The sequence below is a fragment of the Perca flavescens genome, chromosome 11 (assembly GCF_004354835.1).
Source record: "Perca flavescens isolate YP-PL-M2 chromosome 11, PFLA_1.0, whole genome shotgun sequence".
NCBI lineage: Eukaryota > Metazoa > Chordata > Actinopteri > Perciformes > Percidae > Perca > Perca flavescens.
Window position 1 is genome coordinate 10122126 of NC_041341.1, and position 66994 is coordinate 10189119.

The 66994-nt window shown below is 39.8% G+C and overlaps 1 protein-coding gene across 1 annotated transcript; it reads right to left on the reverse strand.

The window, feature by feature from the left end:
• Positions 1-8495: 8495 nt before the first annotated feature.
• On the reverse strand, positions 8496-58737 carry LOC114563863 (aryl hydrocarbon receptor). Its single transcript, XM_028590796.1, has 11 exons — positions 58507-58737; positions 52687-52874; positions 27560-27660; positions 22144-22233; positions 19819-19951; positions 17773-17906; positions 16520-16722; positions 15671-15780; positions 13922-14063; positions 11964-13557; positions 8496-8960 (listed from the first exon to the last, which is right to left on the reverse strand). Exons 1-11 carry the CDS (start codon positions 58545-58547, stop codon positions 8811-8813), a joined length of 2886 nt encoding a protein of 961 aa, XP_028446597.1. The 5' UTR covers positions 58548-58737; the 3' UTR covers positions 8496-8810.
• Positions 58738-66994: the final 8257 nt, after the last annotated feature.

Below are 66994 nucleotides of genomic sequence, written 5' to 3' on the forward strand. Positions count from 1 at the left end.
GAAAAGAGTGATATGGGGCAGAATTTCCGCGGCAACGGATCCCGAAGTGGAACATCGTGGATATAGACTAGTTACCTCTGGCTCCAAAATTAGATGGCAGCACCCGTATTCCGGGATATTTTGGTGGAGGACAGTGGGAGGAAGTGGAGCTGCGTCGTCCATCTTTATATACAGTCTACGGTTTAAAAATCTCAACTGGTAAGTTCTGTGTTTTAGATACGAGGATGGAAAACGCTCCTGTGGGCCGTTTTACAGGGAAGGGATAAACAACCTGTATTGCCGTATGGTTTGGAGGACTTGTTGTGTATTTGTCAAAGCTCCTTTGCCTTTATATACACATCTTTTTTTTCTCTTCACATTGTTAATAAGTCACACCAATCATATTAAATATAGCAAACATTTCCGCTGCAATAAAACGAAAGGGAAAGAAACGAGTCAATTCGAATGACATGTAACCACGTGTGTATCACATTTCAACATAAAACATAGAACAATAATATTAATACCAATAGTAATGACATTGTTTGAACAATTAAATGGAAATCTCTTTTCAGCATCTCTTCGCGATGAAATAATTGTACACAGACGCCAATTATAGATCTTTTATTATATACGTGTCGGTCAGTTTGTCTGCTTGACGATCACATTTTGCAGCAACAAAAGTGAAGTGAGAATGTATCATTTTAGATAAAAGAGATGTTGACAAAGTTTCCTTTTGGGGACATCATTTGAAATTGGGAAAAATTGGAAGTTGGAGAAAAGGTAATAAATTGCAATAAATTGCAGAATATTGCAATATGTTTAAAATTGCAATTATATCGTACTGTGACATAAGTTTCATGACGACATTGTATCGTGAGGCCTCTGGTGATTCCCACCCCTAGTATGCACCATAAAAATATTCTATATATTATATCTAATGGCCCTCGGCAGCCCTGCACGTTATTGTAGGCTCAGTTTAATACGCAGCTCTATTGTATACATTATATATAGTAAGGGGTCCCTGCTCCGTCTTTCTTTCAGCTGAGGGGTCCTTGGCCTAAAAATGACCCCTGGTAAACCCCTGGTTTAAACTGTACGTAAAAAGGTATTGTTTTAAGGTTTACGGATGAGGACTGCATGGCTAAGTTTCTGTAGGAGTGTTAGAGGGATGTTAGTGAGATTTTCCCTCTTCCAACAGTAATTTGTAATTATGATTCGACCCAATGGATCCCATGTTGCTCAGCTTTTAGCTGCACCACTAACGATATGAAGAACAGTGTCTGTGTGTGTGACAAAGTGGGTTACTGAACTGTAAGAAGCCTGCATCGGTGCGAAGACCTTATTGTGACGGTGTGTCCCTTCAACGCCTGATAACACTGCCACTGCTCCCCTCTGGCTGCCTGCTGATCACAAAGCATCACAGTGAAGTCTGTAGGCAGCGGCTGCAACGTCGGGCCCACTCCATCAACAACATCATCGCTACCAGAATGCACGAGTCTCTGTTTGCTTGAAAGGAAAGTAAAAGGCTCTTCGAGGTGAAGGATGAAACTAAACTGACACAACAGAAGACTTGTATTTAAGAAGACAACTCCACTGAACACTGAACCTCAAGTGATCCCTGGACTGACTTGTGAGCTGTAAACATTGTTCTGGAGTGGAGAAATATGTTCTGTTCCTTAAGTAAAAACTACTCGTAATACCCCACTGTGAAAATACTCCTTTACAAGTAAATTGAATTGCAATGAAAACCTTACTTAAAGGTGCAGTAGGTTAGACTTATAAAACTAACTTTCTGTCATATTTGCTGAAACTGACCCTATGTTCCAGTAGAACTACATGAAGCAGGTAATTTAAAAAAAAAAAAAAAAAAATCCAGCTCCTCTGGCACCACCTACAGCTTGTAGTGCAATTTGCAAAAATCCACCACTCCTTGTTCAGATGCACCAATCAGGGCCAGGTGGGGGTGTCTAACTGCGTGTCAATCACAGCTCAGGCACACACATTCATTCTCCCTTGTGGGGGGAGGGGCTTAGGAGACCATTTTGGGCTTTAGCAGAAAGGGGGGGAGGGACTGAGAAGTTTTCGATGTTCAAATTGTTTGGCTAAGTCCTGGATCTTCACAGTCCTACCTACAGCACCTTTAAGTAAAAGTATGTGAGTATAATCAGGAAAATTTATGTGTATACCTTAGAAGGCCTTATTATTAAACTATTTAGCTTAATGTGTTAACATTACATTAAACTGTCATGGTTGGTCAGTGGTTGGAACCATTTGGACTTTTCATTAAGATATTATAAGGCCATTTTATTTTCTGTTAACTGATACACAGAGGTGTAAAGTAACAAATTACAATTACTAGTGTTGCTGTAATTAAGTCGTTTTTTGTGTACTTTTACTTTTTAGTAGTGTTGTACTTTGCTACATTTTAAACCAAATCTGATTTACTGAGTAAAAAAAAGAAATAAAAAAAGGAAAATATCTGTCAACGAACTCAAATCAAAATGGTTTTAGTCACTTTCTTTTGTATACTTTTTTGGCTCTGGACCCTTAAATAATCGCCACAGACTGTGATTTCATTAAATAAGTATGAATGAGATATTAAATAAGTATAAATATAAAGATTTATATCTCCCCTCTGCTGTTAAAAAGTACTCAATAAATTAAATTTGTAAATTGTAATGTTAACTACTTTTTACTTCAGTAGATTTTTATACGGGTAATTTTACTTATATAATAGTACGTTTGCTTAAGTAGAATATGTTTCTAATCTTTCCACCCTGCCAATAAATTGACTAATCAACAACTACTTTGTATATATTTGTCTCTGTTTTGACTTTTGTTTATTCTTATTATTGTTTCATATGTTTATTTGTATGTATGGACCCAATCATCAAGGCAAATCCACGCCGTTCCTGTGGACTGTGGCAATAAACTGCTTTCTGATTCTGAATTATTTCAGCAGCACTTTATGTTTTGTGTGCAAAAATGTTTTTAAGCAAAGCAACTAAAGCTGTCAGATAAATGTAGTGGAGTAGAAGTGTAAAACACTTTAGTAAAGTACCTGAAATGTGTACTGAAGTACAGTACTAGAAGACACTTTCTGTGACCCTCTGATGAAGAATTAGCATCTTTGTGGAATGATCGGTAGCAGTGGTGGAATGTAACTAAGTACATTTACTCACATTCTGTACTTAAGTACAAATTTGAGGTACTTACTTGAGTCTTTTCTTTTCATGCCACTTTCTACTTCTACTCCGCTACATCTCAGAGACAAATATTGTACTTTTTACTCCACTACATTCATCTGAAAGCTTTAGTTACTAGTTACTTCACAAATTAAGATTTTTGCAAACAAAACACATGTAGTTTATAAAGTACAATGTTTTATTATAAATTAAACTACCCATTAATATAATGGCCTACAAGTTCAGCTGAAATGAGCTGAGTAAACACAGCACTGTTTGGATCGTTTCCAGTTTCTAAAATAAAGTAATAATAATGATAATATACTTCATTAATCCCACAAGGGGAAATTACAATGTTGTTATTACACACATTACACACAGGCCTGAATTACACACACATGCTCAGTATCTATACACACTAATGAAGAGATGTCAGAGTGAGGGAGCTGCCCATGGAAAGACGCCCCGAGCAGTTGGGGGGTTCGGTGGCTTGCTCAAGAGCACCTTGGCAGTGCCCAGGAACCGGCACTTCTCCAGCTACCAGTCCACCATCATACTTTACTACAGTAATCACACAGACTTCTCAGCGTTAATGTGGTAACGATTTATTGATGTTAAAATGCCACACATAGCACCTTTACACGTCAGGGGTCCAGAGTAAGGAGTCCGGTTGGAAACCCCTGCTGTTTACTGTCCGAGTGAGTAGAAAACTGGAGGGCTCAGAGAGGCAGACGCTTCAGTTATATGCTTGCAAGATGTTTGTGTTTTTCACTTTTGTGAAATCCTTTATTTCAAAGAAAAGAAAAAAAAGAAATACATTTCAAAATAGCGGTCAAAGGACACGGGTCAAATCTGCAACACATACACCTTGTCCTGTCAGCATGTTCAAGTTACCGTGGCTAAATAAAAGACAAAATTAAAACTCTCCAACAATATAGCCTATTTAACAAGTCTCAGTAGTATGGCACCATTTTCAGGCTGTCATAAGAGTCCAGTGTAATGAGAGTACTATTCACAATTTAAAAGAAAAGAGCTAATAATCAAAAAAAAAGTTTGATAAGCATGTGTTTTAAAAAAAATAGTGCTCGAAACGAGTGACTTGACATAAAACTATGTATATCCCTGTATTTGAAGACATGTCCTCCCCTGAAAAACGCCACATATGTCGTTTGTTAAAGCAGCAGTTACGACTCATATTTCCGTTCATAGTGGCAGCGCCCTCTAGCGGCCGTAATAATTATGATTGGAGCAAAGCAGGAAGTAATGTGACGAACAATAACAAACGCAGGACATTTACCCAGAAGAACAGGGTTTGAGTCCTTTTTTTTCTTTTTTCTTTTTACATTATGGAAAAAATGGAACTATATGTTCACGTTCTTCGGCACGTGTGTAAGCTCGATGGTGTTTTTCGCCCCCAACTTATCCTTCCAGACAGCGCTGTGACCGCTGCCTTCAAGGCACCTAACCCTAACCCTAACCCTAACCCCTAACCCTAACCCTAACCCTAAACAGTGCCTCCCAACGGCGCCTTCCAGGCAGCGCTGTCTGGAAGGCGGCGTTGGGGGCAAAAAACACTGAGAAAATGTGTGTAACCAGCAGAGGTGGAAAGAGTACAAAAATATTCTACTTTAGTATAAGTACTATTACTTTGATGAACTTTTACAAATACAAGTAATATTACCAGTATGAAAATCTACTCAAGTAAAAGTAAAAAAAGTACTCAGTAAAAGTTACTTAGTTACTTTTTAACAGTGGGGAGAGATTTCTTTTGGATCTTCTTTCATTTTATGGTCGTCCTATTTATACTTATTTTACTTTTGTTATTTAATGAGGGCACAACGCCGCTTTCCATTTTAGTTTGCTGACGATACAAAACGTTAGAGACCATTATATTTACTTTAGTAAAAGGTACACATTTTAAAAATTCTACTTTGAAAAGTTACTATCAATTACAGTAACGTGAGTAATTGTAATTCGTAACTTTCCACCTCTGGTAACCGGAAGTAAAGAAATGTGAGAAATGAGAAATGACCATTATTTCAACCTAAACCACAATCCTTTTTTAAACTTAACTAAATAGTTTTGGTGCCTAAACGTAACCGACCTGCGACTGTTTCACATCGTTAGCGATGCGTTTAAAACGAGCTGATGCATGGACTGTATAAGTGAAGCCAAAACATCTGGATCGCCCCATGGTGGCTGCCTGCACTATAGGTCATAATGTTAGCAGGTGGGAGATGGGCCTAACTAAAAAAAAGAAATCAAAGTACATGTCAAAAGTTGGTCTCTGTCATTTTAAGGTAGTTCTGATCACACTGATGTTTGTTCAAGTGTTAAATTTTTCTGATCAGTTTGGTTTGAATTAGTTATTTGATGCTATGAAAATTGCATAATTGACAGACTGACTGGGCGGGACTTCATTACCGGGGCTCCACTGCCCCGATCATTACTGGGCTAGTCTCGAGACCTCCACAGCGCTGCGGAGGAGGGTCTGGCTAGTCCACACAGCATCCCGGGATGGGAGAGAAACCCGTGCTCTGGTTTATTGGTATTTCTTTAAACCAATCACAATTATCTTGGGCAGTGCTAAGCGCCGGATGAAGCCACGGTGCCTCTGCAAAATAGACTCGGGAAAGAACTTGTTTTGGTGGAACATGTGTACGTTCAAAAGTTGTTTCAGTCGTGCAACAGAAAACTCAGATTGGACAGATAGTCTAGCTAGCTGTCTGGATTTCCCCTGCAGAGATCTGAGGAGCAGTTAACCATAGTCCTCAGAAATCCACCAGAGTTTAAAATTCCAACACAAAGGAAGAGAAAGGTAATGGACATCTGGCAGAAAAGAGTGATATGGGGCGGAATTTCCGGCGGCAACGGAGCAATCCCGGAAGTGGAACATCGTGGATATAGACTAGTTACTGCGCAGACTCTGGCTCCAAAATTACAAGATGGCAGCACCCGTATTCCGGGATATTTTTGCTTCACTTTTGTACAGTACAGTGGGAGGAAGTGGAGCTGCGTCGTCCATCTTTATATACAGTCTACGGTTTAAAAATCTCAACTGGTAAGTTCTGTGTTTTAGATACGAGGATGGAAAACGCTCCTGTGGGCCGTTTTACAGGGAAGGGATAAACAACCTGTATTGCCGTATGGTTTGGAGGACTTGTTGTGTATTTGTCAAAGCTCCTTTGCCTTTATATACACATCTTTTTTTTCTCTTCACATTGTTAATAAGTCACACCAATCATATTAAATATAGCAAACATTTCCGCTGCAATAAAACGAAAGGGAAAGAAACAAGTCAATTCGAATGACATGTAACCACGTGTGTATCACATTTCAACATAAAACATAGAACAATAATATTAATACCAATAGTAATGACATTGTTTGAACAATTAAATGGAAATCTCTTTTCAGCATCTCTTCGCGATGAAATAATTGTACTCTGCATCATTTCCCAGTCATTTTTTTGTGCTATGTACAAGAAACATTCAGATCTGTATCCTTCTCTTTTTAATACTCACATTTGGTTTTTCAGTGTTTGCCATTCTGGAAACTGCTCTGAGATGCTGCGCACACCTGAAATTTATGGACCTGATATATATCGCCAAGCTTTCTACCATTTAAAAAGGAAAAGTCGGACATTTTGTCAGGTTAAAAGATGGATTTCAGTTCTTCTCTGTGTGTGTTTGTATCCGTCTTCGCTTTCTCCAACTCTACACGAGACAGCACAAGCACACCAGAGGATTTCACAAAGATGTCGGACTTTTCCTTTAAAAACCTCAAACTGTAATGTGATGGAGTTGTGTCTGGATTCACTGATTCCCTCTGGAGAGCCGGTGCAACCACTGCTTACATGTAGCTAAGAGGATGACAAAGCATTACATTTTCTTTTTCTTTTTTTGTACAAGAGCATGTCTTACACATTGACTTCAAAACAATCAAGAATGTGTACTTGCTGCATATAAATACAGATAATTAAATTTAAATTAAAAAAGTGGACTTCTTCTACTTAAGTCACTTCAACTTTTAACCAAAATAAGGAAAGAAAACTCATCCAGATGTCCAATCAACATCATCAACGACAAAAATAATTCAAGTGGAGAAAGATCAAAAAACGATGACATGAAAAGTTGTAGGGAAGTGTTTGTGCCTGTGAGGACATTAACCCATCACCTGAAATGTGCCTCAAAATAAAAAATAAAAAATGCAAACTGGTCCATGTTGCATCAGTAGCTTCAAAGATAAACAGGTTGTCTTTCATAACCCCGGTATCCCCGACTACACGTTTGCATTAAGTGGGTGCTTGAAATAAAGTGCAGGATATTTCTAGCCATAATTTTCCATATTCTATACTTTTGCTCCAACGTACATGGATTAATCTCGTTGTTGACGAGTTCAACAAAGAAATCACCGAACGCTGAGAGATTACATTCTTGTAGCATGACGGAAAAAACTATGAGCGATGCTGTCGCCTGCCAGTAACAAAAACCTGTAATCACGTTGGAGTTGCACTGGCGGGGATAAGAGTGCGTTTGGGTGTGTGTTTTATGGTGCGTTCAGATACAAAGCGAATCAAGTGATTCTAAAAACAAAAGTATGAAAATCTGAAAATATCTGAGAAAAAGAACTGCATTTGATACTTGGTCAGATACTAATACTCCTATGTACATTCATGAAGTGGAAACCTACAACAACCTCTGTTCGCCTCAGTTTCTTTGTTTCTGTTCGATTGCTTTCGCATCTCACAATTTAGGGCCGCAAATGAACGATCACTCCCGTTATCGCTCAGTCTGCTGCAGTTGTTGTCTTGATTAATGGTTTCGTCTAGAAAAAGTCAAACAATTCCCAGAGTTGTACGTCACGTCTCTTTCCCCCACCGACCGACAGTCCAACACTTAAAGATTCAACTGACTTCCATATAAGACGGAAAAAAAGCAGCAAATTCTGATATTTGAGAAGCTGGAACCAACAAATGTTTGGTATATTTGCTTGAAAAATGACTAAAATTATCAATTAATTTTGTGATGATCAACCAATCCCTTAATCTACAAATAAAGTGATATTTAATGTGTATATTCAGCTTCCACTGGTAAACCAGTAACACCAAACACCCACTATTAACCCAGTATATCTATATTTTATAGGACATCGCTTCCTTTTATCTTGCTCTTACACTGTGTACAAAATATATCAAAATCCTACATGAAATGACAGATGTGTGTGTGTGTTTTTTAGATTTAAATATTAAATAATAGAACTATTCATATATTTTTTTTAATTTGCTTTAAACTCTTATTTCTGCTTTGTGTTGTATCTGAACGCAGATTTGTGAAACTCAACTTTAAAAACTCATATTTACCTCACTGTAGTACTTCAAATAAACTCAACTGAGCACTCTTGACTGCATTATTGTAAACAAAGGACTCGTATGATAATATGACTTGAAATACAACATACGCACACAAAAATAAAATACAAATTGGAAACAAAAGAAAGAAAGAAAAAAAAAAAAACTTATAGGCCTACGTTTATTCAGCATTGTTTGTTGTGGTATCTAGATGTATAAGGCTGGTCCTGTGGTCATTGTGTCTTTCTGGCCATTAACAGAGTCCTGCTGCATGACTGTTGCAGGGCAGCTGGTCAGAGGTAGAACCCGCTGGCTGGTGGGTCGGGGAGGCTGGACAAAGTCTCAGGGCCGGGCATCTGGACAGTAGGGGGCGCCGCTCCGTTTCTATTAGGCAGAGCACAGCCTCCTGGGTAAGTACTGTTCAGGATGCAGCCATTCTCCATCTGCACAGGGCAAAAAAAGGACATTATAGCCAGTGTTGTGTTGTATTTAAGTAGAATTTGTATCTGTACTTAAGATAATTTGTTTTGGCATTTTAGCCTTTAATAGACAGGACAGCTGTAGACAGGAAAGGGGGGGGAGAGAGAGAGAGAGAGAGAGAGAGAGAGAGAGAGAGAGAAAGAGAGAGGGGGAAAACATGCAGCAAATGGCAGCAGGTCCGACTCGAACCCTGAGCCGCTGCATCGAGGACTGGGCCTCTGCATATGGGCGCCTGCTCTACCAGGTGAGCTACCCAGGCGCCCCGTTATCTATATTTCTGGAAACTTTTACTCCACTACATTTCCTAAATAAAATGTATACTTTTACTCCACTGCATATCCTAAATAAAATGTATACTTTTACTCCACTGCATATCCTAAATAAAATGTATACTATTACTCCAATTAATTTCCCCTCAGCGTCTTCGTTACTCGTAAGAAATGTTTATGTTCTTTGGAAATGAAAGATTCTTTCTCACAAAAATAAAATTATGTTTCTGTTTTTCTCTTTGTTGATGTCAGACTTGATGTTTAAGAAGGTATGGAAACCCTGAATATTATGCTTTAATGTAAGGAAGCCACAATAAAGTTCATAATCAAAGTTTCTTTTATTTTTTTTACTTTTACTTTGAATATTTAAGTGCATTTAATATCATAAAATGACTTTTGATAATTAAGTACAGTAAATATCAGATACTTTAAGACTTTTACTGAAGTAATGTTCTGAAAGGTAACTTTATCTTCTACCAAAGTCATTGTCTGGTAACATACTTGTACTTTTACTCAAGTATTGCTTTCAAGTACTTCATACAAGACTGATTATAGCTATAGAGTTTCAAATACTAAGTATTACAAAGTAATACAAAGTGCGTACTGTTGCATGCAGTAAGCATAGAATTGAGACATACTTTACATTACATTGCACCTTGAACTTTGACCCTCATGCTTATACATGCTGTATGCTACATGATGACCCAGGATTGTATGTCAGATTAGTCAGAAAAGAATGCTGGCTGGCATACTGCAAAATGTAACCGGATGCAACAGAACATCCTTTTATTTTTATTTTTAGCATCCTGCATTTGACATACTATGTATTGGGTGGGTAGTTTTGATACATGTTGATTATCTATCTATCTATCTATCTATCTATCTATCTATCTATCTATCTATCTATCTATCTATCTATCTATCTATCTCCATCCATCCATCCATTACAGAAACAATTCATTATCAGAACTGTCATTGTTTTCCGTCCATTGACAAATCCATTAAACCACTTAGTGTTTCAGCACTAAGTGGTTTTTTTATTTTTTTATTTTGCATAGAATCATATAGAAATACTACATATCCAGCTGCCTGTTTAATAAACAGCTGTTTACTGAATACATTTTTAACAGTCTTGGAAATCTCGTGCCACATTGTTTGTGTATGACGTTGAAGAACTCAGCACTACATCTCTTCTCATCCGGTCTGCAAACACTTTCTGTCTCTGCAGCGAATAAAAACAACAGCGCAGTGCTTCCATGCTTTTTAAGGTCACCGCACACTGTGCTTTTTTTTCAATCTCTGCATATTGAGTTATGACCCTGAAGGACCAAAACAAACAAGACACAGATGTACTTCTTAGGTCTCTGCCTCTGACTGGCAACTATGTTCCTCTTCTGGCATGTTCGGCCTGCCACTAATGATTCATCGGATTCGATCCAATTAGCAAACATTTATTGGATTAGTATACCCTACTGTACAACGCAACATTTGAAATATATTACACATATTTTACGAGATACAAAGATATTCGGTAAATTTGTGTGCACAAGCTAGAGTAAGTCACCATATGATTCTATACTTTGCCCGTGATGACTCTGAATAAAGATGATTCTTTAATACCCCATATATTGCGAGACAAAGGTAGCATACATCACCACATCTGTGTAACTACATTTAAAAATGTCAGGAATTTGTCAAATACACATATTTGTATACTATTCAATAAAAGTACTTCAGTCTTACAAAGCTCTGAAATGATTAATGTATAGCACTTGTATTGCCTTGTTGCTTAAATGTGCTATATAAATAAAGCTTGTCTTGTCCATATCGCGATTTGGATAAAATTCCAATTAATTGTTCAGCCCTAGCAGTAGACAAAAGTGTACTAGTGTACTAGTGTGGTTAAATGTAAAGAATACTTAAGACATGATAATAATAATAATACATGATCATTTGAAAGCTTTTAAGAACCATCTCCCCAACAGTATGGGTCATTTTGCAGCAGTGTTTTATGAGACTAGATATAGATTTTGGATATCGTAATATCATAATATGGCATAAGTGTTGCCTTTTCCTGGTTTTAAAGGCTGAATTACAGTAAAGTGATGTCATTTTCTGAATTTACCAGACTATTTTTAACTGTTCTGTTATTTGCCTTTACCCACTTAGTCATTATATCCACATTACTGATGATTATTTATCAAAAATATCATTGCACCAATAGTCAACACTACAATATCGTTGCGGTATCGATATCAAGGTATTTGGTCAAAAATATCATGATATTGATTTTCTCCATATTATTATTTATTACATTTATATAGCGCTTTATCATAGACACTCAAAGCGCATTTGGGGGGGGGGGTGGGGACTGCTCTCTAACACCACTAATGTGCAGCACCCACCTGGGTGATGCACGGCAGCCATACAACGCCTTGCGACGCCAGAACGCTCACCACACATCAGCTAGTTAGGGAGGGGGAGGGGAACATATTTTTAGTGGTGGGGGAAACCGGAGAACCTGGAGAAAACCCACACAGACACGGGGAGAACATGCAAACTCCACACAGAAAGGCCTGGATTTGAAGCCAGAACCTTCTTGCTGTGAGGCCACAGCACTAACCACTGGGCCACCGTGCTGCCCAGCCCTAGCGCGTGCTCTACCAACCGAGCTGACCCGGCCACAAGCACCCTCACCTTATTGGGACTGGGGTCATGAGGGATCTCAGAGGTCACCACGCCATACGGGTCCAACTGCCGGCAGGGCTTGCCTACCCCCAGGATCTGCTCCAGGGAGGCGTTGGGGGGCGGGCACTGCGACAGGCTGGAGATGACTTGAGCCAAAGGAACTGGGATCTGCTCCTGCTGCTGTTTATGGTTCATCCCCTGGAAGGAGGACACTGTGGAGTCGGCCCCGTGCTGCGGTCCACTCCTCCCAAACAAACCGCTTCCACTAACAGTGTAATCCCCATTGTCAACATCGGGCATGCTATAATCCATGCAAGAATCTAGTGAGGTGTTTGTCAGAGGTTTTTGGCCGTTATCGATGCAGGAGCTGTTGCCCAGACTCTCGCTGAATCCGTAGTCCTGCCACAGGGATTTCCCCACCGAATGCTCAGTGCTGGAGACGCCACACAGTCCGTTGAGGTTGGCTGCCTTCCGTTTGGCTTGGCACTGCTGCGAGAGATGGTTCTGCATCCTGGGCTGCTGCTGCAGGTAACGTTGATGCATTTGCTGCTGATGAAGCTCTCCGTCCAGCTCTGAGGCCTTGCCGTTGAAAATATTCGGTTGTGTTTTAAAGTGTTCCAGTTGTATCCCTGCAGTGACTAGAATGTTTTGGGCTGTCCATTGTCCATTGGTGAACGATTGCAGCTCTCCGTTAACTACCGTGCTCGCCAAATGGTCACTCTGCTGGCCCCAGTCACGCGCACCTTTACCTGTTTGCATGCTGAGGTGCTGTTGCATCTGCTGGGACAGCTGGACGATGGGAGCCTGCCCCACCGGGGGAGGCTTATGGTGAGGAAACTGCATTTGCACATTAGTGTCCGAAGTGGCATTACTTTCAGGTAGCGACACGGTTGTGGCTGTCACCGAGGCAGTACTGGGAGGCACCGGTCCTCCGTGCTCGGTGGAATCAACCCTGCCCTCTATGGAGTCGTAGATGTACGAGAGGATCTCATCGTTTGTCAGCAGGTCGTCCAAGCTGGGCACACGTTCGGGGTCCATCTCAATTCTGATCATCCGCTCGTCCAGCAGCAGCAGCTCCAGGTCCTCGGCACTCAGCCCCAGCCCTTCCAGAGCTCCAAACAGCTCGCCGTTTGAACAACCCCCCTCGTCCGAATCCGCAAGGCCGTGGCCCTCCAGGGAGAGGGAGTCCAGAGTAGCCAGCAGCGGGTCAAAGCTGGCAACTGGCTCTGGGACGCCTGGACCCAGTTCGCCATTGCTTGGCTCGTCCCAGCTCCTGTGCAAGCTGGATGGTTCAGAGTCAGAGAAGCCCATTTGGTCACCAAAGAAGCTATGGAATGACATTTTGGGCTCTAGGGCAGGCTGACAAACATACACCGACTCATCCTGACTCATGAGTGCTCCCAGAAGAGAGCCAGGGTCCACACCCTCCCTCTCCAGCCTTTCAGCCCGGCTCTTTTTTGACTTGCTACCATTTTTCTCTGGGCTTTCATCTATAAAGGCTGCTATGGGATGGTTGGACTGGTAGAGCAGGGCCTCGCCTGTAGCATAGGTAAAGGGTAGATGCATGGAGCGCTTGCGCAAGTGTTCTCCTCCCTCTTCATCCCTATAAAGACGGAAAACAGGATTATTTACTGGAGACAATTCATTTATTTAGGATCAAAGTTGCTAGCTTTGTTTCTGGCAGAGTTTCTGGTTTGGTGCTTACCCCTTTTTCCATGATTTAAGGTGTCTTAATATTTTTTTTTTAAGGTGTCTTAAAATTTTGATTTTGTGTCACATCATAATTGAGAACTATACATTGGATGAATCGGATTCAAGAATCCGATCCAAACACACAGTCAATTATAATTTGTGCCCATAAAAACTTTGATATTATATCAAGGTTCTCTTGCTGCAAGTTTGTCATTGAATGCAACTGGTACATTTTGTTGATCTACAACACAACATAAAGGGATTGTAAAACATACAAAAGAGGCCTCTGGGTGGCGATGATGTAGTCTGGTTTGCCGTTCTTGTACACCAGCCTGGCGTTGGCCTGGACCCATTTCCAGCGATTGTCTTTGGTGAGGAGCCTGAACACAGTCAGACCACTCTCTCCAGTCTTCATCACTGAAAATACGGAACACAACCACAGGTAAAGTGAGTGAACTGGATACTGGATACTAAAATAAATATAAACCCACTGAAAGCACTTTATTTCAGCCGTGACAGATGTCCAAAGCTGTACGTTGCATTTTTGGCTCCAAATGTCATTAAGGGGGTATTTAATAGAAAATCAATCAACAGAAATCCTGTTAATTCTTGGGAACAAGTGGAAGTTGTGGTTTGCTGACAGCAAGTTATGATCAGGGGGGGAATCAATGATGAATATCAACACAAACTATTTCAATCAAAATCTTGTTTGTAGTTGGTGATGAAAGTTATTTTGGTTTGTAATAATTACTTTTGGGTGAAAGTGGACCACGGTGTTGTATTGATGACCCAACTGACTGACATCCTCTCGCGAGTTATTTCAAATATTTATTTTTTATCTGTGTTGACGTTTTACTTGCTTTTACATCTTGATTAAACAACACTGACCCTTACACTACAGTAAGGAGCAAGCGGTCAGGTCAGTAACTTCTCCGACCTCTGAAGCGTTTGAGTGTTGGTGCTGTTGTATGGATCATCTCTGATGCTTTGCTCAGGCAGCGGATTTGTGGGTCCTATCCTTTCCTCTGGCAGCTCTACAGTTTTGCTCAATCTGCTCCGTAATCCAGCGGGATTACTAGCGAAAGCTCTCTGAACTCTCTGAACTCTCTGAACTCTCGAACTCTCAAACTAGGTTGGACCAGACCGCCTCAACTTTTTTTTTAACATGACTAAATCTGTTTCTGTCAGATAAACATCAAAGATGGATTGATTTGATTTACTAATCCTTTCTTCAATATAAAACAGCTTCAGACTACGTAAACATCTCTTTCGGGCCAATTGACCCGTTTAAAATTTTTGTTTTATATCAGAAAATATGGGACGTAGAAATAAGCGGTGAAAATGTGTAGAAGAAAAATTCAACAATTTAAAACGTTGGAAAAAGCAAAAACAAACTGTGAAAAAAAGGCGTCAAAAACCTTTTTCAAAGTTGACGGGAAGACAACACAAGAGTTAAGATATCTTGTGTTGTCTTGAAATGACCCACAAGAAAGTGTTTGGAGAATACCGCTTTCTGTAGTTTGTTTATAATGAGTTTATGTAGATCCCTAACTCAGGAAGTGGAAGCATGACCAAAACAACTAAGCGGAGAGAGTGGAGAGAGCGGAGAGGTGCGTTCACCACATTAAAATCTGTCTTTAAATTCATTCTGGTGAAAGCTTAAGTTTACTTAAATTAAGCCTACATGATTTGTTCGTGCAAATTTTGATGTAATGAAATTTCCCAACTTTCTTTCCTAATTAATACGTAGTTAACACTTATATAAATAAATACTAATAGACCTTACCTATTTTGAAAAAAAAAAAAAAAAAAAATATATATATATATATATATATATATATATATATATGTATATATAAAGCTGTAATAATATATATATTATTACAGCTTTATGAGCGCCGGTAAACTAGGGAGAGCGCAATGGAACAAAGGTCCCCAGGCAGACAACAACATGTTGTGTAACATTGTGGTTCATGGTCAGTGTCTTAACCCCTACACCACAGTGGCACACTAACAGAACTTACTTCTGACGTGGTTCTCTGCGCAGTACAACATATCTGCGGCATGGATGAACTGATAGCCAGATCCTCGTACCCGCAGCTCAGCCTCTGTGTACCCCAGCACTATCTTCCCCCTGTACAAAGAAAAGGACATAATTAATTGTCAATAACACTGCACATTGTTGCTCTGCACCCAAATATCTACATTCCAATACAAAAATGGTTCATACACAGCATAATCACAATACTAGGGCCAGTGTCCGTTCTTGTAAAGTGCCCAGAGTTAATAATGCAGCTAGAAGTTATTTTTTTTTATACAGGTATAACTTTATGGAATAATCTGCCACTTTCCCTCAAAATTGTAAATACCAGAGGGGCTTTTAGACACAAGGTTAAGGCATTTTTATGGAATAGAGTAGCCAATATTTTTTAATTATAGTAGATTGATTATTTTATGTGATTTATGATTTTTTTATTTTAGAATGCTTTGAAACCTTGTATGATCTGTATTACATGTTATTGTCTTTGACCTGAAATAGGTCTTCGTTATGTGTTGCATGTTTTAACACCAACGACCATGTTGGAAATAAGTGTTTACACTTTAACATGCTATCCTTTGGATTATGTTGTTTGTCAAATCCAAAATAAATCAAATCAAAAAAAAATCATACATCCACATCTAGTGAACCAGTATTGCAGTAAAACAAATACACAGGAGACCACACATTCTATTTCAATTAGCCTACGTGTGATACTACTGCTTCTGGATTCTCACAAAAATCATCTAAACAAGCCGAGTTACAATAATAGAAGATATTGTACGTGAAGAAATGTATGGAATGCTTATGTGTATGTTGCATGCCAGTATCTTACTTTGCATCACAGCCGAAGGGCGTGAAGTCCAGCTTGTGTTTGGTTCTGAAGATCATGTTCTTGGTCCTGATCTCCAGGATAGATGGAGGCTGCAGAGGAGTCGCAATGGCGAAAAGGGCGAGCTGAGGCTGGGCCTTTCCTTTGTTTTCTTGCCGCTGGTTCTGTCCATGCAGAAACTTAAGTCTGCCCTGGATGTTCAGAGCCTGGAAAGAAACGGAAATAAATGAAAGTCCTTCAAATGTGTTGATATCTGAGAGACTGCAGAGCTCAGAACTCAGCCCCACAGTAGCTTTTGCAGGATTGGTATGTTTCCATGGGTTTCACAATACATGTCATGGGGGTTCATACTAACACTGTACTGTATTTCTACGAAGCCCATGGCCTTCAGTGTGGTCCAATTATCTGCTGTCCATCCATGCGCTCGTTAATGCACACATTTGTATACTAAAATGTAGCTAAAAATAATGTTTCCATCTCAATCACACCATACTGTAAACTATCAGAAAACCAAGGAAAGAATCCTTCAGCTCCTCTCCTGAAGCTATTTTCTTAAACCTTTAAAAAGACCTATGTTTTTCTTTATGTCTCTTAAAAACAGTATAGTAATGTGTATGTAGTGACTGTAGTAGTGTTTCTATAACAGAGCTGTGTCCTATCTACTCTGCACAAAAGTGAAGACACATCTTTAAGAAAAAAACTTGTTGTGGGTGGGAGAGGGATGGTTCATCTGTGGGAGCAGGTGGAAATGGAAATTTATATCTATTTATGTATTTATTTCAAGCATGTACAATTCAACATAAAAAAAGACCACAGAAGTTGTTAAAAACATATCCACAAAATCGAAAAAAAGGTTAAAAAAAGAGAAAGAGATAATTCATTAGGGAATTTCCTTCATTTACATGCGCGAAAAAGGAGTAGGAAGAAGTATTAAAACTTATTTAATCCTACCCCTCGATAATTAAATAATTATTTACTAAAACTTGATGCAATTATAGAGCTTGACATACTTATCACACCCATAATTAGTTAAATACAGTTTTAGTTTTTAAACAGCTATATACAGAGAATCTTAAAGAGCTAAAAATAAGCATATACACATGAGCATATACACAACTCAACAGTATCAACCAGACCTCTACTCGCTGCAGACAAATACTTTTTATCAAAAGTTAAGTCAAAAGTCTCATGTCTTAAGCAGAAAATAAACCTTCATTCGGCAGGTTTTCTCTCTTTAGTTTGAACATTGAACCTACCAGAAAGCCGGAGGAGTTGTCCAGCAGGCAGCGAAAGCGACACACAAAGTTCCTCTCCAGGAAGGACGAGTTCTCTGGGGGAAGCTGCTCAGGGTTGTAGGTGACGACAGATGAGCTGCTGTCTGGTTCCATCTCTGCAATTACAAAAGTATGATCTGATTTCAGTGACAATGGCTATAGAGTCAGTTTAAGAGAAAAACGGTCCAAGGCACTCTTCTTGGTAAAAAATTTGAATGGCTATTTCATATACGCATGGGTTGCTGCCCAGTTCTATTTTTAAATTAAAGATTTCCATATGAAATAGCCATTCAAATTTTTAAAACAAAAAAAAAAGAATGCCTTGGACCTTTTTTCTCTTTTGAAGTTTTTTGTTCCCTTTCGAACACCTTCATGATTTGTTTCGAACTTCCGAGCGCTCCAGACGTTTTTTCATAGAGTCAGTTTAACTTGGGAATCAGGGGTTAAAAACCCAGTGAGCTAACAATCCTCCACAGCTCCGTATCGCTCTGTATATGCAGCACCACGTCTACTTATAAACGAGGCAATCAAAAAAGAAGTTGATTGAATTTCTCTCGAAATGCTACCTCGTTCACATATAGAGTTCCACTTGAAGATCTGTCCCATCATGGAAGCTAAAGATTAGTTAGTACATACAGCATGTTGGACACCTGTATAGTAAAGGCTTTTAATCTTTAACTGACACAGTGAATCAGTGTTTCTTAATTCCTGGTATGTTGGAATGCATTAATAAACGTCACAAATGTGAAAATTAAGAACACGTTTTAAAAGTAAACATATCATGCCGCCCTCTGCATTCATCCTGTAGCTGGACTTTAATCTTGTCTCTTATCATCAGCTGCCCTCTAGTGTAAAAAATGCACTTATGTAATGAGGCCCGGGAGCTAATTCTTAACGCACAAAGTGACAGCATTCAATGTAGTCCGAGGGGTGGGGGGACTGTAAACGGCTTCTCACTGCTGGAGTGAGGAAGTTGTGTCAGAGCTGTGCATCTTAGTTTAAACGCTTCACTCCGAACCAAAGCAAACAGACGTAAGCATCTTAAAACCCAAATACAGATCTGGGACCACTTCACCTCCTAAGCCGCAGTGAAGATTACAGGGTTATGTGACTTGACCTGGGGATGGTCTTATACCTTAATGCCTTACACTGCATGTACTTAACCATCTGATGTTGATGTCCAATTGTGTATGTTCTCATAGAATGTGGGCTGGAGTGGAGTTCAGCGCATTAAACATTGGTTTTACTGAAACATAAAGACACCTATTAAAAGGGTAACTACCATTTTATTCAACCCTATTTTCCTATGTTTTGTCTATGTGACTGATGGGAACAACAATCTTTGACATTGGTCCAGTATTAAGTGAGATCGCTGCAGTCGGCAGCGGCGAAACAAGCTGTAACGTAAGTTAACAGGGCAGTTGTCCAGCTTGTATTTATGTTCACAAAAGTGCTTTTTTTGCCACTGACAGGCTCAGATAAATATTCTACGTAAGTGTCTGACAACATTATGGAAAGGATTTCTAAGGAGGTCTACCTTTCTGTTAAAGAGTAAGATCCTTTTTTTTTAAACCGAAAAACATCCGTGATATTGCTTTTGCTAAACCCACCAGACTCCATGTAAATAAACAGTAATTTTAGCATCGTAAAATACACTTCATTCAAAGTCGACAGAAACAAAATAAAACCATGAAAAGCTGCTTTTCTTGCAAGAACCTGTGATTATGCAAAAAGATGAGTCAATGAATATTCAACCAATGCCTGCGAAATACCTGCAAACGTTTGCAGGATTCCCATTTCCGCAAGATGTTTGCAAACTTCACAGATTTAACAGCCATTTCTACATAAAATAAATCAATTGCAGAAACAGTACTAGGAGCCAAGGTAGACTCTTCATCTCAACAAAACAACTTCCTTGCCCCTTCAGACAAGGCTTTCAGTTTAGAAACCTGTCTTCAGTCCAACCAGGATCTCTCAGTTTTCATGTGGTCTTAATAGTAGTCTCATGTAGGAGGAGAGAGTGATCACCTTGGGGGGAGTCCTGGGTGATGGCAGATGCAGCGGCAGGAGGAGGATTCAAAGCCCAGTGCAAGTTTCTCCTGAGCTCCTGCTGGTCCTCCGTGTGGACCAGCTCGTACACGCTCTGGTGCATGACATCCGTCTGAGAAACAATAACGAGAGGGAGAATTAGCTTATCAGTCCTTCCAGAAAAGAATTTTTTTTTTTGTGATTGTTGTGGGCAAAAATCCTTGATTATGTGGCACGTTTTCTTAAAAAATGTGATGGAATATGCGGGATATTTATGCAGTTTTATGCGATGAAATTGCGGGAACTTGCAAAAATTGCGGGAACCCCCGACACCCTGCTTTTCGATGATGTTCACTTCGCGTAATTACGTCACTTAATAACGTTCCCATGACAACAGGGGAAAATGGTTGCTCTTGTCTGAAGTAAACACAACATTTTTAAAATTTTCTGCTAAGATATATGTGACTTTTTTGCAACAACAAGGCAGGGATTATGAAATGCAAGCCGCCGCATATTTTGCGCGGAAATCTGCAATTTATGCGGCGAAAGTGCGGCGTATTCGAAAAAATGCAGCCCCCGCATAAATATGCGGACTTTGGCTGATTATGCATTGAATTATGCGATCGCATAATCGCATTTTTCTGGAGGGACTGGCTTATGCCAGAATAATTGTAGCAGTGGCTGCAGCTCTAGTATTAGTCACATCAACCGATCAGTGTGTGTGTGTTTGTGTGTGTGTATGTGTGTGTGGCTCCAACATAGGGCTACACAATATACTGTTTTTTTTTTTTTATCGGCAACGCAACATCAACTGGCACATTAACACATCACCAAAGGCTGTGACATATCGCGAAAGACACTCGAGAGTTAGATGAAAGAAAATATCCGTCGAAAACTACACTTTCAGTGGTCCCTTTTATATTCAATTCAATGTTCAACTTCAATAAAAGAATGATTTCCTTTTTATTTGTTTTAAATCCAACAAGCAATTTGTCAAGCAGAATACTGAAAGAAGCAGAAATGCAGGGCCGAGTACCTTTTAATATCTGGTGTCGCGCTATTCAACAACGTTATCGCATATTGCATATTTTACTCATATAGTGCAGCCCCTCTCCAGCAGTATGTATGAGTAACCTCTCCCTGTAGTAGATACTCAAAACACGAGTGCACAGGTACGCCCAGCTGTCCAACCAGTCTCAGTGTGTGCTGCTCTGTCCATTGCTGTGACTGGTGGTCTGTACTAAAGGCCATGCTATAAATAGGTCAGGTGTTTTTTGGCTGTTGTTTGAGCCTTTGACTGTGCGGCACCGTGCAGGGAGTAGACTAGTGGATCAAACGAGACCCCCGAGCCGCTCCCAGCAGACGCTGCACGCAAGCCCTCCATCCAGACCGGTCTACTGTATCCATTCGTAAAACGCAGCCTCGGGATGTTTCATATGATGAGATATGTGCCTCTATAGATAGGTTTATGCTCCTGGAAATGAAAGCTGCGATAAATACGAATGACATCAAAGATGCATCGTTCAACCATAAGGGGTTGCCCGATGGCCCGGGGCAAGTAAAACGCCAATGTTGGACAATTACATATAGGTTCAATAATTTTTTCCGCTCATTATTGTATCATAAGGAGTTTTCTAAGGGATGTCGAAACACGGGGAGAGTGAAGCAAAATGTTCTAAACTATTGTATAGCCTATGCTTAACAAAAAACAACAACATTTGATCACAAAAAAAGGATGTTGATGAAACAACTACAATGTTTTGGGAAGTTTGTCGCAAGTTCAAGTCCAAGGCAGATAAAAGTGGATCAAATGTTCCAACTCAAACTCTATGACATAGTAGAAACGGGGGTACCTAAAAATGTGTGCGGTCAAACAAATTATAGATAAAAGTCACTCTCTTTCCAGTAAGGGACATATTGCACTTAGATATGACTGTTCCTCTTAACCAATCACCTCCACTCTCAGTATGAACTCTAACGCATCTATGACCCGGTCCATGATGTGTTTATACATTGTTAATAAGGATCAAATATTACAACTTACTTGAGTCTTTATCATTGTTTGATAACATAAAAGTAGAATTTCATTTCACTTGGAGAGGATTAAAAGTCAAACCTCAAACTATTCTTAATCGTCACATACACACAGTACAATGTAATGAAATTCTATTACTGCATTTAACCCATCCTTACTATTAGGAGCAGTGGAAAGCTATACATACAGCGTCCAGGGACCTTGTGGTTGTGGGGCAAATATTTTACCTCCGGGCCACAAGCCACCCATGTGGCCAGGGGTATAGAAAAAGACTGGTAGTGATTTAATACCTGGTGGAAGCCCAAGTAGTCCTGGATGGTGTGAGAGGAGTAGAAGATGGTCCCACTGGCAGTGAGAACCATGACAAAACCGTTGAGAGCCTGTGGGTTAAACAGACGATGCACACAGACAGACAGTTAGCGGAGACGTCTCACTGTGTGAGAGCTTTAAGAAACTAGAGAAACACATTGTCATCGGCAAAAGTTCACCTACGTAATGTTGCAGCGAGGGATGTTTTTTTGTGGCTCTGATCGACCCAAATATAAATATATATATATATAAATATTTTATATGACAGGTTGATTTGCAAGTGATCCTGAAAAATGCTGGTTATTTCACGTAGAGATAGCCAGCTGTGTATTCTGAAGAAGACAGAAGCGAGCCCACCAGTAAAATACAGATTTATAATGCAAACAATGTGGAAAATAAATATTATTTTTTATCATCTAGGCAGAATAAATGTGGACATCAGTCAACAAAAATATATGTAGCACATTGGCATACAAACATAATGTGCAACTGTCAACCCTTTGCATTTAAAACCTTTTTATTGATATGAATTATTAAATGTCTTCTATTTCTGTAAAAGGAAAAAAAAAAATCATGTAAAGTTTCCTCCGTTTGTTAGCCACAGCTGCAGCGTGGATATTCAGGTTTGTGATGTCAGAGTACACGGTAACAAAAGAAAAGAAGGTAGGAAGGAAGGAAGGAAGGAAGGAAGGAAGGAAGGAAGGAAGGAAGGAAAAAAAGAAGGGAAGGAAGGAAGGAAGGATAAAGGAAGGAAGGAAGGAAGGAAGGAGATTAGAAAGGAAAATGGTTGGCATGTTAAAGTGAAATGGAATTCAAAGAGGAACAGCTGGTCCAACATTTCCACCTCACTAAACGCACACGCGCCTCCCCCCGTCCTGTGTGGTAACATGTGGTAAACAAACACACAGACATGTACACAAACACTCACTATCACATATACTGTATACTGTCCTCACACAGCCACACACACACACACACACACACATCAGTACAAGTACAGTCATCTCTTTCCTAAATCAGCCCACGGGCTGCCTGGGATGACTAACGCTGGAGACATTTTTTTTCTTTTTGATAATGCAACAGTGATTCACCCCAATGATCTTTCCCACATGTCCTCCAGAGTAAACACAAACGCACAAATGTCAAGGCTGAGTGTTGGACAAAAACAGCCACCAAACGGATGCTAAACTCTGTTTTATGATATCAGTTTTCCAGTTACTCTTGTTGCGCTAATCTTGAAATAATTTCACCTCCCCCCACAAACGTCATTTCAATGTTTGGAAAATTGCAAAATGCTCTGTCGCTGCTTGAACCCGATGACATGTGAAGAGCTGTGCAGCCGTCAGAAATGAGGCCATATTTTATAATACCAGATAGTCCACTCATGTGCACTCATTAACCTCCCAGCTGCAAATGATTTGATGCGGTCATGAGGAAGAGCGATGGCTTACAGATTTTGCATTATATATTGCAAGTAAAGAGAGCCAGGGTGCATCGTTAGAGCAGGTTTGTTGTCAGTTAGTTATTGTCAGAGATGACCAGTTCAATAGGTTTATTTTCAACAATGACTAAAGAAGTGAAAGCACAATTAATACATTCTGCCATGTTTCCTCCATTTTCTGAGTGTGAATAATTGATCCACTCACAGCTCCTCAATAATTCAACAGCGTCTGATGTGAAGAACAGCAAAGAAAACGGGCTCAGGCTTAAGAAAATAAACCTTCAGAAGTAAACCTCGCATTCCTCAGCCTGTGAACCGCTTTACTGTCCCTCTCATCCCGACGATTAGCAGGAGGAGGAGGAGGAGGAAAAAGAGGGGGAGGAAGAAGAGGAGGAGGAAGAGGCCCCCTGTGGAACACTCACTCGCTTTCTCTCCAAATGAGCTTTCATTTCTCATTACCAACAAGCTGGGGGAAATGCAGGCTTATCATAATAACGAAACCTCCCTGGAAGGGGTATGGTGGCCAGGCTGTTTCCTCTCCTCTCCTGGAATGCCAGTGCGATGCACATTGGGAGGAACTGGACTGGAAAATCAATGACTCCAGCAGATCCCAAAAAGATCTGGCAGCCAGCGAGCCCGCTCTCCACCCAATCACAGTTCCAGTGCTGAGGGCACCTAACCGCCGTGAACCAGGAGAGAATGTTTTCCTTTCGGTTTCACCGGAATGGAAAAAACGGGATTGTTGAATGACCTTTTTCCTTAAAAGGCTCAACTGTGACCTGATAGTCCAGTGAAATATACCATATGTTCAAGCAGAAAAAAAATGCTCAGTTTTACAAAAGAGATCATTTACCGATGATGTTTTAAATTTTGTTGAGTCAATTGTCGTTTGTCATATTATGGAGCAGCTGTTCACAAACATCTCATAGATAGAAAACCAGACAATATTCATGGTTAAAAATAAGGGTAACATTACTTGAAGTTATCTACATAAGAGTGACATGACACTGTCATGAACACATGGCACTGTCATGACACATGAACCCTAACCCTAACCCTAACTTGTCCTGACAAGAAACGAATGACACTCAGTGACAGAAGCGATATGCCATAAACGTTTAGGACTTGTTTATAATGTTTATGACACATTCATGACAGTTTCATGGCACTCTTATGTAGATACCTTCAAGTAAAGTGTTACCAAACAGAGATACCTTCCATTTGTCTTTTATTACTCTCTACACTCCATGACCAAAAGTATGCATAAATGTGAAATATTACACTTATATTGGATTTTTGAACATCATGATTATGAAAATTATCGTGCCATTTAGTGCTGTCAAACTGAACATATTTAATAATTTCTGTTAGGTTCATTTGAAACACTAAACGCGTTACAACCAAGTGAAATCGCGGGTTGACCGCGATTTCACTTGGTTGTATATGAGAGGTTGTAGTGAGCTCACTTTTGCTGCTAGGATGAAGACTATGGTATTAAATTAAACGGGAAAACATCAGGCATGCATCAGTACAACTCTAAACGTGCTAACAAACAGGGAAGGAGGCGAAATAATTCACCAAATGTAACCAAAAGTTTAACCAAAAGATCCTAGCTTGCACTTTATGTCTGTCTTCCATCAGAGTGCAGTTTTTCCTTGTCTTTCATATTTAGTTTACTATTGTGGAACTGGCAAAGACCTGGTGGTTGGTTGTGAAAGCTTCACAGACAACATTGATAGGGCCTAGTCATTTTCATCATTCCACAGCCTTAATATGAATCAAAAGTGTAATAAATATTAAATAGGTTATTCAATGCTAATTCTTTAACACAGTAACACATGTTATATATTTGAATAGTTATAGTATATAATAACTAACACTCTCAGTGTAGTTTTGGTATAGGCCTACAATATATCTAATCCCCATGTCCAGGTACAGCAAGTAGCCTACTTTGTCTCTGAAAGTGTTGTCAGTAACACTCTGTACTGTTTACAAGTTTGTGTAATTTGGGGTTTCTGTAGCCAGTGACATTTCATTATTTGTATTTTAAATTTCAATGCAGATGTAATGGCATTGTAAATTTTTTGTTTTTATTTGAAGGCTGAGGCTTCATTAATAACCACAAACATCATTTGAGATGTTACTTGCTATGAATACCTTGTCTGATAGGCTACAGTGTTGTGGCATAGTATCAGGATATCCTGGCTAGTGTCTGTCGCGCATGGCTAGATGCAAATGGCCGGATGATGGGCCTATTTGAGAAAAAGTCCAGGGCTGTGTTTTAGCCCCAGTCCGTCCCTGAACACCGATGTTTGGTGGCTCCCAGTCAGTGTTCCATTTCATCCCAAAGGGAGACTGTCCCACCAAGAATAACAACACCAGTAGGGTTGGGTACCGAATTGCCTCTATGGTATCGAGGATTGAAAAAAATGCCTCGTCATTCAAAGGAGTAAATCTCATCGGCGTCAGGAAGCATTTTTCTACCAAAATCTAATAATGCCTGTGATTGGCTCTAACGTTGACACGCAGGAAAAACATTACGTTACACAGAGACGGGGCTTACGTAGTAGGAGGAAATGACTAAAAAGATTTGTGTCGTAATGTAATGTCAGTTTTTATTGTTTTATAAAATTGGTATTGAAAAAATTGTTTAGGAACCGGTACCGAAGTCTTGGTATTGGTATGAAAAAATGTTGAACGACACCCAGCCCTATATACCTAGTCATTTCACAAAGTGCCCCAAAACTGTTGAAGTGACAGCGCCCTCTAATGGCAGTGTAAAGGAGGAAGTCGGGTGAAGTCGTTAAAGAGCGGCAAAAACAGCTAGCTATTTGCTTACAGTTTTTATGCTAAACTAAGCTAACCAGCAGCTGTAGTTTCATGTTTAGCATACAGAAGTGAGAGTGGTATTGATCTTCTCATAGAACTCTCTGCAAGAAAATGAATTTTTACCCCTATGACATTCTTTTAAATGTGACCATAACTGACAGAAATGTTGGCTTGAACCTGCGAAAAAAAGGACCCAAGTTGTAAAAACAAATTTTCTGCAAATTTTTTGGGTGATGATATCATGATCTTTAAAAACATAAATAAAATGTATCAAATGGCCTAAATGTACATTTGAGGACTAGACAGATAGACCATTTATCTTCCGTTGGAGGATTTTTTTTACAGCTTGTACACACTGAGGCTTCCTGTTGGTGGAGAGCATCTGTTGGCAGCATTTGTGGATGTCAGTAGTGTGATAGAAGACAAAATGTTACCGTCAATATTGATTCCAAGGTATTTGATCTCAACTGGCTCACTGTTAATGGAGATGTGGCACTGGGGAGTGGGGAGTGGGGGTGGGGGTGGGTCACTGTTTTTTTTATAACCTGCAATAAACCCAGTACAATAAACGGGATGAAATCTGTTTTTTTAATCACGTCATCAAGCTTTAAATATCACTTTTCTGTTCAAAAGAATCTATGTTTAGGAAGGAATCAATTTGTAATAACTATTAACCCAAACATAGAGCTCTTAAGGTTGTATTCAGATTAGTCCCAGGCACAAGGTTTACCCCCCAGTTCAGCAGCAGGCTGGCTTGTCTAAACAGTCGACTAAGGTTTCATGATGGCACCACAGACAGAGCCAGGCGTATTGAGTGGTAAGCTGCCCTGAGCCTCGGTCATTGGCCTAAATAGATTTTGGACATTTGTCAGAAAGAAAAAAAAAAAAAAGAAAACACTGGCGCGGTCCAGACACAAATGATATCAGTGCAGTTGCCCCTCACACAATCACTGTTCCCTAAAACATATTGAACACATTGATTACTGTGGTTTGGCTGTTTGGGAAATGAAGTGTTTGTGTTAAGATATTGAATCGAAAATCATTTAAAGAGTAATAGGTACAAAAGTTCATAAAGATATATAAATAAAAACATAGTGGATAGCAACAAACACAGCTTTAATACTGACCTGCAGCAACAGTTCCCCCTCAGGGATCTTGGTCTCCACCGATCCTGCTGCTTTGCTGTCGTCATCATTCCCAGCAGCAGGAGTCACTCCGGTCAGGGCGACTGTAGAGAGGGACACACAGGGAGGGAGGGAGGGAGTGGTGGAGGAGAGAGGCAGACAGTTTTTTTTTTTATAGTCCTGTGATAATGTTTGCAAAGCGCTGCTGTGACTGTCAGATTGTATTCTAGTATTCTAAAGACGCTGCATGTACGCCCCATCCCAACTCATTAAACATTCACTGCATGCAATCTGGAAGTCTAATTCACCAAATCCAGACCTTTTATTTTGTCAAACTTGCTTAAGTCGCGATTTCCATGACATCAATGACATACAACAGAAAAACAAATCTCCTGTTGTTGTTTCAGTCTACCGAGATCGCTTTAGTCCTACAACACCGCATAGTTTACATTGAATATTAGTCTTTGACATCCACAGCACTGAAACAAACTGCATGGATAAAGTGAATCCGCAACTATTTTGATAAAAACAATAAAGTTTTCAGCCTCTCAACTGTGAATACTTGCTCCTCTTCTTTGCCTTATCTGACAGTAAACTGAACACATTTGGGTTTTGAACTGATGATTGAACAAAATAAGTAATTTAAAGATGGTTTAGGCACTTTTGAGACATTTTATACATGATATTTTAGACCAGACAATCAATTAATTGAAATAATAATCAGCATTTTATTCAGCAATGAAAATATTTGTTTGTTGCAGCATGAAAAACATTTTTTAAGCCTTTATTTATAGAAGACAGCTGAAGACATGAAAGGGGAGAGAGAGGGGGAATGACATGCAGCAAAGGGCCGCAGGTCAGAACCGAACCAGCACCTGCTGCGTCGAGGAGTAAACCTCTACAGAAATAAATTAAAATAAAATAAACCTCTCTTAACCCTAATATTCTGTTTAGGGTCCCAGAGACCACAGGGCAGCTTTAACGGCTCAAAAAGCATGGAAAATGGTGGGCGTGTTGACGACGTTTCACGCGTGCAAAACCGAAAGAGAACAAACATCCGAGGGTGCAGAAGGAGGATGATTCACACAGAAATGGCAACAAAAATGTCTCAGTTGAGAAACAACGAGATTTAGGATCTTCTGACGCCGAAATCGTCAAATTTAACAAATTTAAGGAACGGCAAGAGGCCCGGTTGTTTATGACCAAATTATGAACCGGCTATGTGATGCAGCGCAATCCGCATCATGTCCAGTTTTTAGCTACCCAGGCGCCACCATCCCTCGCCTAAATCAAATGGAGTATTTTTTAGTTAGTGAAGACACATCTGCCACGAACAATTTACTGTTGTAATGCTACATGCGTGACAGGAAAACTCCGGACTACGTCGGGACCTGAGTTCATATGTGAAAACTGCTTGTGTTTGCACTCTACTGCTTGCTCAGCCCAGCCCAGCCCAGCTCAACCACCCCTCCCCCTCCCCCTCCCCCTCCCCGGCCACTCTTCTATCCAGTCCCACCGCTGCCCCTGCTCCTCCCCCTGTCCCCTCTGCCTCTCCCTCCCAGTCATTCATTGGCTATTGGCCCCAGCTGTTCTTCACCTTTTTTACCCAGCGTGACTTCATAGCTGTTTTTTTTTTTTTTGGGTGCTCAATGCGTGTGAAGTGGTTAGCAGCCTGGTGGGTTAAATACATGGAGGGGCCACTGCTTATGTAGAAAAAGTTATGTCTATGGGATATGTTTTTCCCGAGTGTTATCTTGCATTCAAAAGGATCAAAAGACAAATGCGTGCACAGATTAAGCTTTGAATTGAATAATATGTGTATCCTAAGCGTAAGTGTAAACCACCTCAAACATCGCACAGACAACAAGATTCAACAGACCTCAATTCAGAGAGATTTGAGCTTAAATACTTAAGGCATTAACCCTCTTGTTTGCAAATGTTACCAAAATAATAATATTAAAGTAAAACATCTGTGCATTCACTACAGAGTGCAGACCAATTAAAATGAAAGCACACAGCACTTAGTATGGCAGCAGGGAGTTTCTCTCTGTTGTCCAAACTCGGACTACCTTTCCGTATCCTTTAAAGCAACACTAGAGGACTTTTCCCGCTTCGGTCCCCCTACAGGTTGGAAGCGGAATTGTCCATTACATTACATTGTCCAGTTTATTTGAACTACCCCGATCAAGATCAAGTAATCAAGAGGGTTAAGCGAGCATCCAGAAAGCGTACCTCCTATGGGGAGATTCTAGGCTAGCAAGCCATCACCTTCCGTTAGCATCCCATTGACTCCCATTCATTTTGGCGTCACTTTGACAGTGAATAACTTTACATCTGAAAGAACTTTCAATCTGGGTTTTTACTGCAGTTTGTGACAGTTTAGAGAGATGCCCGGCCAAAAGAAAAACAGGAGAAACACAGCTACTTTTAAACATTATCAAAGACTTGGAAAACAAAAGGTTTTTGGATATGCTTGTGTTCACACGCTCCAACAAGTCCTCCACCGCTGGAACACTTTGAAAACTGGGATACTATGTGCATGTAAACATAGTCACAGCTTCACCTGCAAAAAGCTCACTGAGGGCCAGATGTACAGTGCGTACATTTGCGAATGTAGCGTTATCAGCGGCATGGCCAACCAGCAGGAAGCGCACGCTGTAATACTTCAGCTTACGTCATATTTACCAAACCTGCAGTTAATCGGGTAACCAGCGCCTTTCTCTGCCCATCAACAATAATTTGGAGCCCCCCCTGCAGTGACTCTGAGGAGCCCCTAGGGGTTCCCTGACCCCCAGTTGAAGATCTCTGCTCTAGCTGACAATAGATTATCACTTGATCGACGATAATAAAGTAAAACGCTGGCTGCAGCCGATATCATCAGGAGTAATTGTCACATCTCTAACGTGAGACGATGAGCTGCGCTGACGTCATGAGAAACAGAGCAGTGGTCCGAGCACATTAATCTCTGAACCCTGCGGGAGCAGCATGCTGCGACCCGCGATGAACTTTGACCCCGGAGGTGATGTATGACATGATTGGGTGACTGGGTTCTGGGTCAGATCTTTTGTTGTCTGCAAAAGGGGTTAACAAGGAGTCCATCTGAGGGGCGGGCGGTGTCAGAGCAGACGCTGGATAGCATATTGGCTTTGTCTTTGTGTGGGGAGTCCGACGAGGCTGTTACCTTCACACGAGGTAACGGCTTTGGTTGGACACCCCCTGACCCTATTCCCATACAGACAACTCGGATTGACTTTTTCCGAGGGCCGCTGAGTACAATGCTGCGACATCATCCAACGTGATAGTGAGGAGATGGCGTGGGCAACGTATATGCTAGATATTTTAGTGTGGCATTCTTGTAGTATAGTCTTTATTGTCATTGTTCATGTACAACGAAAGTGAATGCAGTCCTTTGAGTAAATATATATAAAACAAGACATTCACTGCACAATTCATCCTTAAACTCCGACAAGAAATGCACAAATTTCTCACAGGTGGAAAAGAAATGGTAAAAATATAATTTTTTGATGTGATGGCTCCAAGGCATCTTGGAAAACAAAGACTAAATAAGTCTGGTATACTCATGGCCTGCTGGTTGTTTTGCATAAAATATCATTGCAATGTCCCGGCTTTAATTCCAGCCGGGGTTCTTTGTTGCGTCGTCCCTACGCCCTCCCTTTGTTAGCCATCTGTGTCAATGATCAGTTATCGCAAAAAAATAAATGAATAAAAGACAACTTGTGCTGAAACTGAAGTCAATTAACCATTTTGCCATGGAGACAATAATGTGCTGGTTCCAGCTTCTTAAATGTGAGGATTTACTGCCTCTCTTTGTTCTATCAATATTGCATACATAAGATTTTTGAGTTTTGCAAAGGCCATTCTAAGAAGTAACAAAATGTATAAATCATTTATTTATATACAGTTCTTTGTAAAAATAATTTTAGTTGCTATTTGTTTACCAGTTCAAGTTTACCTAATAACTTACTCTACAGTCGCTGCTGAATTTATGTTTATTTGCACATGCAGCCATTTATGTTAGCACAATATTGTGCAGTCAATTTGTGTTTTTGTATATGAACTGCCAAGAGTGCACTGTCAACATGTCATTTACTGCCATAAAATGCACAGATCCCAGACGACATCTATAATATCCAAAACACTGAGAAAAAAAATGGAAACAAAAAGCACAGCAAACTAGTATATTAGTTATTATAAGTCTCAAGTGTAATCATTAGCAGTTACAATATCTGGACTCAAGAGGCCACAGAGAAGTATTTTGATGTTTTAGTTACTATGTTTTAACTTATATGGTTATTCAGTGATCATGACATAACAAGCTTTATTTTGTCTTCTTGTGATGCATTATGAAAACATTTGTGAGACTCTGGCGTGATAATTATAAGATCTAATTCGATCTCTGCCAGAAATTGATTGTAATCTAACTACAGTAAGTGCTCTCTACCACAGACAAACAGTCACATTATGAATCCCTAATTCTATTATTGCAGTGTCTTGAATCTGTGAATTGGTCACAATAGACCACCGCAGGCTCACCGTCAATCACTAAGGGACATAATGTAGTTTGGTTGCAGCTGCAGATTTACTATCTAAAGGTCAGTGTCTGGCAGAGATGTCTGCTGATCCAAATTGTTTTATCATCTCTAGAGAAGGTCATTGTATTTTGATATGACAATTATTTCCTGATAACGAGAAAACCAAGGTTTGTATTTCAAGATCATTTAAAAATCATGCCCTCCGTTTATCTGCATTTCCTCTGTGAGCACTACTTTTTGTCAGCATCTGTCTGTGTGTGAGTGTGTGTGTGTGTGTGTGTGTGTGTGTGTGTGTGTGTGTGTGTGTGTGTGTGTGTGTGTGTGTGTGTGTGTTATTGCTGCACTGTGTTTGTACTTATGGACATTACAAATCAGAAACCACAGGTACACAGCAGAGTCGGAAATTTAATCCAGCCAGAAAAAGTGGGCCAACACAAAGCCTCTTGAACGGCCAGGAGGAGGACAAAGAGCAGATCTTGTTATTAAGCTTCAGTGGGCACAAAGTGTACATAATGAAAAATTTACATTCCCACTGCCATCACCAACATGTGGCATAATAGTGCTCCGGCAATCACCCAGAGGGGTTTCCAGTGAACTGAATAGAACAGCTTGGCTTTCCCAAAACATGCTTATCTTTGCATAATGCTCCAAAGTCATTTGACAACAAACAATATACATCAAAAACGCAGAATATAACATGGACAGGTCAGCCCCCGTTCCCTCTGTGTCGGCATGAAACCATTCTACTTCTTATCATTTATATATTATTATTTATTATTTATATTTATATTTCGCTTTGTTCTACACAATAAGTTCTACTTTTTCGGTCTAAACTTTGTTTAAAACTTCTCAAGTCGGAAGTCTTTGTGTGTCAATTTACAGCGAGGACACAACATGCAGAATTTGCAGCTCTCTAGAATTGAAAGAAGACAGTGGTTCAGTATCGTCTGCTGTCTTTTTTTAAGTCTAGAAAATTCCTGAAACGAAGGGGAACTGCAGTGAAGAGAATCAGAACCAACCCAGTCCACAAAAGTAAGACGTCACAGCATGGAATGACTTGTAAGTGTTGCCCCGGAGAGGAGGAGTTTCTGAGCAGTGCTGGAGACGGCGTGGGGCTAACGTATACTACTCCACGATTTGAAGGATCAAACCTGACAAACAAGCAGTGGCCCTGAAAATCGGTTGTCATTCTTCAGCTGCCTTTAGAGACTTTTTTTTGTACTGCTTGGTGTCTCTGGAAGGTAGTGACTAATCTCCTCCAACCATGCACCAGACACTGCAGAATAGCGCAGTCTTATTCTAAATATTTTATACTAAATTGTGGGACCAATATTTCATAAGGTGGCAATACAGAAACCATCTGAAAGGGGAACATATTTGAACTAATAGATATCAACATGAAACGTCCCCAGTTGATTACTTAGTTTAAGACAATATTTTTTAGTTTTACAAGTTTTCTGAAATTCTAACGTTTAAATATGCTAATGAGGCATTATCTAATGCACAGATCTTCAATAGGGGGTCCGGGACACCTAGGGGGTCCTCAGAGTTGCAGCAGGGGGGCCACCAAACTATTTATGTTATTTGTTATTTGATAGTTAAAAAAAAAAAGAAAAAAAGAAATATTATATAGATATATATATACATACACACCGGTATATTATGGCATGCCGCTTAGGAAATGTTTATATTATATATATATATATATATATACACGTACATATGTGTGTAAAGTTTGAATATATTGAATGAAAGTCTGAATATATTTGTAAATATGTATAAATATATGGATATGTCAACAATTATTTAAATAGGTTAGTATTGTACGCACCATAAAAAGGTGTATCTAAAGGCCCTAGGCAGCCCTACACGTTATTGTAGGCCCAGTTTAATATGCAGCTCTATTGCATTCATTATATATAGTAAGGGGTCCCTGCTCCGTCTCTCTTTCAGCTGAGGGGTCCTTGGCCTAAAAAAACAAGAGAACTTGAAGAAATTGCTAACTTCAGGTAAATTTAGGAAACATCAGACGCAAATAGACATGTGTATTTTGGATGTTTTTGAAAACATGTTGAAACAAATGGTGTTTTTGCCTGTAGAGTCTCCACTTAATACTGAATATCAGCTGTCAATGTAACTTTATTAGCATTAGGTTACGATATCTATAATGGTAAAGCACCTTTGTCCTTTTTAATAATGAGACCGCACAGGATCCACCACATTTCTTCACTTTATGACTAAATATACAGACGGAAGCCATGTAATTCTGTTGCTTGCTGCGTCCTTAAAACTGAATAACTGTGTCTACATCTCGCCACTTGCAGAACATACATTCAATAGTGCGAGTTCCACCTGGAAAGCTTCTCTGTTAGCATTTAGCTCGCTCACATTAGCCCTTCCCATATAGCTATCAATGTGGCAAACATAATCTAAACCCTAATCTTTCTTGATTCCCTTATTATTAAATTAAATTGTGGTCTTAGTTAATACGGAGGATGTTGTGACCTAAAGCATGTGTTTACTTTTTCGATATACTGTATAATCAAAACCATGATCTTAATCTGGCCATAAAGTGGGGCACAACCTAAATTAAGATTTCAAAATGTGTTATTTCCATGGCCTTGGAAAGTTCAATCAATATTTGTGAACATGAGCTTCTCTCTCTCAAAGACAAATACCAGAGAAGTTACTCTCAAACTCGGGACGTCATCAAGTATGTTTTTTTTTGACCAAAATGAGCATTATTTGCAGTATTCTCAGCTCAGAAACGGAAAATGTACCCATATACTCCCTTTATGAGATCACCAATTTAAGTTTTAGCCCTCTAGTTTTTTGGTTTTGGGAAGAGTTGTTCATGTTTACTGATATTTTTTTATTGTCTTAGACCATAGGAATAACATGTATGACGTAGTTCCCCTTTAACCAAGATATTTTGGTGTCTCAAAGCTAACCACACATGGAAAACAAATCCGCCGTCTCTGGTGTCAAAGTCCTGCACTTCAAACACCAACCATCCACCCCAGAATAACAGAAATCTTTTTTTTTTGCCAGTGAACATTAGGCAGGCAGGAATTTTGTTTCCTCATGGAATATAAATGTAATTTTTTTGGAGACACGGTTTCAGAGCCGCATAGACCTGCAAAACCAAATTAAGTCCAGTTGTCGACACTTTTAGAAGGCAAGTCTTTCTGTCCCGGGACTGTGACCCAGAGGCCAGCTTGGCCCTGGTCCCGGGCCTTCATCATTGAGCCTCCAGAATAAAGCTTTCTGACATCGCTCCGCGGAGAGCCAGAGCTGCTGGGATTTATCTCACAGAGGGCTTTACTTTAAGCTGAGACCCAAAAAATATTCCCCTCACCGCAAATATTTATCAAATATTTGACCACTTTCAACTTGTCCCATCATGCTATTTACAACAGGATTAGCGAGGATGTTCTGGGCTTGTGCCGCTTAAATTTCCTGCCCAATCCCTACATAGCGTCCTGGCATCTTTCCAGAGCGTTGTTACAGGCCTCCATCCTACCCTTGATAACCAAAACACACACACGTGATGCTGCCAAAAAGAGACTTAACAAAGTGTGTGCAACCAATCACAAGACAGATTTGGGATAAAGCGTTACTTAACACCAAAGAGTTGCTATTAAAACCAACACCAAGGGACACTTCCTCTTGTCGGTCAGAGTTATTTTTAGACAGATGTAGTTGTGCAAACTTTAGTAAGCTCTGCTATGACCGACAAGCTCAAGCTACGGTGTCACATAGGGGTTAGTCTGTATTGACGACGTTCCAATTCCGGGATTGTTCAGGTGCCTCCGGAAATTCCACCGGATGCCCCTCTTTTTGGGCTGGATGCCTCTGGTGGATTTCTGAGGACTATGGTTAACTGCTCGACAGATCTCTGCAGGGTAAATCCAGACAGCTAGCTAGACTATCTGTCCAATCTTTTCTGTCGCACGACTAAAACAACTTTTGAACGTACACACGTTCCACCAAAACAAGTTCCTTCCAGAGGCTATTTTGCAGCGGCACTGTCATTGTGTCCGGGGCTTAGCACCGCCCAAGACGATTGTGATTGGTTTACAGAAATGGCAATAAACCAGAGCACGTTTTTCCTCCCATCCCGGAATGCTGTGTGGACTAGACAGACCCTCCCCCGCAGCGCTGTCGAGGAAGGTCTGGCAATGCGAGACAACATAGTGTTAGTATTGGTAATGGTGATATGGAATATCTTTATTTATATGTTAATTAACAAATCAACTTAAAAACAACAAATAAAAAATAATAAAGGACATATAAGCAACAGTTTTGGAAAAGTTTAAATATGTAATAGGTTAACGATTACAAGTTACCCAATTTTAAATGTAATAGTACTCTAACTATTTTAATTACTTCATCAAAGCAATCATTACATGTAATTACATTTTGATGACTTTTCTAAATTCCTAATGGCAGCTATGCCGCTGCAAATTCAAACAGGAGAACCAGTCGAAAGCGTCAGAATAGCATCAAACTTTACTAAACGGCGGCGGCTGGAAATGGCAAAAGAAGATACTGTGCACATGAAACACGTGTAAAGCAACAAAATGAATATTAACAACAACATATAGCCTAGCTTTTTACAGAAAAGATTCAGATTTAGGCTGACCCCCAATGTCATCATGAACATTTTCATAGGTAACTGTAATTTGATAACACATTTCCACCCCAGTAACTGTAATGGATTACAGTTACCTTTATTTTGTAACCCTTGCAGTGCGTATAGAGTTAACCTGTTTGTTTACACCACATTATTGCATGTCACTGCTGTCAGGACACATGGGATAACAATAGCAGGAGTCTGAATCATGAAACAGTGCTATTTTTGGACAGTATTAACCCAGAGTATTAAGCCTGTAGCGGGGGCGACAGGGACCCGTGGTGTTGGACATCCTCAGCCGCCGCGTTAATGCTGACGATTAGACAACACGCCTCGCCCACACAGCCCATACTGGTAACGTAGCCGAGGGAGGCGGAAGAGCTGCTGTTTGTTTTGGATCCATGCCAGGACCGATACAGACCGCAGGCAGCAACGACGAGGATGAAATGAACAATTACTTTGGCTTTGACAGCTGAGAAGGGTGTGAGTCATTTGTGGCCCAACACATCACACTTGGTTTCATATATTATATTGTATATTTACTCCCTGCTCGGTTTGGATTTTTCTTTGTCATCAGAAGCCACGATAAGTGAGCTCATCCTTCACAATTCCGGGTGACTTTCACCAGTCGCCGCAACTTTCTGCTCAGCTCAGGTGTTAATCTTTACAGTTACGTGATAGCAGCTAATCAGGAAGTGCAGTTCAGGATGCAGTGGTGGGATGTAACTAAGCATTACACAAGTACTATGCTTAAGTACAAATTTGAGGTACTTGTATTTAGTCTTTTCTTTTCATGCCACTTTCTACTTCTACTCCGCTACATCTCAGAGAGAAATATTGTACTTTTTACTCAACTACATTCATCTGACAGCTTTAGTTATATTTTACATGTAGTTTATAAAATGCGATGTTTTATTAGAAATTAAACTACCCAACAATATAACGGCCTACACTTACAGCTGAAATGATTAGACCATTAAACACTTGGTTGATTGACAGTTTCCCGTTTCTAAAATGTGAGGATTTTTCTGCACTGAGTACCTTAATTTGTAATACGTTAAGTACATTTTCCTGATGATACATACATACTTTTACTTAAGTAACATTTTGAATGCAGGACTTTTATTTGTAACAGAGTATTTTTTACAGTGTGGTATTAGTACTTTAACTTAAAGTGCTCATATTATGCTCAATTTCATTTAAAAGTTAAATCAAAATAGGTTTACGTGGTTTCATTTAAAAAAAACACAATATTTTTGTCGTACTGCACATTGCTGCAGCTCCTCTTTTCACCCTGTGTGTTGAGCTCTCTGTTTTAGCTACAGAGCGAGGCATCTCACTTCTTTACCATCTTTATTGGGAGTCGCACATGTGCAGTAGCTAGGTAAGGACTACTAGCCAGTCAGAAGCAGAGTATGAGGGCGTGCCACGCTAGCAGCTAGGCGAGCATTCTAACGTGTGTTACAAAGTGACCACGTTTGTCTCTGAAGTAAAGGCTGGACTACAATAGAGCTGTTTGGAGCAGTTTGTGAACAGTGTTTTCTGTTGGAGATGGTAAGTCCCTTTGGGGTGGACTTTGGGCTTTTTCACTTTGTAAACCAATAACGTGCACAAAAAAAGATATATAACACAACAAGGGAAAAAGCCAAAAGCATAATAATATGAGCGCTAAGTAAAGGATCTGAATACTTCTTCCACCAATGTCAGGATGCTGATGCTGCAGAGGAAGCACTCTGGATGCAGATCAGCAGCAACATTTGAAAGGCAGTATGTGTGTGTACAGCTGCATCCCTGAATTCAACTAGTTTTTAGGTAATTTAACATTTGGACTAGGTGTTTGCAAAGCATTGAAGAACACATACTGCTGCTACCTTTGCTTGTCCAGTAGCAGTGGTGGAAAGTAACTAAGTAAATCTACTCAATAAGTGTACTTTATTTATTAGTATATCATTTTGAGGTACTTGCGCTTTACTTACTCCCTTTACTTTATACTTCTACTCCACTACATTTCAGAGACACACATATTTTTAGTTACATTGCAGACTGAGATTAGTAATACTAAATATAACAAACAAATAAATAAATGATGATATATTATTATTATTATTATTATTATTATTATAGGTTAAGATAAGATAAAACTTTGATGCTTGGAGGAATACACAAACTACCAAGCAGTACATAAAGCAATTCAAATGAGCTCCACCTTTACCACCTGCAACTTTAAAGTGATGAACACATAAATGCATTAATTATAATCCAATAACATCTGACATGGGCCACTCTGCTTAATAAGTGCATTTACTTTTGGGACTTAATGTATATTTTGATGCTGATACTTTTGTACTTTCATTTTAGTAAAATATTGAATGCAAGGAACTTTATTTGCAATAGTATCTCTACACTGTGGTATTGCTAATTTTACTCAAGTAAAAGATCTGAGTACTTCTTCCACCACTGTCCCATTCACAGTTATTTACAAGTGGTATGTTATAATTTGGTCTCAGGCTAAAATGTATGAAAATGTAGCAGTTTCTAATACAGCTTTTGTGTGTTTTGGGGTTTTTCAAATTAAAAGCAAAGCAAAAACATGACAACATTAAAAAATATTCTGATTTAAACAAAGCATATAGGGATCCTAATCTGCATTACGGGTGCAAAATAACTACATTTAAACAAAAGCATTCAACCTTTGAAGGTTAACAAGCTACGTTCACTTCTGCACGTCTCCATCCCCGTCGCTGTACAGGATGGAGAGAGGCAGCGGAAAGGTGTGTGTCAGCATGTACACATGAAGCTCCACACTGTACAGTGCAGTATGTGTGTGTGAGCGTGTTTGTGTGCAAATTATTCTACGGAATGTAAATGGCAGCAAGTAAATATAGAACATTTCAACTCACTTCACCCCCCCAAACACTGCAGTACATGATCACGCGATGCACACACACCACCCCCACAACCACTAACATACACATGGATGCACGCAACACACACACACACACACACACACACACACACGGCCACACATACAGAGGCTGAACATGAACACGCGGTCACTAATGCAGGGGGAAAGCACGCACCCTGTACTGCTTTTGTGTCTCCCGAGGTTTCTCAATCACATGGTTGCATATTTGCTTGCATTCCTGGCTGTGCCGTGTTGTGATCAGTGGGGCTGGGGGATGGGGTTAAGCCATGTAGGGGAAGGACGGAGCGAAGGACAGGACATGCAGAGAGAGAGAGGGAGGGAGGGAGGGATGTCATGAAGGGATGACCCACTGCTGATGATGTAGCCCAGATAGCTCGGCCTTTCATTTGTGTGCAGATAGATAATCTACAGGAAGGAGGGGGAGGGGAGGTGGCCCTTCAAAAATGTATCGTATTGTCATGTCATATGTCATAAGTAGGGTTGGGTACCGAAACGCGGTGGCAATAGGTCACCGTTTCCGACACAAACGGTAGAATTGAGACAGAATAAGAACGAAAATTCTGGTGCCTGACTTTTTTTTTTCAGAAGCATCGCTGCACGGGACGCTACGTTACCGTTAGCTAGTAGCTGAATTAAACCCAATGGTTAAAATGCTGACGGCTTACGTTAAACGGTGTAAAGTGTGACTGTACTTCCCTGTAGAGGATTCCAAAACCCGACCTAACAGTCTGACCGCAGCTGCCGACGTCGGAAAAACACCACCGACTGTGCGTTTACTTGAAACTCGCCTCGCCAGCCTCATGGTGCATTCAAAGTTATTGTTAAATACCCTTTTCTCATCTGGTGCTTGTTTTTGTTGTTTACCAGCAATTTACTGGTGAAATAAGTCATAGTTATAGGTTATTGTTATTACATTATTAACCAATCATTTAATTTTAAAATATGGCCTTAGCAATAAACAAGCCGTTCTTTACTGTCGCCAACTGTTGTTTTGTGCTCCTTTTTTTTTATATATTTTAAAAAGTTTTACTTTTAAAAGTATCATTTTAGCACCGGTATTGGAAAAAGCCCAAACGATACCCAACCCTAGTCACAAGACTTTTACAACATCTTACACAACCATCCCGGAGCAGCGGCGGTGGCGGCATGTTATAGAAACACTGTCGGACTGCAGCTCTGACAGATATTTCCAGCTGTGTGCCAATTCTATGCGTGCCGTGTCATGGCAGCGATGTATGCATTTTAATTTCATTAAGTTATTTGGCCTCATTTTCCTCTTAGAGGACATCAGGCCTGTAGCAACATTGTTCTGCACATTTACCCACAGCAAATTAATTTGAAATGATTGACATGAATTCAGCTGCATTATTTGCTAATAACGCTTCATACAAATCTGTTGAGTGAAGGAAAACAAGGGATGCAGCGGTCTATTTTAGTGTTGTTTCTATTAAATCAGTCTACAGTGTACAACAACGCTACATTCTACTAGGATCAAAAGTAGTGTTTTACATAATTCATTTTCTATATTCACTTCCTGGTCCAGTGGGAGCATAATGCGTGTGCAGGTTCATCTTTGCCAACTCTCTATTAATGGATGACATTTTAAGATAGTACTTTTATAATAGATATAATGACCTACCTTATGGTAACTTGTGAAAAATGTATTTATCCTCTGCTGCCGCTGAAAGGCCATATTGAACAAAAGAATCAAAAGTGTTTTACTGTCAGTTGATTGGGGCTTGTAGCCTAGAAATCTAGATGCACCCTAGCGTCAGCAAATGTAATTTGCAGCCAGGGGGGTCTAGGCACTCTCCGTTGACTTGCGAGCTGGAAAGGCCAATCACATCGTGTATAGAGTCGGTGGGCGGGATTATGTGCTGCTGCTGCTGCTGCTGGCGAACAGCGGTCTTTCGAATCGGAGATAAGCTTTTCTTTGAGAAAACAAAGAACGGCACTGAAATCATTCTTAAAAAAGGAAGATGTGTTCGGAGTTTTGCCAACCGGATACGGCCAAAGTTTAATCTATCAACTAGCTTCTCTTCCTTCTTCGTTGCTCTGGTTGGTTGTAGCGCTATCCTGTTACGTGCAGAGAGAATTTGAAAGACAACCGTTTATTCCGCCCCTCGGATTGAGCCCTGCCAATGGTGAGTCCTAGGACCAAACATCTTGATGTGGGTCTGGCTCGTCAGGCTATGGGGCTTGATATTTTAAGAAAAAAAATCAAAATCAGGAGTACAAATAGTTACTGTACTTAAGTAGAATTTTGACGTATCTGTACTTTACTTAATGTACTTATTTATAGTTCTGGAAACTTTCACTTTTACTCCACTACACATCCTAAATAAAATGTATACTTTTACTCCGATAAATTTCCCCTTTAACATCTTCATTACTTGCAAGAAATGTTTTAGTATGTTGGAGTGAACAAAAAAAATTTAAATTTGGTATCTATTTTTCTCTTTGTTGATGTCAGACTTTGAATTAGATGTTTATGAAGGTGTGGAAACGCTGAATATAATGCTTCACTATAAGGAAGTCACAATAACGTTCATAATCAAAGTTTTTTTTTAAACTTTTACTTCTAATAGTTAGGTACATTTAACATCATAAAATTATTTTTAAAACTTAAGTACAGTAAATATCAGATACCATCAGACTTTTACTCAAGTACTGTTCTGAAAGGTGACTTTAACTTCTACCAAAGTCATTTTTACCAAAGTCAGATACTTGTACTTTTACTCAAGTATTGCTTTTAAATACTTTATACAAGACTGCAAGCAATACACTGCTTCTTTCAGTGATGAAAGAAGTATAAAAAAAAAAAAACTTTACTCAAAGCTGCAAAAGCTGATTTGGAGTGGCCACGTTGGCGCATTCCAAACAGGCCGTAAACAGGCTATAAACAAACAACATTGACATATTATCATTTCATAAAGTTCACATGGCAGCCCTGTTAGCAAATTGTTGCGATTTACACATCCAGTAGACACAGAGCAACATTCAACTGGGGTTTTAAGAATGTAATCAATCTGTTGGTCACACTCTATACATACACTCTAACATCTGGCTCTCTAGCTTGCAAGATGCTCCACTATGTTCACCAGCTATAGTTATTACTAACTATGTCTTTCTGTCGTTTGGTGTTGGGCACGGAGTGTACAGTGGGTTTATCAGAGGTTTTTACTCAATACAGCTGCCTGCTGGGTCTGGAAACGTTGAATGGTGTGAGTGAAACCAAAACAATGAGCTAAAAGATGCCTAAAAGAGCCCCTTTAGCCAGCGGCCAGTCAAAATCAGCTATTGCAGCTTTGAGTAAATGTCTTTTTTTTTTATACTTCTTTCATCACTGAAAAAAGCAGTTTATTGCTTGCAGTCTTGTATAATGTATTTAAAAGCAATACTTGAGTAAAAGTACAAGTATGTTACCAGAAAATTACTTTGGTAGAAGTTAAAGTCACCTTTTAGAACAGTACTTGAGTAAAAGTCTGATGGTATCTGATATTTACTGTACTTAAGTTTTAAAAGTAACTTTATAATATTAAATGTACCTAACTATTAGAAGTAAAAGTAAAAAAAATAACTTTACTGTGGCTTCCTTACAGTAAAGCATAATAATCCTGGTTTTCACACCTTCATAAACATTAAGTCTGATATCAATAAAGAGAAAAACGTACGTAAACATTTCTTGCAAATAACGAGTAACGAAGATGCTAAAGGGGAGCTGCAGTCAGTTTTCTGTAGTTTTTTTTTCAACCATACAAGTTACATCTTTCACATTACACACAGTCATTTGACCCATTGTGCATGTACAAATAATAGTGCAGCTTTAATGTAAACTGTGCTGAACTTTGTCCTCCGGCAGGAGAAAACCTTACAACCGTATGATGTATGTGGACACAAGTGGAAACCAGTTCAAAGGTTATACAAATAGTATTTCATTGAGATTCTGTTAGAACCTAAAACAATCTGTGTTACACTTAGGCCTGTAACAATTATTCCATAATTGTCTAACTGTCCATTTCTTTACCTATACGCGTTTTTTTTTTTTTTTTTTTTAACCGCAATGAATTGCTAACATTAGCTAAGGTCGTATGACTGGCAATTGTTGATTTTGCTTAGATATGGCAAATTGTAATTATATAAGTGACTATTGGGCTGACTATATATTTTGTTATTATTTCAGTTGTTAGTTGTTGGCACTTTGGCCCAATACACGTTCATAGCAACAAAAATGACAAGGGGGGATACGGTCAGAAAACATGTTTTATGGTAATAAAGAGGCGTTGTTTACTTGATAGGATGTGTATTTGTGTTACTACGTTATATGGGTCACATAACAGTAATGTAACCAAAAGATGTATCTTTGAATTCATTCAAACCTTTAATTTGTTTAAAAAAGTAGGACTATTACAAAAAAATAAATATTTTTAAAATTTGCTTGAAAGAGACAATTAATTGTACAGCAAAAATGGGGAATTGTTACAGCTCGAGTTAAATTTCTCAAGTATTCCCACACAAAACTGCAGTGTCAAACACACAGCCAACAGCAAACCCTAGTAGAGTGAATCCCTCTGCAGTCAGAGGGATTATTTCTCCTAATCTCCATCTATGTTTACAGTAGAGTATCTGGAAAAAGCTGCGGTTCACTTGAACAACGGGACATGCTGCTGTGATAAAATCACAGGATTAATCGTAATGTCATGTCCTGTACCACTACAGGTTTAAACTGTTTTCTCTGAAGCTTTGAGCACAATAATGACCATCTGACATGCATCTGAGAGAGTCCTGGTTACACAAGAGCAGTCACGTGACGGCAGGTTTGAGTCTTGCAGCCAGCCTCAAAAAAGAAGAAGGGATTGGGTGTGAATGAGGGCGGGCAGGCAAAGGGACCATCAAGGCGTTTGGCTGCAGGCCATGGTGACTTCCAGGAAACCCAGGAGAGCCCTTATTGGCTTAGCTGTGTCAGCCACGATCTTGTCAGGATTTTCTCCACTGTAAACACCGTAACAATTCCCCCACAGGTCCAATCCTCACTATGGAGACTGACCACTGCTTATCTGCTGGAACTTACAATTAAGAGAAATCCACTTGAGAAGATGGATTTAAAGCTGGAGACACACCAACCTGAGGTCGAAGAACTACTGGCAACAGCAACAATAGCAAAAGGCTATGAATGGAAACTAGAGCTTGTCACCGCTGTCCCTTTTTCCTCTGCTATAATGTTAAAGCTAAGTTTCCATTCACCGTTTCTCTCGTCCATCCTTGAGGTCTAATAAACATACTGCATGTGTCTCCTTCCTTATAAAACATTTGCTCTGTTGATTTTTGGAAGAATGCTTAAAGTTGTTGGCATGCTAATGTGAAATAACATAAGACTGTCAACCGTGCATGCGCAAGATACAAACCAACTCTTGAAACCATTGCTCAGCAGTCAAAATCTCCAAAGGGTACCTTTGACATTTAGAATACTAGTATGGTGCCCGTTCAAAATGTGTCTGTCTGGAACGGGCCGATTGCTTGGCCTGCGGTACTGCTGCTCGTAGAATTCTCCAGAACCAAATTGTAATCCCAAAATGACTTACAGGAGGACCCCCAAATCCCCCTCAAATTGCAATTTTCCTGCCAGATATTGCGAATACAATTCGATTTGCGATTATTTTTTTGCTACATATTGCACCTTCTACAAATAATGAAATTAAAGTAATAAAAAATAAATGATAGATCCACTGAAAATAGGACATTTCTTTAAACAATCTGTGAAATGTAACATTATTCCAGCATTTATCTTATAAAAAAACAATAAATATAACAATGAAAAGAGGAATACAACTATATATTTCACATTCGATTAATCGCGGTCTTCACGATTAGCTAATCACATTCTTTCAAATGGCGATGTCGATTTGAAAATGATTCGCCGCTCAGCCCTGTTATCAATGTTATGTTATGTGATCTAAGTTAATTAAAAATGTGAGAATTCAATTAAATATAAAATGTTATGGGAATGGCATACTTAAATACTTAATACTAATTAGGCGTATCACTGATTTTCCACACCAGATTATCTGTGACAGTACTAACACCGCTGGAAACACTGCATGTGGCCTTTCAGCGCAGAACTCGGACAAAAACACCAGTCATATGGTGTAAAGCTTTCAGCCCAAAATGTAATTCTTGCAGGACATGTTGCTGTTGACACTCGCACATGACACATTAGAGGGAAACACACCAACAGTCAGCCTTACAACCAGGGGCTACAGCGCCGCCTGGGACACAAAATAATTCACAGACAAATTTCCATATTCATCACATCAACTACTGCAGTTCTGTTGACACGCCTGGAGCATAAATGATCCAAAAGGCAGACAACAGCTGTGAAGATGGTTCTTATGGCTGAGAGCCACCTCACACCCATGGCGGGGTGTTATCGGTTTTAAGAGAGTTAACGCCCCTCTCCTCAGACTGGCTGAGAGGGACGAGCCCATTGTAGCTCCTGACAATAACAAAGAGGGCAGCTGGGCAGGGTAAACTGTCAGCCAGATTATCTGGGCTCTGACAGGGCTTTGGTCAACTCACACAAAATATTCAGTTACACTCACAGCCATGACTCGGAGTGTTTGGGCTCAACAAACTTCAAATAAACCTCACTGGAATGTTTTATTAAGTATCCTGGAAGAAAAACTCTCCACAGCACTAAGTAATTCTAATGCATTTTAATATTTCATGTAGGTGAGCCTCCCTAGCATCTAACAGTTCTTCTAAACATTCAATCAATTATCGATTCTATTTGTCATGTGTAATTATATAAGGCACAATTCCAGTGAAATGTAATCCAGCAAGTTCCTTTAATTTGTGCATTAAAAGATAAATAGAATAGGAATATATATATATGTGTACATGTGTATGATTAATTGAGGGAGGGAGGGGCAGTCGTAGGATCTTAGTAGGGGTGTACATTGATCGGGTTCGATACATCGATTCCATCCTCACAGATCCAATATTGCCGATACAAAGTGAAAATATCGATACATATCGTCACCTTTAAGATGCGCCTTTATTTTGAAATTCCCCCTTTATATTCATTCTATTTAAAAGAGTAGTTTGTGTTAAATTAAAATGTCTGGAAGAGCCTAGTAATGAAATTGTCAAATCATATTTTTGTTGTTTTTGGTAAATACCGATTGTGTTAAATGGGCTTATGTATCGTTTCGTATCGGTCGCAGGCCCCTGAATTGAATCGAAATTGTATCGTGGCAGACTTTGCAATATCAAGAAAATATTGTGCCGTTGTCTTGAGAATCGGTATAAGATTGTGTTAAAACGGGGGATTTTGCACCCCTAGATCCTAGTGGTCAGAGGGTAGAAGCTCCTCCTGAGCCTCTCAGTGCTGGTCTGGTGTATCCGGTACCTTCTTCCCGACCTCAACAGGAACAAAAGGGTTTTACCCAGGTGGTTAGGATCCTAAATGATTCTCGTAACCTTATTTTCACAGCGCCTGATTTAAATATCCTTCAGGCAGAGTAGAGCACCGCCTGTGGTACGTTCATCCAAACAGAGGCGAGAGTTGGAAACAATGGTAGCGTTCCCACAGTGTACTGGAGCCAAGTCATCGCTCCGCCGACCACCCACCTTCGGATGCCTCTGACAAGCAGGATTTACGCTGTTTACATACAACAATTATGGCTGACCACAGAGGTGGCCTGGAGTGATGGGCCCTTAGGGTCCACAGAGCTTTGCTTTATCTCTGCGGAGCTGCTTCCTTAATGTAAGAGCCCTGAGCTTCTTAATTACTTAGAGAACTGTCCAGGAAGTAGGCTAATGCAGTTAGACGAGAGGGCTTGTCTATGGGCTACACTTTGACCTATTGATAGCTCTAAAACGGTAATAACAGAAATTAGTCAGAAGAACAAAAAAGGGCTTCAGACGCCATGCAGTGTGGGCTTCACTTTGTTTCTTCAGGGCACAAAAAGCCTCTACTTATACACAACATATGAACCAAGCATAAAATTCTGAAACGCATTTGCTACATCAGCCCATGAAACACACTCATACTCGCTGCTGTGTCCCGTCCGACTCACCCCAAACGGCAATGTCAAAAAGCCGCTGCCTTAAACAAACACTGCTCTGCCTCCATTTCATAAATTCTTTAAACTCCAGGGTTTCTCTCAATTACTCATGCTTCAAGAGCATCCGGCGGCCGCATTGCAGCATTCTCTTTGAAAGATCATCGCCTAAAATAACAATGTCTTCACTCTGCATAGTAGAGGAGACTTACAGTACACATCCATCCATTGGCATGCATCTATTTCCTATGCTTTGGCAAAGCTCCTGATCCTCAAATAATTAATGTCTTGCGCACGCACGCACACACACAGACACACACACACACACACACACACACGCGCATGCGCGTCTCAATGAAATATTGAGGGCCTTTCCCTGGGATGAGATCATCTGAATAAAGGCGGTGGCTGGTTGCTCTTCTCTTGCTGTGGTGATCTCCACATCTCTGGTTGATAAGACGAGCCGTGAAATGTGGGGAAACACGTCCGGCACAAACACAGGGCGAGCAACTCGGCTGTTGTGACACTCTCGTAACGGTTGGAGGGACCACAGCCATAACTGAGGGCATTTAGGAGCAGCACTTTAAACTGCTCCCTCCTGTTTCCATTGGTCACACCCAACTCTGCCAAAGATGCTAAATAGCTGCTGGGATTGTGTGTGTATGTGTAAGTGTTGCTTAAAACAACATTTTTGGGGAAATCATTCTTCATTTGCTAAATTAACCAAAGTGAAAGATTGATCCATTTTAATTTCGTCCCTTTGTGTTCAGTTGAGAGATTGGATCCAGGTCTAGGCTAGTTTAAAGACTACTAGTTATTTACACATTTTCTAGTTGGAACAGAGCTTGACTCAATGAGATCCTCTCATTAAAATTTCAAATTTCACTCATCTTTCTGAAAAAGCAAACATGTTCCTTGGGTTAACTGTTCATAGTCCAAGATCAATGAGTATTTACTGCAGCACCTGCTGTTTTTAGTGAAATTGAACAACAATTCATTTGTTAACATTCAAAAAAACTAAAGAGTCCATGAAGTTATTTTTGGCAGGGTTTGTATTATACATCATACTTAAGTGTTTGGGTCTCCTTTGTTCACAATATCCATCCAGGCTCTCGTTTAATGTCATTATTTACATCTTTTTTTATCTGCAATCTCTTCTGTGTCTAGAGAAGAGCCCTTCCTGTCCTAACTCCGCTGAAAAAGTGATGTTTAACCTTCAATAATTAATCTTGGGCTTGTGGAAAATGTTTTTTTTTATGGATGACAGGGCCGGCTGTTATGGACTGAATGTTCAGGCGAAATGTTCTGGTTTAACTTTGGCTTTCTACATCAGCACGTCAAAAAAAAAGCATCGAGAAAGAGCTCCGATACTAACTGCTCGCTTTCCCACTGCTGTTCAATATAAGCTGTGATAACGTTCTCTAAGATGTAAAGAAGACAACGGTGGGATTAATGAAATATGTATTTTTTTTTCACCAATTCTAAATGGAGCTTGGCTAGCAGTTCTCCCCCCTGCTTTCAGTCGTTGTGCTAAGCTAGGCTAAACATGTTGCAGACCTCTTTGTGCTGCACACATACAGCTGCTCATTAATTTGACATTGATCTTCTCTGAGTTTCATGGCACACACGATGATTTCCCAAAACTGTCCCACTAATTGGAAACAGGTTTATGTGACAGACATATTCGCATGGGACAGGTATTACTTTTTTTTACCAGGGGACCTCATGTGATTTAGAAATTACCCTTCCAAGTCTGCGTTTAGTGCGGCGCATGCGCACGGAATAAGTAAAGTCTGTATTTTACCAAAAGTGAGTGGCATTGTCGCCCACATATGATGTAAACGCTTTGTCGAAACTTTCATTTAAAATTGCCAACACAGCCAAAGCAACCTCAAATCACATAGATGCCGACTGGCACTAATATTATCGTACAACCTCTGTGTTTGGCGAAATATGGCAGTTAATGTGTGGTGGAATTTGTACTTAAAGGTTCCATGGCATGAAAATTTCACTTTACGAGGTTTTTTAACATTAATATGCGTTCCCCCAGCCTGCCTATGGTCCCCCAGTGGCTAGAAATGGTGATAGGTGTAAACCGAGCCCTGGGTATCCTGCTCTGCCTTTGAGAAAATGAAAGCTCAGATGGGCCGATCTGGAATCTTCTCCTTATGAGGTCATAAGGAGCAAGGTTACCTCCCCTTTCTCTGCTTTGCCCGCCCAGAGAATTTGGCCCACCCATGAGAGAGAGAGAGAGACATCATGGCTTTCAAACGAGCCTAAGGACATCTCATTGTGGGACTGGCTCTAGTGGCTGTAATTCTGCAGCAAGGCTGAATTTCGGAGAAGAGACTTCAGATTAGAGCTGAAGATCTTTGCCTGAACCCGACGGGATCCGACGGGTTCGTTCGGGTTCCGGCTTAATTTCTATTATTTTTCACGGGCTCGGGCCGGGCTTCGGGCTTGCGCTTTGGGCTGCATGGTATATGAGCGGTCAGGTGATGCGTTTCGATTAACGTGAAAATGGATCCTGAGGAGGTGAAATGAAGGCTGGTCTCTGGAGGACTTAATTCATTTCTATGTTCCAACTTCCAAGTGGCCTATAGCCTCCGTTAGTCATGAATAAATGATGTTAAAAAATGTATAAAGGACTCATTTTTTTACGAAAGATAAAGCTGTGTGCGTGCGGCGCAGTCTCTTTTTTCTTTCTCTCCCTTTTCCGCAGAGTGGTGCGTGTGCCCGCTCGCGGTGCGAAGCGCGTGTCCGACACTCTAATGATGCTGATAGACGTCTTTACAGTCGGGCTGTAAACGGGATTGGGCTTTAAAAAAAAGCTGTTAATCAAAATGTACGGGTCGGGCTCGGGCCTTTTTGGGCCGTACTTTTAAGGCCCGATTACAGCTCTACTTTAGATACAGTATTAGGGGACCACTAAGGTCTATATAAAAGAGACTTCAGATACAGTATTAGGGGACCACTAAGGTCTATATAAAAGAGACTTCAGATACAGTATTAGGGGACCACTAAGGTCTATATAAAAGAGACTTCAGATACAGTATTAGGGGACCACTAAGGTCTATATAAAAGAGACTTCAGATACAGTATTAGGGGACCACTAAGGTCTATATAAAAGAGACTTCAGATACAGTATTAGGGGACCAGTAAGGTCTATATAAAAGAGACTTCAGATACAGTATTAGGGGACCACTAAGGTCTATATAAAAGAGACTTCAGATACAGTATTAGGGGACCACTAAGGTCTATATAAAAGAGACTTCAGATACAGTATTAGGGGACCACTAAGGTCTATATAAAAGAGACTTCAGATACAGTATTAGGGGACCACTAAGGTCTATATAAAAGAGACTTCAGATACAGTATTAGGGGACCACTAAGATCTATATAAAAGAGACTTCAGATACAGTATTAGGGGACCTCTAAGGTCTATATAAAAGAAACTTCAGATATAGTATTAGGGGACCACTGAGGTCTATATGAAAGAGACTTCAGATACAGTATTAGGGGACCACTAAGGTCTATATAAAAGAGACTTCAGATACAGTATTAGGGGACCACTAAGGTCTATATAAAAGAGACTTCAGATACAGTATTAGGGGACCACTAAGGTCTATATAAAAGAGACTTCAGATACAGTATTAGGGGGACCAATAAGGTCTATATAAAAGAGACTTCAGATACAGTATTAGGGGGGACCACTAAGGTCTATATAAAAGAGACTTCAGATACAGTATTAGGGGACCACTAAGGTCTATATAAAAGAGACTTCAGATACAGTATTAGGGGACAACTAAGGTCTATATAAAAGAGACTTCAGATACAGTATTAGGGGAACACTGAGGTCTATATAAAAGAGACTTCAGATACAGTATTAGGGGACCACTAAGGTCTATATAAAAGATACTTCAGATACAGTATTAGGGGACCACTAAGGTCTATATAAAAGAGACTTCAGATACAGTATTAGGGGACAACTAAGGTCTATATAAAAGAGACTTCAGATACAGTATTAGGGGAACACTAAGGTCTATATAAAAGAGACTTCAGATACAGTATTAGGGGACCACTAAGGTCTATATAAAAGAGACTTCAGATACAGTATTAGGGGACCAATAAGGTCTATATAAAAGAGACTTCAGATACAGTATTAGGGGACCAATAAGGTCTATATAAAAGAGACTTCAGATACAGTATTAGGGGACCACTAAGGTCTATATAAAAGAGACTTCAGATACAGTATTAGGGGACCACTAAGGTCTATATAAAAGAGACTTCAGATACAGTATTAGGGGACCACTAAGGTCTATATAAAAGAGACTTCAGATACAGTATTAGGGGACCACTAAGGTCTATATAAAAGAGACTTCAGATACAGTATTAGGGGACCACTGAGGTCTATATAAAAGCATCCAAAGAGCACCATGTCATGGGACCTTTAACTAATTACAGACGTGGCAGATTAACACAGGATTAAGATCACAGACGACCTCCGCAATTGTTACAAATTACAAGAAGTCCCCGGTTAAAACAAGTCCCGTGTGTATAGGGCTTAAAGCTATAGTGCGTAGTTCCTGTCACCCCCATGAGGAATTCTAAGTAATGACAACAAAACTGTTGGCGCATCCACATGATACAAGCCTTCCCGCACTCCTCACACACACACACACACACACACACACACACACACACACACACCCCCCACAGTTGCTAATAGCCAAGAAGGACACGGAGGAATAAAAAACATGGACTCTTCAGAAGAGGTCATTATCTTCCCTCGATTTTCTGCGTGTGAAAGTCGCCGGACGACACAATCTTCTGAACATAGTCATACTGAGAAATTCAGAGAGAGTTTTGTGGAGCTGATGTATAGTAAGAGCCAATTACCGTTTTATGCCAAACAATAATGGTTCAGTTCACAAATGTCTTCACAAATTTACCAGAGAAGAAGTTCTTGGCCCGCAGGTAGCTGACACTCAGGCGGAGGATGGAGAGTTTGTCCAGACTGGCGGTGACCTCCTCGGGGAAAGGCAGCAGGCTGGCCAAGCGCTCCAGCTCCCCGTTCAACCTGTCCCGATGCCGTTTGGACGGGTTGGACTTGGCCCCTTCGGCTGGAGCCTGCTTCACCCTGACAAACATTATAAATGGAGAAAGAGGTCACAACAAAACCATCAGCATCACCGTTTAGGGCCCCTCAGCCACCAGGGGATCCCTAACTAATTTAAAATGGGACTTCTGTTTGGGTTCCTTTCATTCTTGCGCTAGGAGGACATTTCAGACAACTCATTTTGGAGGTTGCAGGGACACATTGAGATTAGAACAAATGCATCTCAGTGGTACTATACCAATTTGTGAATTATAACATTAAATTCTTATGTTTTAGAGTCCACTATACCACATTGTGGGATCTTGGGAGATATGAGAGTGCTATAGCAAAATTAGAAAGTGTATTTTAAAGTTAAATAAACTTTTTGCATAATTTTGTTATTTGCACTTTCCATAAGAATGACACAGTACTACTGGGAATTATAACGGCAGAAATAAGTCATTTTGAGAGTGCCACCCAAAATTAGCTTTAGTTGACTTTTCAGAAGACAGCAAATGTTTTAGTTTTTTGGTGAATTGTGCGATAGTGATGCACAACAATTTAAACATTTCACTTAGAATAAACATCATAAAGCTCCAATTAAGTGTTGGAATTAGCAGACTCTAAAAGGGAAATTTGCATTTCTTCAAAAACATGATTTCCCTAATATTTTCCAAAATACATCATGTACTGTAGGAGGAGGCAGGTCACCTTAGGAGTATTTTTCATATTCATATTTATGTAATAGTAATAGACCATAAGTCTGAAAGACTTGGATAAAAATGATTTCAAATTATTATTTAAAAAACCCCACATCTTTATAATAAGCAATGCTGAAATAAGCTTGTATTAATATTCTGGAACAATTAATGATCTAACATATGTTTACACTATCAACATACAGAAAAATGTCCCTTTTACCATCTTCTGGAGGTTTTTGCCAAACTGACCAAATGTATTTTTTCCCCTGATGCTGCACTTACTGACAGTTTAATGTTTTGGTTTAATGCAGCAAAAACTAAAGACCAAATATTAAAATGCACAATTATGAAGTACAGTAGTCAAGAAATTATGACTTTTTTAGCAGTAAAATCCTAAATTTTGCTTTGTTCTCGGACTCAATAGTTTTGATGAAATGAAATAACTTCAAAACAAACCCACTTCATTTGAACCACACACACAAAGAATGTCAACAGAAAGGTAGAGAGAAAACAGCTGACATATTTGCGGGTGTGATTTACGTCATGGAACAAAATATGTTTCAGCTCAAGTGAACCACAGGCTTCATTTTCAGCGTAAACCAAAAAGCCCTGGGGAAAAACGCCAGCTCAAACACTTCAACTAACAAATATATGCAAACACAGGAACCGTTTATGTGTTTAGGCTGTGATGCATTCAAATGATATCAATAAAGGGAATTCAGACAATTTGGGCTGTGTTTGATTGGCCGAGTCTCTGCAAGCGCACACACACACACACACACACGCACACGCACACGCACACGCACACGCACACACACATGCACACGCACACGCACACACACGAGGGACTAGGGATTATAGCATTTTTTTGTTTCTTGCTATTCATTTATTTATATTTTCTTACTTACTATCCAGTTTTTATTCAGTCCTTCCAGAAAAAGTTTGAAAAAGAGTTTTTTTGTGATTGTTGCAGGCAAAAATCCTTGATTATGCGGCACGTTTTCTTAAAAAATGCGATGGAATATGCGGCATATTCATGCAATTTTATGCGATGAAATTGCATGAACTTGCAAAAATTGCGGAAACTTTTAAAAACTGCGGTTTGATGAAAAAGAAAAAAAAAGTGATTCCCATTCACGTTGCGTAATTACGTCACTTCATAACGTTGCCATGGCAACAGGGGAAAATGGCTGCTCTTGTGTGAAGTAAACGCTACATTTTTCAACTTTCTGCTAAGATATATATATGTGACTTTTTTTCAACGAAAATGCGGGGATTATGAAATCATGCAAGCCCCGCATATTTTGCGCGGAAATCAGCAATTTATGCGGCGAAAGTGCGGCGTATTTGAAAAAATGCGGCCCCCGCATAAATATGCCGACTTTGGCTGATTATGCATTGAATTATGCGATCCCATAATCGTGTTTTTCTGGAGGGACTGTTTATTGAACCACTTCACTGGATTTATTCAATTTTATTTATTTATTTTTCTTTTTAAGGTATTTTCCACCTAATAGGGTTTTCCAGTCCACTGACCATCCTCATCTACAACAATGAGCTGTTCTATTGACAGAGCAGTATACGGCTACTACACTTCTACCACTGGGGTCTGAGACCCTGTAAGAGATCTCAGCCTGAACTGGATGTTTAACAAAAAGAATTCTGCTTCGTATGACATAGTGAACATCTCGACGTCTTCAGGCCTGTGAGAAGTATTCAGAGCACACTGTAGAACCTGAACGGAGGCTGAAAGACACTGAGACAATGCTTTGTTTTAAAAGGGTCACAGGCCGAAAAGATTTGGGGCGCCACCGGTCCACACAGTCTATACTCTCCTTTTCACGGCAACACGCAGTTGTGGACGTGTCATATTGTTGTGTGATTGTGTGTCACCTACTTCCCAGTCAGTTTGTGTTGATGGCCTCATATTAAAAAAAAAAAAAACGAATAAAAATCAAATCACAATTTTGACTATAGAATGCATTTTCTCAATTGTCTCAATAGAATAAAATGACGGGTTTTTTCGCCGTTATACGTATAGGGAAATATTTAACAGAATCAAAAAAACATTACAAACATCAACAATATGGCAGCAACAACAGTTGCCAGGATGCAGGTGATGTGCCATGACTGTTAGATCCATACTGTAGATCATACACACTATCACATTTGATCATTGGACTGGACATGAAGATCTGTTTATACACAACAGTGATGGATGCCACTGTGCTTGACCTGCAGTGCTGGTCACTATGTGTGTGTGTGTGTGTGTGTGTGTGTGTGCTGCAATGATTGTACCTTTTTTTTTTTTTTTTTTTTACCCCTCTTGTTTCTTACCTTTTTTTTAAGTTTATTAGACTTAGATAGAAGTACAGAAATGTGCTTAAATGAAAGTATACATATATACAACAACATATAAATACTGCAATTCATATAAAAGGTTTTGGTTTGTACTTCATCAGCTAAATGTACTTAGTTATCAGTTGAAGCTCTCGGCAGAGTTGAGTTATTAATGCAGTAATGTTGAAACTGGTCCAGGTGTAGTTTGAGTACTGCATTACAGTATTTTGTGGGACTCTTTAAAATGCATTATGTTTAAAGTTGCAACACAAGAAACAATTATTTTGTTTTATTACTTATTAATCTGCAGATTACTTTATGTTTTATGAAACATCAGGAAATAGACCCACTGTACAAAAAAGATAGTTGGTGGAGAACAAAAAAGAGCTGAAAGGAGAGTAAATGTTGGACATTCGTAGGTTGGCCCAAAGTTTCATACTTAAATTATGGAACTTATGGCATAAAAGTTACACCGAACTTCTGCTGATTAAAGGCATCATGTTTTCTGCTCTTAATGTAAAACAAATGCCTTGTCCTCCATTACAATTCAAAACACATTACTGCTGTTCATTTTCATTATTTGATTGACTTTTGATACAGGGGTTAACAATAGACAAACTAAATCCATGCAGTCATATTAAAAATGTATCATAAATTGAATAGTGCCAGCCTTGTCATGACACTAATCCCGCTCTGCCTCCTCATCTCAAAAATGTCAAAATGTCAGCCTCTTTGGAAACAAAAGTGTCTCACCTACAGTTTTAGTCCATCATGCTTTGTCTCATCCCAGAAGGGGATTATGGGATTTTTCAGGAGTCCTACATTTGCAGACACTTTTTTAGGAATTATCATGCACTATAGTTTCTCCCTTAAAATTCTCCAAGATGAAAGCATTTTAAAATGGACTGTCTCGCTGCCTGTAGGTTTCCCTCACAGGTTGATTCCTGACACACTTTACACTATAACCTCCATCCTGGACTATACACCTGCCCAGTGCACACAGTGCTTAAACTACTTAAACAGCTATTTTTCATATATCTGTCTCCGTTTCAGTATTGGTTTATTCTTAATTCATGTTTAGCTTGTTTGTTTGCAGGCCTATGTATGTACAGTATGTATACACACAATCACCAATGCATAGGCCTATTCCATACTAGTAGTTCCACTGCTGTGGCAATAAACGTCTTTCTGATTCTGAATTACTATTAGCAAAAACGACTTCATTAACAGAGCAAAAAACTCTTGTTATGATTTGATATACATAAAATTGAATTGAACTGGTAACCTGCAGCAGCGGCATCATCATCATCATCATCATCATCATCATCATCATCATCATCTATCCACACATCTTTTTAAACAGCAGGTTAATAGGCTACTGTCCTCGTCGACAACAGTAGCTGTCTGACTGTTGTGTCTTACTGTGCACTTTGGAGCTTTTCCAAAAGTCAGTCACATGCGATCACGTCACAGAACAAAGACGACCAAAAGGCCTACTTTGGATTCATTGCGTAGATTTTGCTCTTTGGCTAAATGTTTTTTTTTTTCCGATATTGGCTGGGAAATGGCGTCAGTTTGATGCTGTCACATCTAAACAGTTACCGCAGGTGCTCAGGCTAAATAACGTCACGTAACTTATTCATGCTTTAATATGGATGTCTTTTCATCGACACTGCGAGGATTTCACCAAATGTTTGTGCTGGGGGGAAAAAGAAAGAAACACGTGTGTGTGTGTGTGTGTGTGTTTGTGTGTGTGTGTGTTTACAGTCAAAGCATTAAAACGGGTTCAATATAAAAAAAAAATGGCCATGTCCATTTTGTAATTTCATTTTCAGATTTTTAGCCTCACAAATGCATGCTTTTTTTTTTTTTATTAACAAACGACCGATCATTAAATATCCTAACTAATCAAAACAACCTGACATGGGGGTCGGGGGGGGACGACGCTCCCTGTGATCCTGTGAAGGGCGTTTTGACAGAAAATGGCGCAACACCCTGCATGAGCAGAAATTAAGCCAGTGAAAAAGAAAAGTTGAATTGTGTGCTCTTTTAGTAGTTTTGTTGTTGTTGTTGTTGTTGTTGTTGTTGTTGTTGTTGCTGGATTATGTCAAAAATAATTAGACATCAAAATCAAAGAAGTGTCGAATGTTAGGAGCAGGCCGCGGTGGCAGGCCTGCAGTAATCCGCAGCCATTAAAGCAACCATGCGCACCATTTTTACAACGCGCAGAAAATGTCCACCTTATATATATATATATATATATATATATATATATATATATATATATATGTGTGTGTGTGTGTGTGTGTGTGTGTGTGTGTATTATGGAAGTTCAAGACGTAGCCTGTAGGGAAATATAAATATGTAGGCTATTATCTAGCGGGGGCATTTCAATTAATTTGCGTTACAAAGCAGACAAATCTTGAATCAATCAATCTATTTTCTAAATTGATCGAGAAAAAGGTTTCTTTAAATGTTCTACAGTAATGCTCAGGATTGCAGCAGACGTCACATTTCATACAGGCTGTCCATCTCGATTTGACATTTCGATACGAGGCTATTTTTTTTTTAGTGCATATATCATTGCAATTGACAAAAAAAAAAAAAAAAAAAAAAAAAAAAAATGAACTCACGCTCTCTGGACTGGTTTTCTCCTCTTGCGTCCTGCATACATGACGGCTCTTCTTGTATATAAGCCTCCGATGAACCGCTCAGAAATACACAGAGCCTCTTTTATTCCGCTACATGTAAGCCACCGACAATATTCTGCTATAATCCTCCAGATCAACACATTAAACGCATTCTTAAAACGTAAAAAAATAACATCGGAGAAAACAACATATAAATAAACGAAATAAGACGCGTTTAAGGGCCGCTGCACTTAGAGTTAAAATAATAATAATAATAATAATAATAATAATAATAATAATAATAATAATAATAATAATAATAATAATGAAATAAGAAATAAAAGAAACTGCAGGAGAAAACAGCTAGATTCCTATTCGCTTAAAAAAGGACAACGCAGAAGAAAGGACAAGGAAACAGTCGGCGTCCTATCGGCCCTCAAGATGAAGTTGTTCCAAGCGAAAAGGCGATGTCGAGTTTTCATCCTCATGAAGAAGAGAAGGATGAGATTATGAGGGAAGAGATGCAGTCTGCACAGAAATCCTTCCCCATCGTCCGTCCAGCTTAGAAACACGACAACAACTTATTCAAAAGTTCAAAAAATCAACGCAGTATAAGCTTCAAGTATATTTACATTTTCATAATCTACATCAGTGCTGCACTCCAATTAGCGCCGGACATGAGCTGCAAGGGGGTGGGTGGGTTAGTGGTGGGGCAGGGGCAGTGAGCGGGTGCGCGCATTCCACTGGCGGGCACGCCCGGCACAGATTTCTGACGTGCGCGCTTTTAGAAGAAGCCTCCTATAAACATTATACAGGACCAGGTTGGCACAGCGCGGGCGCGTCGGAGAGTCTCCTGGAAACACAGGCCGAGCGTGTCCACGTTGGCGCGTTCCCGATCGAGTCCCGCCGTCCAATCAGCGCTCAGATGAGGGAGATGGAGGTTTATTATGTTGAGCCTGCGGTGGCCCGAGCTGAATGTGGGTCAGGGGTTAGACTTTTAAATAATGTATCTGAATTCGTTTCAACATTCAGAAGAACTCTCTGCAGGAGATTATGTTTAGCTGCTGATGTTGGAAATGAAAGAAGAACCTGCAGTCAATTGATCTTTTAAGAGTTAATAAAAGAATAAGCCTATTTAAATCAGAAAAGGATTTATTGCCAAGTAAGTACAGCTTACAAGGAATTTGCCCCTTGGTGGTTGGTGCATACATGAACATAGTAAACATGGAACAAACAAAACAACAATAAATACAGAAACAAATAGCCTGACACACATAAATATATATATATATATATATATATATATATATATATATATATATATATATATATATATATATGTATAAAAACAGTTTAACATTAAGACAAAAAGTAGTTGTATGGATTAGTGCAGGATGTAAGCAGGGTTCAAAATTAGATTTAAATGATCTACCAGCCAAATGCTGGTAAAATATGCAAGTGGCTGGTACATTTGCTTCACTCACCAGCCAAAAAAAACCCAATGGTAATATGTTGAGTGGCTGGTAGAATTTGAACATTCACTAGCCATTTGGCTGCTGGACGAAAAAAGTTCATTTTGAACCCTGGATGTAAGTAAGTAAAACATTATTTAGCACTTTTAAACACTTGCAGTTACAACGTGCTTCACACGCAATACATATAAAGAAATAAATAAGAATAAACATGAGTTACAAGATACAAATTAAATTGCAAATACAGCGCGAAGGGGGTGCAGCCCTTTACATGGAGGCTATAACGTATAAAAGGTGGGGTTTTAAAAGACGCTGCATGTGCAAAAATGTTGAGGGGATGTTCAGGATATACTGTATTGAATGTGCAGAGAACCGGTATCAACCCGTTAAAGCGACTGTAGAGGCCTAATTTATATGACGTAATAATGCAAACCTACAGAACATTATCAGCTGAATCGGCAGCTCCTCTCGGCTTCACACAGCTTTACAGTGAGTTTGAGCTTATTGTTTAGCGGTCCGGTCCACACATTTTGTCTTCTGTTTACAGCTCTAAAAACAGCCACCGTACACTCCGGTACGTGCTCAGCAGCCAACAGCAGCCACAGTGACAGGAGACTATGGCTGGTGAACAAAGCGGAGAATTTAGCAGCTAAAGACACAGATGTTCCCCCTCAGGAGTCAGTATAGAGACTGAAATACACAGCTTAGAACAAAGTGAATATGGACTTACATTCTACCAGGGGGGGTCACATCTTCAGGAAATGCTCACAGTGTTTCCTCTATCCTGATTTGACCGTGGCGGCCCCCCCACGGCAACAATTCTGACCCCCCACGGTATCAGAAATAGGGCTGCATTGTTAGAGTGCATGTCGGAGAACGTTTGTATTTGAGGAGCATTATTTCCATGCCGAAGTAGTTAGACTGCATTACGATAATGTCATTAATAGTGGGTTTATTGCTATTTGCTACAGAATGCTTAGCCTATATGTCAAGATTGAAGTTGGCCTATATAGTAACTCAAAAAATGGAAATAATAACCATGGCTGCTTCATTTCTTTCATTCAGGTTTACCAGTTTCTGGGGGATTCACCCAAATATCTTTTTCTTCTTCCTTTAAATTAACAACACATTAACAAGCACATTATTTGTTGACTGCAAAAAGGTGATTTCAGTTGTAAGTGAAAGTAAAATATAGTATAAAGTTAAAAAGACTTTCCTGATTTAAAAAGGTCCAATGTGTGGGAACTTCTCCCATCTAGCGTTGAGATCATTTATCGCAATCAACTCTCTCGCGCCACGCTGTTCAAAGTACGTATTACAGCTACGGTAGCCTTCACGCTTCAAAAAGCCGGTCACTTGCTCTTTTCTATATCCTTTTTCTATTTCTGGGCGAAGAAGAAGAAGACTCCTGTTCCTGAAATTTGGATGTTGAATGCGTGTGGTCCTCCATGTTTCCTTCTTCAAACTTGCCGGGGGACGGGAAGCTACGATACCCATTAGCAGCATTAGCAGCACCTGGGAGTTTATCATGTGACCGCGAAAACGTGAAAGGCGGAGCAGTATGTCCTGTATGTCCCTTACAGGCTAAAGTATTTCAAGATGGAGCATGAATATGGAGCGTCTACCCCAGTTCATGCAAATGCAAATGTCAAATTTCAAGCCAATAGAAATACTTGGAATTGATGGTGGTGGTAAATATTCATGAAAAAGGACAAGTTTGTGAACGGGCAACACCAATTTTGATAATGAACAACTAAACACGTTACACACTGGGCCTTTAAACTCAAAAATATATATATATAAGAATTTAAATTCTTTGATTAAAAAAAAGAAGAAACGAGCCAAGAATGTGATCAAGCGTTAGATACCAACGTTTGATACAAACTGTAGGCTACATACTGTACATACTCAGGTTTTAGTCAGTACTCCGAATTGACTGTCTTCTCTTTAATCTTGTCGGATTGTGTGAAGACAGAGCTTCAACACGAGTGTGTTTTGTAAAGCAGACCTCTCCTCCTTTTCAGGATGACTTCTCTTTCGATTTTGTAGCTTAGCGTCATCAATTTGTGACCCAAGGGCGGGGATGTTGGTCGGTCTTCCGGTCTAATTTGACCTCATGCAGTCCAGAGCAAGATATTTTGACTGGAGCTGCACAGATATGTATCCATTGGCTGATATTATCGAGCAATATTGGCCTAATATCCCAGACGTGTCAGTATCTATGTTTAGGTTTTCTGATAAGCGCTGATTTTTACATATAACAACATATACATGCAGAAAACGATGCTTGGGGTGATTCAGCAATGGTGTCATAAAGCTATTTTTATTTATTCTTTTATTTAAATGGTCAGCAACTGAATGATATTGAACATGATGTTTATTTAGCTATTTATTTTATTCTTCATCTATTCTTTATTTTCTTAATGTTCCTTTCTAGAATTGGACGATAATGTGATATATAATGTATAATGTGATTAGGTTAGGCCTATACTTTTATAATAAAGTTAAATGTTTAGGAAAGCAGCCATCTACCTTTGCAGTCAAACCGGTGCTAAATCGATACACAATCGACATGGAAAAGCTTTATTTTCTATTTCCTCTTCCAAGAGAGGTTTTGTCTTTGTTTAGACACTTAGTGTCCCACGGGGAAGCGACCGCTGCAGCTGTAAATGTGTTTTTCATGCTCTGAGCCCGACAGAACGAAGAATTAAGAGAGCTTTTTAGTCTGTCGGCTGGTCAAGCTCCTCCTGAAGGAATCCATTCAGACTGGAAGACGCACATCGGGCTTGTGGGTATTTCATTCAATTCATTCAATTGTATTTATAGTATCAAATCATAACAAAGAGTTATCTCAAGACACTTTACAGGTAGAGTAGGTCTAGGCCTCACTATAATTTACAAAGACCCAACAATTTCCCACAAGCGAGCATTTGGTGCGACAGTGGCGAGGAAACTCTTCCATTTAGGCAGAAACCTCGGACAGAATAGGTTGTGGATCGGGCCGCATTTTTCTGTCCGAGCCCGGCCCGCGTCCGACAGAGCAGTAACCGAACCCCACCCGAGCCCAACACGCATCAAGATATTTATGTCCGAGCCCGACACAGTTAAAATCTCATTTTTTTTCTCATAATAATGACACACGTACGTTGTGTTGTTGTGGAAAGCCCGCTTTTACTAAGCAACTGTAGGAAGGCATTCGGAAATGTCAACAGATGAGTGCATCAAAGCACACGGGGCAAGAAGGAAGACGGATGTTAGGGTAATATTTTAAATGTATTGTAATCACAAAAACTAACCTTTGCAGGCCCATTGGCTACCTACATAATAAGCTGTTTTAAATTTAAAATGTTCAATGGCTTATTGCGCAGATGTGACCGAGCCCGACCCGAACCCGAACATCATTTCTAAATATCTGTCCGAACCCGGCCCGGCCCATTGGGTACCGTTGGGTCCCGTCGGACTCGGGTCGGGTATCCATCCTCTAGGACAGAACCAGGCTCTTTGTGGGCGGCATCTGTCACTGCCGGTTTGGACACATACACTGATACAGATAGATATAGAGAAATATGATTCAAAATAATACTAGCGGTATCAGACTGAGCCTTCCTCAGGGTGTAGTGACACAAAGAGACAAAGTGACTACACCCTGAGGAAGGCTCAAGCTCATATGCTTTGGGGCATTTTTTTAAGTCGCAAACATTTTTTAGTAATTCTTCCATGTTGTACCCATTCCACTCTCGACATATACTGTAGTTAGCCCACAAGACAGCCACTACATGTCTTCCCAGGTATAATTCAACGTTTTCCTCCAAGTTGGTTCTTAGAAAACATACATACAAAAGTGTAGTTAGGGGTTTGCTTGTATATCGTTAATACATTTGCCCCATGTTTTGAGAGAACCGTACTTACACTAGGAGACGCTTCACGACTGGGGAATAAAAAATATTTTTATTGAGAAAAGGTTTGGCACAGCGTGGCTACCATTTTTAGATGTTTTAGATCCATTTTAGATTTATTTTGTTTAAAACACGTATATATGTCCACTGTTTTAGTCGCACCCATATACATGGTTGTACATTTGTGACTTAATGTGTCAATTAATGTGGAAACAGGTTAGCGGTTCCTAGCTAAGTATTTGGCAATCTGATATAGTACACTGTCTGTCTATTATAAAACAGGTAAGCTACAGTGTTAGTGTGAAGTTAACTATTATCTAGCATACAGCAGTTGCATTAACTGTCTTTCTTTTTTGACCACTTGGGGGCAGAAGAGCTAATAAGATGATTGACCCACGACCTGACATGTAAAGCTGCTTACACACCAACCAGACGGCCAACTGTTGGCAGAAAAGGCAGTTGGGCTGATCAATGGCGCGAGTTGGTCAAAAAAGTGCCTCAGAACACACCAAAGAGACGAGACGTAATAAGGCTCCATAACAGCAGGCGGCGCTAATCTGCATTGTTGCCCAAAAAATGAAAATCGGCTCTGTGTGTCCGGGCCTTTACATGTTTGTTGGCTAAAGTGTTAGGAAGCAACTAGCCTGGCTTATATATTAATATATAGGCTATGTTAATATGTTTATTGTATTCACCAAGACCCTATTGCTTTGGGATTATTTAAAAAAAATATGACTTTATCCTACACTACACGACATTATCCATAATATACCATTGTAAATCTGAGATATCTTGCATGCAACATTGACAATCTGTCAAAAATGGGTAAATAATACAGTCCATGGTTTGTATCTAACATTGAAACAAATAGGGGAAGCACAAACAATCACTCAAGCCTTCAACCTTTTGTACATGTTGTGCTCACACAACATGTTGCCTGGACTCATTTTCTAACTACGTTAGTTTTCTGAAGAAACACAGTCGGCAGTGTTAAATGAAAAGGGATAGGCGGTCAAAGTGTACTGGGAAATCAAATCGAGCTGTATATAATATTACATTAGCACGCAGGCTCTTTGTCCTCAAACCCTAGACTGTGCCTTTGCAGTGGAAAAAAAAATAAACTACTGAAAAATGTATGAGGGTTGTGGCTTTGTAAGTCATTTAATTTGTGGCTTGGGGTCTGCTTTGGTTTTGGGGGGAAAAAAACGGTCTGTTATTTTACAGCTTTCAAGAAAATACAAACTAATAACTTTGGCAAGTGGGCTTTTGGCAGTAAGAGCATTGTGACCATCGTAACTGCATGTATACTCAATGAATACACAGGCCACAAGTATGTATTTCTATTCTTCTGAATAAAACCACAAACACAGGAAAACAAGGCTTGAGCTGACTGATATATTGCAGCCATATGGTACTTTATGAATATTTTTTAAAGTTCTTTAGGCAAATAAAAGCCAATTGGGGATTCTTCACATTATTTATGCTACCAATAACTATTGGAGCCTAAATAACATAAGTATCAATGCCAACATTAGTTACTGCGGTACTGTATGTGGTGTAAATAAAACATACCGCCCTTGATTTTCTGTACGGTTTGTTGTGCTAAGTGGAGTAAAATATAAAATGTAATGTCTGAAATAAAAAGTAATTTCCTAGAAAAAAAATATTTTAAAATGTTTTTTTATTTTCAAACAACAGAAAACATTCAAATAAATAAATCGGTCAAAAAGTATGTTCAAAATCGACAGCTGTGTCTAAGATAATAAATATTCTCAGCTAAGCTGATGTTAGGCAGCACAAACGACCAGTTAGTGTAGGAAATTACTTTATTATAAAATATTTTTAGAAGGTGCTTGAAGTGTTTTAAACATTTTTTGTCACATACAGCAAACATTTCCTCACTATCCGCTAGCTGCCTGTCCCCTTGAACACACTGTAAAAATATATATAATTTAAGTAATTATTAAAATAACCAAAAAGAAGGAGCTGGTTGAGCCATCACTGCAGCAGCGTTAGCACGTAGGCTACTTTCACAATGCGTATTCATGACTCAACCAACTCCTTCTTGTCGGTTATTGGCTGGAACACTGTTTGTTATGTTTGGTGGTGCAGGTTGTGGAGCCTGAGCTGTCTAAAGAGACCGCGATTCTTTTTACAGTGTGTTCAGGGGACAGGCAGCTAGCGGAAAGTGAGGAGATGTTTGCTGTATGTGACAAAAAATGTCGTAGCCTAAAAAACACGTCACATCATTTAGAGCACCTTTAAGTGAATTCATGTAGCTTTAAACCACAGAACTATCTTGTTGATTTCATGTTGTTTACGGAGAAGGAGAACCAGGAAATGAGTTGGGGGAAATGCAACGCTACCAAGCCACGCCCACGGCAGTCGCTATGACGACCAGCCATGCTGAGGCGGTACTAAAATCTGCAATGGAAAAGGGATACACAGTGCGCCGAGTCGAGTCGAGGCGAGTCAAGCAGGTACCATGTAATGGAAAATCGCTATAAGTGTCGTGTAGTTGCCGTTTGAAAAACCGTTTCCTGTCTTTTTGTTTTGGTGCACAACTAGGCGGGCCAACATTTATCGTGAACCTAAATTGATATGCGGGCTGGATCAAAACCTGCCAAGCGCCGGGTTCGGCCCGCGGGCCTTGAGTTTGACAAGGCCCCCCCCACGAAACCGAAGTTGAGGTAACTCTCGAGATAGAGCCTTACTTTCTTTTTTGATACAGAGCAGTTATCAGCACTATTACGTTTCTCCGCCATGTTTCATTCATAAAATAGTGATGCCGTGGCGGCAGGAAAGACGAGGATGCTAGCAGCTAGGAGCTAGCAGCTAGCAGCTGACCTGATGACAGCAAGGGTCCCAGGTTAAGAGGTCCCGGAGGTTTGGCCTACTAAGTAGCCTGCCTACAATTTTAAGCGAGAACAAAAATATATAATTTTTATACAGACTTTTCTAGTGTATTATCATAATTTGTTTAACATGTGCAAATATTTTTTTTTTTTTTACCTCAACCTCAAACCAGATAAAGACTTGCGCACTCCCTGTGATCTTTGCCGCCCCCCTAAGGGGTGCCCGGACCCCAGGTTGGGAACCACTGATTTAGGTGATCAAGTTTAA

Bases quoted from the DNA above. Each gene is read 5' to 3' on its own strand.
- LOC114563863 (XM_028590796.1), bottom strand. From the start codon at position 58,547: ATGTATGCAGGACGCAAGAGGAGAAAACCAGTCCAGAGAGC. The intron at 15,781-16,519 runs GTAAGATACTGG...TTCTTTGTACAG, and splicing joins CCCTTCGGCTGTGATGCAAA to GGGGAAGATAGTGCTGGGGT. The intron at 13,558-13,921 runs GTATGTTTTACA...CCGTCTTTATAG, and splicing joins GCCACCCAGAGGCCTCTTTT to GGATGAAGAGGGAGGAGAAC.